The sequence below is a fragment of the Castor canadensis genome, chromosome 13 (genome assembly GCF_047511655.1).
Source record: "Castor canadensis chromosome 13, mCasCan1.hap1v2, whole genome shotgun sequence".
Classification (NCBI taxonomy): domain Eukaryota; kingdom Metazoa; phylum Chordata; class Mammalia; order Rodentia; family Castoridae; genus Castor; species Castor canadensis.
The window spans coordinates 14,086,917-14,156,928 of record NC_133398.1 but is presented as its reverse complement, the minus strand read 5'-3'; the positions used below and the strand labels follow the sequence as shown (position 1 = coordinate 14,156,928).

General features: G+C 48.6%; 1 protein-coding gene and 1 long non-coding RNA gene across 7 annotated transcripts; one reads left to right on the top strand and one right to left on the bottom strand.

The window, feature by feature from the left end:
• Positions 1-3,844: 3,844 nt before the first annotated feature.
• Positions 3,845-7,588, bottom strand: LOC141415377 (uncharacterized). Its single transcript, XR_012440331.1, has 3 exons — positions 7,257-7,588; positions 7,050-7,132; positions 3,845-4,488 (listed from the first exon to the last, which is right to left on the bottom strand). It is a non-coding gene; the product is annotated as an uncharacterized lncRNA (long non-coding RNA).
• A 5,423-nt stretch (positions 7,589-13,011) lies between these two features.
• Positions 13,012-67,101, top strand: Gsn (gelsolin). 6 transcript variants are annotated; one of them, XM_020173103.2, is made up of 19 exons: positions 13,090-13,131; positions 16,024-16,098; positions 24,303-24,389; positions 41,429-41,633; positions 42,195-42,349; positions 48,972-49,133; positions 50,352-50,501; positions 51,421-51,510; positions 53,462-53,594; positions 54,693-54,781; positions 54,940-55,155; positions 56,985-57,118; positions 59,857-59,947; positions 61,665-61,835; positions 62,385-62,559; positions 63,551-63,675; positions 63,859-63,936; positions 65,715-65,775; positions 66,718-67,101. In XM_020173103.2, the coding sequence occupies exons 4-19, from the start codon at positions 41,438-41,440 to the stop codon at positions 66,885-66,887; spliced, it is 2,196 nt and encodes a 731-aa protein (XP_020028692.1). In that variant the 5' UTR covers positions 13,090-13,131; positions 16,024-16,098; positions 24,303-24,389; positions 41,429-41,437; the 3' UTR covers positions 66,888-67,101. The 6 variants fall into 6 exon arrangements, with proteins under 6 accessions (XP_020028693.1, XP_020028689.1, XP_020028692.1 ...); XM_020173104.2 differs by lacking the exon at positions 16,024-16,098 and having other exon boundaries at positions 13,012-13,131; XM_020173100.2 differs by lacking the exons at positions 16,024-16,098; positions 24,303-24,389 and having other exon boundaries at positions 13,039-13,131.
• Positions 67,102-70,012: the final 2,911 nt, after the last annotated feature.

Below are 70,012 nucleotides of genomic sequence, written 5' to 3'. Positions count from 1 at the left end.
TTGTTCCTGAAGGAGGAGGCAGCAGAGATAGCTGCCTGGGGGGAGGAGGATTTAAGCTTTTAATTGAGATAGTAAATCCCATCCCAGCAGGGACACTGGAGTTTTAGGTACTATGAGGAGAGTGACAGAAGGGGAGGTCTCCCCAGGAGCAGGCCAGAGGCTGGGTAAAATAGCACTCTAGGGGCTGGCCAGATTTGCCCCGAATGATAATCTTGTCATTGGACCAGGGACTGGGAGAGAAAGGTAAAACAGAGAAATGTGCTCCAGTCTCTAGTAGGAAAATGACCTTTTGTTTTTCTGCCATTATGTCTCCTCAACATTGATGCCAAGAAGTGGAGTGTGAACAGGAGATCGGGACCCATCAATCCATAGGAGGTGGCACCCCCGCCTTCCATCTGGAGATGGGAGGCACTTAGACCTCCAGTGATTACTTTTGTAGAGAGGGCAGGGACCTGGTTGGGGTCGGGGCTGACTCATGTGCTGTGCCCCCTTTTGAGCATCCTCTGCAGAAGTGCCCCTCCTGTCCACCATGGTAGCAAGTTCAGGATGCAGGCCCCAGTCGGTTGGGGGCAGCAGTGAGGTCATGATGTCTCTTATCTTTCTCTCTGTTAGTAATGTCCCGGTTATAGTATACAGACATGGCTAGTTGTATTAGTTCATCCAATGACTTTTCTCCTTTAGCCACAGACTGAGTTTTCTACGAATATCTGGGACTGACTGTTAGAAATTTATCTTTGAGGAGAACCTCTCCCACCTGTGACTCTGTGTCCCCTGTGGTATGCTTTCTGATAGCATCCTTAAGATGCTGCAGAAAGGTAAGGGGGTTTTCTTCAGGGCCTTGCTGTACTACAGTCACCTGGGAATAGTTTAGAGGTTTGACTTTGGTCTTTTTTAGCCCTTCCACTATGAGGTGGAGTGAGTGGCATTGGCACCATTTATCCTCCTCACCATTTTTTTTTTTTTTAGCAATGCTGGGGAATTGAACCCACGACCTTGCACATTGCTGGGCAGACATTCTCCCATTGAGCTATTTCCTCAGCCCCAAATATCTTTTTTGTCTTTGGCTGTACTGAGATTTGAGCTCAGGACTTTGTGCCTGCAAAGTGGCATTTTACTGCTTGAGCCATATCATCAGCCCCTTTTAGTGTGGCTCTGTGAAGGGGATTGCCTGTGCCCCTGTAGGTATAGGCACATTCATTCTCACATTTCCAGGTGACATGGGTATCGGGGCTCATTGTAAATGTTAATCATTTCCAACCTGAGTGGCCTGGGCCAGAACCCATTGCTTTTTTTAATGAGGAAAGAGTTTGGTATAATAGAAGCATAATATCCTTCCATGCCAATTCAAACGTTTAGATCACAAGGATAAAGGTTTGGATGTATTTGTCTGGGACATCAGTATAGCTAACCAGATCTTTTTTTTTTTTTTAATTTCCCTTAGATCTGATAACTGGAAGGGGATAGACTTGCCCTCTTCCTACCATTGTCTGTTGAAGGGGGAACCTCCATTAGGAGGTTTGAACATAGGGGTGGCTTAGAAGGTAGGGCAGAGGGTGAAACAGTAGGGGTGGGGGACTTGTCACTGATAAGGGGCATTTCTGGTCCTCCTTTCCCATATTTATCCTGTGGCTAACAAAGAATGGCCAGCGTTTGAGTGTCTAGATATCAATTATGGAGCCAATCTGGGTGGTCTTGGAGATAAAAGAAAATTTGTATAAGGCACAAATTTTCCCTTTTTTTCCTTTTACAGAAAAAGTCTAATTGGAGTATGGTATTGTAATTTAGGAACCCTGTGAAGGCCACTTCTCTTGGTCACCTAAGTTATACTGAGGCCAGGCCTCAGTACAAAGCTTCTAACATTTCCTTTTAACGTTTTAATAGACAGGCCAGAAGACTGCAAGGGGGCAGATCCCATCTAGAAAGATGACAACAATAAACTGGGTCAGTTCCCTTCTTGTCCTGACTGGGAATGACCTTACTAATGAGTCCAGGTGTCCCTGTCTTGTGACTTCCTCCCCTATCTGTGGTCAGGACTGGGGAAAGTGAACTGATTGGGTTAGACCACCTGACCAAAACAGTGAGAAAAAAAAAAACCAAAATGCTAGGATCCTGCCTTTTATCTAACAGCAAGCAGCCTCTTTAATAAAGGCTACCTTTTTAACAAAGGAATACGTCATCTGTAAAGTTAGAGAAGGGCATTCAGAGGGTGTCCCAGGGCAATAACAGTACCATAAGGGATGACTAGTGCTAATATTTGGAGGGAAAATTTATGCTGAGGCCAAAAATATAGGAAAATTTAAATGAGAAGTTCAGAGACCACAGTAACATCCATTTTGTTATTTCTGGGACTGTAACCTTGAGATAACAATTAGCTTATGAGGGCTGGGTCAGTCAGGCCCAAGGCGTACAGTGGGGCTGGGAACTAGGCTTAGAGCAAAGCACCATTGCCCCCTCCCATGCCCAGGATGAGCGATCCCATCCTGCAGCCTGTCGCCCCCCCACCCCCGGCCCGTGTACACACACCTGTGCATGTTTATTTTTCCTCTCATCCATTTTGGGGAAGTGGCACTGGGCAGCAGCCATTGCCATGTGTGGCTAGCAGCCTAGGATGTGCTGGGTCCTCTCTATGGATTTTCTTAGCTATGGCAGGCATCCTGCTGTGCCCAGGGGCCAGCATGCCTGTGCACAAGTGTGCCTGTTTGCTTTCCCTCCTCCCCTTGTGGGGGCAGAGTTAGGGCATGAGTGTGGCAGCTGCAGTTTTTTTGTAAGTGCTTTTGCCTCGCTGGTGCCTAGCAACTGAGAGGGCAGACCAGGAGGGCTGGTAAACTAGTTGGAATAACTTAAGCCATAAGGTACGATGCTACAAGTTTTTCTTGGGGAGCCAGGATCCCAGTAAGCCCAGGGAGGGGAAAACAGAGATAAAGGACAAGGCAGGACCAGGGAGGGAGCAGAACAGGTGTATTTTCCAAACTCACTGAAGGAATCCCACAGCTATTTAGAACTGCTTGGGAAAGAGGAAGGAGAGGCTAAGGGTTCAGGGAAAAGAGAGTTTCCAGCCTCAACGCATGAGGGGTTATTGGTCATCCCTGCTGTCCAGGTCAATCCTGCCCGAGGGCAGTACTGGTGCACTGGAAGCAAGAGATGACCTCCACTCTTGGGCCATGGGAACCATGAAGGAAGCATAAGAGATCTGACTGTCTGTTTGCCATGGACATGGATGGAGGGATCCAAGACTTAGCTGCCTTTGGAGCCTCAGCGTGGTCAGGAAGTTGCATCTCCAGCCTTTGGGTGACACCAGGGAGTGACCCGGCCAGAACACCTTTTGTGGCTTGAAGACAAACTTTCTTTTCCACTGGCTGTTTTTGGACCTCCTCTTAAGCAGATCAGATCTTGAACAAGAGAGAGTTAGAGTTTAAGGAGGGGAAAAAGAAAAAGCCTCAGTGCACTGAAGTCAGGTTCTGCCCAGGTAGCATTGGCAGTGCAGTATAATCCCCCATCTGGCCTCTGAGTTTCCTCAGATTGCCTGCTGTAAAGTGGTAATGGGCTCAGAGCTTTTTCTCAGTTTCCCAAGGGAGAAATCCTCCTTAACAAGACAGAGAGAGAAAGGGACAGCCTGAGAGTTCCACCATAGCTAGGCCATGGTGGGGGGGTCTTTCCTGGAAAACAGACTCCACTGGAGTGCCAGATACTCATGGTCACATTCCTAGGCAGCCTTCTCTTTTGGTTCAGAAGAGATTGGGTCCCTTTGTGATCGCCAAAATGTTATGTGCTGGTGTCGAGGGTCCTTGCCTTCACAGGCTGGAGAACTGGCTCATGAGGCAGCTGAATGATGAGCCAAAGCTGGTATATGAAATAGGATTTATTAGAGAGAAAGGAAAGGTTACAGCTAAGGTACTGCAGTGGAGCCCAGAAGCCAGTAGCTCGCTGCACAAGTGAAGGCTGGGATTTTAACGGATATTTTAACTCTGGGTTAGGTGGTTTTTCTCATTGGCCATGGATTTGCGGGCTTTCTCAGGTGAACTGGTTTGGTTAGCACCTTTATTGGGGGTAGGGGGAGCAATCTTGAGAGCATTTCACTCATCAGCCCTGTGGCAGATCTGTATCTCTCCTTTAGATGCAGGAATGCAGGCTTCCATGTCTTCAGGATGCAGGAATGATATTGCTCTCCATGGGAGATGGGATACTCACTCATCTGCCTTAGGTCTCCAGACCCAACAGAATGAAAGCTTTGTGGAGGGGGTTGGTGGGGTGGCACAAACAAGTATACACATCTAAGTAAATGTAAAAACGATAAAATAAAAGGAGAAAAAAAAGAGAGAGAGATTGAAAGTTCCAAATTGCCCTTTGGGGGACTTGTACCAATTTACACTCTCATTAGCCATTAAGAAATCCTGTCTTCCCAGCCGTGCTCCATATCCTCTTGGGGCCATGTGGGACCTGACTGGAGAAGAGGACCTGAAGAGGGAGGTGCCATTGGAGTGGAAGTGACTACAAGTGAGAAAACAGAGGCTTAGGTTAAGTGACTTGTTCAGAGGATTTATAAAGACTATCTTGCAGCATGCAGAAATGTTTGTTAAATAATGTAACAAGAAGAAAAAAGCTGTATGTATAACTGTTTAAATGTAATGATCACAACTATGTAAAAATAGAAATATCTGTGGGTGTGCTGACTACCCATCCAGAATATTCTAGGACAGTCCTAGGTTTAAAGATTCTGTTAAAAAAAAAAAAAAAAGATTCTGATTGTTTCACTCTCTTTTTTTTTTAATTTTGTTTTTTGTTTAAATTTTTTGACAGTACTGGGGTTTGAACTCAGGGCTTCGTGCTTGCTAGATAGGCACTTTACCACTTGAGCCACTCTGCCAGCCCTCTCTCATTGTTTCTAATCAGCTGCTGATTTTAGAAATATATGATTACTTTACATAAAGCTAAAGACTAAAGATTATATTGAAGACATTTAAGGAGATACTGTACTTTTTAAAATATGAAACTTGGAAAATCTAAAGGGTGATATCCAATACAAATCTAGGAGATTAAGGAAACAGATATTTGGAGAAGGTATCTTAGCCTTACTAATTAATGTAAATTGACATCAATGTCTTGTCTAGTCATTAAAGCTATTCCAATCATTGGATTTCTGTGGTGATTGTCTTTTAAAGGTTAGCCTGGACCAACTGCATTGTAATTTCTTTACCCCCAGTAGTACAAGTGAGCAGAATCAAAAGAGAAATCTTGTATTTATTTCTAGTAGTGAAAATAACAGTTGTCAGTTAGTTGTTTCCAAAAGGTTAAAAAATTTAATTTTTTTTAAATCCTGCTTCCATGGTTAGTCTTTCTCTCTATTCATTTCATCATCCACCCACCCACCCATCCATCCAACACTTACTGGTTTCCTACCATGTCCCAAATTTTGTGCTGAGCACCTCTGCATTTGAGAGGTTCACTGGTAGAGCTAGAATACAGTGTGATAATTAGAACACAGCATGATAATTCAGTTTAATTATCAGTTCAGTTAAGTAAGAATGTGTCAAGAATCTGTTCTTTGTAGAATACTGTGTTGGGCACTTGTGTATGCAGTAGAGAAAGAGATAACTGGCCCTGCTCCAGGGAGCTCATAGCCTAGTGGAGAAGACAGTAAACAAAACCCTAACTAAATAATTATTATTGCAAGGGAATTAAATGCAGTTCCGGGGTGAAGAATAATAAAACAAGGATCCCAGTTCAGCAAGATAGTACAGGACGCTATTACTAGAGGTATATTCAGGGAACTGAGGCACACAGAGGGACAGCTAATATGATACACCCTGGAGGATTTGAGGAAGGCTTTCTAAGGAGCCCCCAAACCCTCAAACTGAGTCTGAAAAAATAGGAAGAATTAAGTAGGGGAAAATGTCACAATGAGTAATCCCAAGAGAGAGACTGAGGATACGGAAGTTTAGAGGTATCAAGGTGACCAAAAGCATGACTTGCCAGGGGACTAGCAAGTGCATCAGTGGCATAGGGTAGGGGTTCAGGTGGGAAGGGGCCAGGATGAGGCCAATGCCAGGCTGAGAAGCTTGCAGTTCATCTGGATAATGATAGCATGCATAGTTTACCAACCGCCCCCTTTCCTCCCCTGAGCACTTCAGGTTCTTAGAGCCTTTCATAAAGTCGGAACACATAAATTGTGTTTTATGCCACTATCAAGCTGTACATTTAAATGAGTGTCACATGTTGTCCATTGCAGATTTGATTTTCTTTTTTAGTTCTAGAGAAAAATGGGCCTGAAATTCCTTTTTTGCTTTCAACTGCCTAAAGGCTACTTTTTCTTACCTACAAGGGGACATTTTAGGGCATCTGGAGATGAACAGAGGGTGGCCAGAGTGCCCTGGGGGAGATATACAGAGAAACTTTGATATAGGGGTTTCTGGCCAGCAGGGACCTTGGAGAATGGCTGTATGAGCATGGGTCTGGGTTAAGATGAAAGGGAGCTGAACAGCTGAGCCCCTGGCACTGCCCAGTGACCTGCATCTGCAGGGTCACTTGTCTGAAGTCAAGATCAAAGCATCAAAACTGCACCAGAGAGAAAGCAACACTCTAGTTTGCCTCCTCCGTGTGGGTGGCTGGTTGACCCACTGTGTGCTGGGGCTGCTTCAGCCCCAGAGTTTGGGGACATTCAAGAGAAGAGGCAAAACTCCATCAGAGAACCACTGTGTTTCTTGCTAATCAGGTATGGGGTTTCTCATTTGAGAAGAAATGAAGTTATGGTATTTGCACAGTGAGCTTTTGAAGACATTCTTACAAATCATAGATGTAAAATAAGTAACCTTTTAGTACTTGCCGTAAGGAGTAACAAGTTGAAGGACAGTTTTTTGGATCACATGAGACAAATGCTCTCTGGCTGTCCTTGGGGTGGGAAGCCATGTTGGGCCAGTGCAGCGCAACCAGGGGTTGGGCCGTTCCCTGCTCCTGGTCCTATGAGTCAGGTAGGAGCTCTCTCAGGGATAGTTACTTCTGTTGTTCCAGTTTGTGGATGAGACTGTGGAGGCTCAGAGAAGTGAAGGACTTACCCAGAGTCATCCATAGGAAGAGGCAGGATGGCGAAGGTCAGCAAGGCATTTGGACTCCAGGAAAATGCTGCTTCTGCTGCAGACTGTGGTGAGAAAGGGAAGAGAAGAGAGACAGGAAGAGGAAAAATAAGAAAAAGAAACAGAGAAGCATGAAAGAAAAGGAGGAGGAAAGTGGCAGGAGATGAGGAAAGAGGAGAGGAGACTAACTTTTGATCAAAGCCTTGATGCCATCAGTCTTCTTCCTACTACTCCTGTCATCCTCTTCCTCCTTTTCTTCTTCTCCTCCTACTCCTCTTCTTCCTTCTTTGTCCTCTTCTTCTTCCTCCTCTTTCTCTTCTCCAAATTCCAAAGAAGGAAATGCATTGGCAGCCTGGTTGCCTGAATTTCAACTCCAAGACACAGCAGCAGATTTAAAAAGCCCATTGTTCCATGTGCTGATAATATAACGCTGTAAGTTGTAGCCCAGTGTACAAAGCACCACCCCTCCCCCGCAACTGGTGACCTGTGGGGACAGCTGAATGCCTTCTGGTGCACTGAGCCCAGAAGAGTAGCGCTGGCCTTTCAGAAACAGCTAGCCTGATTCATCTAGAACAAAAGCCAGCTCTTCCTGCTAAATCCCTGGCAGGCACAGGCTGTGAGGCCAGTGGGTCCCTGTGCCCATCCACAGGAAATGTTTTCTTTTCTCTTTTAAAGTGCTGGGGATCAAACCTAAGGCCTCTGAAGGTAAACCTCATATTGACCCAGCTCCAATGGTGTCAGTCGCCTACCATCCACACCTTCCCACTGCCTGTTCCTTCAGGGTGGATGCTCCAGGCCCTGCATGAGAGGCAATGGCTGTGAAGGAAATCTGGTGTCTAAGTCCCAGCTCTGCCATTTCCCAGCTGTGCCGTAGAAACAAGTGACTCAGTTTCTCCTTCTGTGAAGTGGGAGTGTGAGTAGCACCAATCTGAGAAATTTGTTGTTAGGTTTGAAGGACATAAGGCCCACAGCAGGCATCCGTGAGTATGTTGTCGTTCTGTTTCTTGTAAGCCTGATACAGCTTGCTCTCTGGCTGTGTCCATAACTTGGTCCATGCCACACACACTGGCATAAGCTCACTCATCTTAAACACCTCCAACCCATTACCTATGGGTCCCCATAATGATATCAGCTGCTGTTTACAGAGCCCTTCCATGCACCAAGCATGGGCATGGTAATTTCACTTAATTTCCCCACAACTCTTGCAGTGGATACTATTATCAGATGAAGAAACCAAGGCACCAGAGAGGCTGTGTGTAAAAATAGCACCACCTCAAAGATTTTTTTAGTGTGTGTGTTTAAGGAATTTTATGAAGTGCTTTTTATTTCTAAAGTATGATTTATAACCTCTCTTAAAATAGCTCTACATTAAAAAAAAAAACCCTCCAAAACTCTTCATATAAATAAATAGTAAGTAGGGGCAGGGGTGCAGCTACATGGTAAAACACAGTGTTTAGTGTGACCAATAACTTTGGTTCAATCCCCAGCACCATTAAAAAAATAAATAAATAAAACAAAAACAAAAGGAACCAGAAAAAGGGCCAGGGGTGGTGGCTCATCCCCAGCTCTTCAAGAGGCAGAGACAGAGAGGATTGTGGTTTGAGGCTGGCCCAGAGAGAAAGTTAGTGAAATCCCATTTCAACTAGAAGCCCCACATGGTAGTGTGGCCTGAGATCCCATCTATGAGGGAGGATTGAGGTCTGAGGCCAGCCCAGGCCAAAATTCAAGACCCCATCTAAAAAACAATTAAAGCAAAAAAGTAGCAGAGCACCTACCTAGCAAGCACAAGGCCCTGAGTTTAAACCCCAGTACCACACACAAAACAAAGCAAAAACAGAACAGTAAGCTGTTATTGGTCATTACCAAAGTAGTCAGGGGGTGGGCCTAACATCATACCCTAACATTGTTAAGATGAAACAAAGCAATTCTGATCCTGTAGAGGAGACACAGGAAAGACCTTACCTCGGTCTTGGCCTTCTTTCACTTTGGCTGTGTTTTGGAGATTTGAATTCCATCTACTGCTCACCCAGCTGTGGAAGCTTAGGCAGGTGACTTACTTTTCTGAGCCCGCTTACTGACTTGGAACATTGGAGATAAGAAGGCTTCATTGAAGTAATAAAGTGGCCAGCATATAGTAAGCACTCAAAATTTGTTAGTTATAATCATACTTTTTGTTCTTACAAAACAAATGCCGTTGTCATAGGGCTAGCTTTATGGGGCTAAAAGCAGTAGTGGCAGGCCTGGCAGAAGGAAGAAGAGCATCAGTCTCTCTTTGAAAATCTAACCTGGAAGCCAGCTAACTGAGAACTCTTTGCTGATAATAGTCAGTGACCCTTGGTTACATTCATGCTATGCAGCATCTTACTGGAATTCATGGAGCATAATTACAGAATGATACCTGCTAGAAATCCAGTGATGTGGAAATCCACAAATGTGGGCCTTAGGACTGACAGTGGTTGCATGGTACTCATAGTTTTAAGGTCTCAGTGGCAAAGCACTTGCTTAACATGCATGAGGCCCTGGATTCAATCCCCAACACCAAAAAAAAAAAAAAAAAAAATATATATATATATATATGTATATATAAAATAAAATTATTAGGAAGTAATACTTTGAGAATTTATTGCTGTTATAATATATTTAATTACAAGTTTATATAAATTGTTTTTGGGGGTTGTTTCTAACAGCCAGCTGTAAAAACTCCTGGAAATTTAGTAGCCAGTCCTTGCAGAGCTGGTGTGAGCTGGCTCTAGCACAGCACCTCCCCGAAGGGGGCCCAGGCTTCTTTCCTCCCTCCAGGCCTGCCTTCCTCCAACCTCCACACCTGTGTTCATTTTGTGCCTTAGCAGAAATCACTGTCCTCTTCCTCACCTCCATTCTTTCTCCTCCCATCCTTTCAAGGCCGACTGAAGCCTTCTGCTCGGTGAAGGCTTTGCCAGGCCTCCCCCCACCGTTTCTCTGGGAAGTGTACCCCTTCATCTACAGGTGACAACAAGAGAATCTAGGTTTGGGCAGTGTGACCCTGCCACTCTGGCTGGAGTTCACTAAATAAAGAGTAGGCACCTGGCTCAAGTCCAAGTCAGGATGTGGACCACAAATAAGATTCCAGCTAGTAAATACCATTTTGTGGAAAGCAGAAATGCTTGTGTGATGAGGCAGAGGAATGAAGTGCTAGGCAGAGATGAAAGATGGGGTGAGCATACTTTCTGGGTTCTCTTTAGTGCTGAGGCCCTGCTTATGGACTGATCCTATGACTCAGCTGCACTCCTGCCCAGGTGTTCCATGGGATATTCCAGAATCTTCTGGGAGCTCTTGCTCAATTAATTCCTTATATAAAATCCCCACCTTATGCTCTGCTTCTAGGAATCTATTATAAGGCTTTTGTTGTTCAGCAAATACTTGTCTTAATTTATTTTTCTGAAGCTCGAACCAAGAGAGAACTTCAAAATAGAGCCCATAGATCCAGAAGTCTTCCCTGATGGTCCAGCAGTCTTCTCTGTAGGTTTCCCCATGCCTAACTGGTCACTTCACAAGGCTCTTACTGTGAACAGGATTGAAGATGGCTGCCTCAGAATGGAAGCTTGGCCTTCGGAGATGACCAGTGCTCACAAGCCCAGTCAATGAACCCCAGTTGTCACATCAATTCTAAATTCTGATAATGTAGCTTCGTTCAGGTGTCCACACCTAATGCTGTCAACTATTTGTGTGTGTGGGGTGTGTATTATAATACAAACATGGGTGTCCAGTGAGAGCCACCCCTGTGGGTAGGAAGAGGTGTTCTCAAGGAGGAAGCAAGCACCCCCTCATTGTCCACTGCATGGTCTATGTGTGGTCTTCATTTCTCCCATTCTCACTATGGGGAGGAGGGGACTTCTGGCAAAAGAATATATAGAATTATCCCATCAGAAGAAAGCCAGATTGTCAAGGCATGCACTCTGAGGTAAAGATCCAGGATGGAGTCCAGAAAGGCATGAGGACAAGACACCAAGGCAAAGAGGACTTCTAGGCACCCCTGCAAGACAGACCTGACCCTGAAAGAGCAGGTCAGGATCCTGACCAGCAGAGAAACTCACACGTCAGTGTATAAAGCAAAGGGCCAGGAATGTGCTTGCCTCCTCTTTAAATATTGGTTATTAATCATCATCGTTGTCCTCATTCTAGTTATAATCGTTTCCGGTGCTCACCTGTGCCTATGTTCTTCTTCATCAAATGGAGCAATTCACAGAGTTACAGGGGGAAGCCCCTCTGCTTTCTCTGGCCTCAGTTTCCCCATCTCTAAAATGAGGAGTTGGGCCAGATATTCTTCAGTGTTTTTCTCCATCCCAATATGATATTCTCCATCTTCATGGAGACACAGATTCAGATGCCCTCTCCCTTTTTCTGAGAGAAGTTGCTGGGTTTTGAAATGATACGTTAGATAATTCTAAGGCACGTGTGTGCCGGGGCTTATAATCAAAGAGCACAGAGGCAGACAGCCTCTATTTTTGTCTTTTTCCCCACCTGCTCTACAGTGGGCCACGGGCAACCTCTGGAAAAACCAGCAGCAAAGACAGGGCCTCCCTGGAGGTGGGCACCCTGCTTCAGTTCTCAGAAAAAGTGGAACTTGGCAGTTTCCCAAGCCAGGAAGGATGACAGAATGTGACATAAAACATTCAGCAAAGGACCAGGGGACCAAGACTGCATAGTATCACTTGTGTGATCTCTGGAGAGCTACTTAACCTTTCGGTGGCTGGGCCTCCTCTTCTGAGATGGTGGATGCACATGGTAGTGCTTTCCTTGAGAGGCAGGGAAGGGAAGTTGAGAATGAAAGCCCCAGGGTGTGGTGTGAGGCACTGGAGAAACGGTTCCAGTGATCACTGGTGTGGTAGAGAAAGGTAGGCGGGCGGAAGTGCCGGGCTGGGATTCCCCAGGCCCTGTGGCTTCCCTGGCTGCTTCTCAATGGAAAAATCAGGAAGTGAGTTCTGCTTCTTGTTTTCTCTGCTACTGCAATAACACCAGCCTTTCCTGCTCTGAGCCCTGGCACCAACAATTACTGACATTTTACCTTGTCTTAGAGGAGCTTTACACTGGATGAATATGGGCTGCTGTCAGCACCTAGGCTGGGATTGGATGTCTTGGCCATCTGGTCCAGTGCCCTGTCCTTTACACGAGTTCTCCCAAACTGGAGTCATGGGGCAACTGCAAGTGGCCTGGAAAGCTATGATTGTACCAGGACTGTGGCTATTTCTCCAGAGTGTGAGGTGCTGTTGTTTAAAAGGAATCTTGCACTAATCTTTCTGGCCAGTGTGAGTTTTCTCCACCACCTGAGATAATACCTGCCCTCACACTAATAAGGGAATCCATTTACAGAGAACTCACTATACTTGCCATTGTGCTAAGAGCCTTTCTCCCTTCCTTTCCACGAAGAAGCAATTAACTGTGCCCATTTTATAACTTATAAACTGAGACTTGGGTATGTGAAGTAGGTTACCCAGAGTCACAGGATTGGCGAACGCCAAGAGTTCCAACACTGGCCTTCCAGCTCCAAAGCCTGGCTTACTGTTTTTATTTTAGGACAAGGATGCACTTGACATTTCTTGTTCCTTCATTCTGGAAGAAGTTGGCAATGAGTCTCCTTGATTTCCTTCAGCGGTACTAGACACTTCTCCCCTCCCTTTGCGGGGAGAAGAGCTTTGGTTTCTAAAGTCCATCCTGGGCTGGAATCTGCCTCCCATTGTCTTGGTTGAGCTTTGCCGGCTGCCCACGCCCACTGAGTTGCTTGGCCTCCAGCCGCCACTCTCGGCCACTTCAGATCCGGGCCTCAGTTTCTTCCTGTGTAAGCGCCTTTCAACCCGACGTAGGGAGGGACTCACGGCGCTCTGGATGAAGCCAGCCTGGAGCCAGTCCCCACCCTCCCGGCCGCCCGCGAGAGGGGCCGCGCTCCTCCCCCCAGCCCCGCCCCGAGGGCGGCTCCCCGCGCCCCGCCCACCCGGCCGCTCGCGCCCCGGCGCCCCCGCCCAGCCGCCCGGAACCAGCTGAGCACAGCTGGACCGAGCAGCCGCGGTCGCCAGAGCCACAGAAGCAGGTAAGGGGGCGGGGGGCCGCAGCCTTGGGTATCTGAGGACCTCGGGCGGTCCCTCCTCTCTCTGCCCTCCTGGTCCAAGCAAGCTCGTGCCCGGAGCTCTGCCAGGCCGCTGGGCATCTCTGGAGAAGGATCTTCCAGGGGACCAAGGAGTGTGGGGCAGGAGAAGGGGAGGGCCAGGCCTCCACACACAAGCTCCTTGACCCTTCCTCTTCCCCCCCACCCCCACCCTGGGCCGGGGTCGTCTTTGCATTTGGGGTATCTGACCCTGCATGGGCATGCAGGTGACTGTCCGCTGGGCGGTGGCTCCGTGGAGAATCCTTAACTCCTGGGCAGTAACTTTTGGCTGCTGTCCTCCGGCGGTGAGGAGCCTGCACCTCTGTCCTCTTTCCGGGCTCGGGACTGTTAGAAAGTTCTTCCCTGTACCTGTCTGATATCCGCATGTGTCACCTCTTGGCACTGTCACCACGCTCTGCAGCGTGTCTTCCCCTCCCCGACTTGCAAGGAAATTTCTCTCAGAGTTGACGACGGTGATCGGCACCCCTTCCCCCTGGGCTTCCGTCTCCTCTCAGGTCCACCCTCCCCCAGCCTCTGACAGCCACTTCTCTCCGACTGAGTGCCCTGGCCGTGCAGCGGGGAGCCCCAGGCCTGGGAAGACTGGGGGCTGGGGCGTGGGCGGGCCGGAGACGTTGTCTTTCTTCATAGCTCCTCCACATCCATGCTGCTTATTCAACCCTCACACCCTTGCCAGAGCAAAGAGGAATCTTTAACATATCAGGACTCATTCCTGGCTGTCCTGGGGTTGGAGCATTCTGTGTAGAAGGCGGTGCCACAGGGAGGTGCCTCTGGCTGAGACCTAATCCTGCATGTCCTGTTCTCCCAGGGCCAGATTTCTTTCTTTTTTGGCGGTATCGGATTTGAACTCAGGGCCCCATGCTGCTAGGCAGGCGCTCTACCCCTTGAGCCACTCCACCAGCCCCAGGGCCACATTTCTGAGCAGGGCACCAGGACCTCTCCTCTACTGACCATAACTGGCTGTAGTCTCACCTCATTCCATTCCAAGGGCTGGGAGAAAATTCCTCACTGGCCTTCAGTCACCCGGTGAGACAGAGGCAGGGCACTTTCAGTCTGGGCTGTCTCTTGACTGGTAGGACCCTTTACACTCTTCCTTGGGTATTCTGTTTATTAAGGACCCCCTCCCCGCACACACTTCATGTTCCTTGGGGGATATTAAAGGAAAGAGTTTGGAAGGATGGGAGGGACATTCAGCTTCTTTGAAACTCCATTTTCCTTTCTTGAGCCTCCCTATTTATAAATGCCAAGGAAATTGTAAACAGCTGAGGGAGCTCGGTTTGGCACTTGGGTGAATTTACACAGCAGCAAAGGTTTCCGTGTGAATCCTGCAGGGAAGGGAACTTTATTCCAGAATATTCCATAGTCTTTTTATAATGAACCAGGAGAAGCAGGCGGTTCGTCTGTATGGCATTTCCTTCCTTCCCCCCTTTCTTGTTGAAGCCCTCTTCTGGGGCTGTGCTCTGCACCTTGGCCTGTGAGGGTCACGGGAGCCCCAAGGAGGACAAAACTCTGCCGTCAAGGTGCGTCACAGCCACGGTGGTTGACACAACCATGCCATACAGAGAGTTACTTCAGCCTTACGGGGTGACTAAATCTGTCTGGGTGAGCCAGGCCTCAGAAATGAGTAACAGTTTGCCAGGAGAAAAAATAATCAAGGGAAAAGCTATTCTTGAGAAACAGGAACAACCTGTGCAAAGGCACTGAGGTTTTCCGAGCAATTCGCGTGGCTAGAATGAAGGCAGAGCAAAGGCAGAATGGTGGTGTTGGAACTGTAAACTAAGGGCTTGGACTTTATTTCAGTACGGAGCTGAAAAGGTTTTTGACCAGAGCAGTGATAAGAGCTCTAATCTGGTGGCTGATATAAGGGATGCATTGAAAGGGGATGAACTGGAGGCAGGGAGGCCCTGAGGAGGCCATTGCATGGTCAGCAGGCAGGTCCAAATCAGAGCAGGGCTTGCTGGGATGAATCAGAGTGGCAGGTACCAGAAGCTCAGCTGAAGGTCTCAGACAGACCCTGACATAATTTCATGTCAAAGCAGACAGACTTTTTACTACTGGATACAGCTGTATGTTATTTTCAGTATTGTTATTTTTCTCTTTATTAGTTTTAAGACAAGAAAAATTATTGTGATAGATTCAAAAATAGAGAGTATGCCGGCACTCTCATCCCTCCAAACCCTCCTCTTTCCCCAGAAGTGGCCGCTGTTCGTGGTGGTGTATGCACTTGGTCAAACTGTCAGAAGCAAGACCTGTGGGCTGGAGGCCTTTGTGCTTTCTAGCCTCCAGCTCCAGTGGGTCACCCCCCCGCCCCCGACTCTGTGCGGGCGCTCTGGCTCCTCCGTGACCTATTGCCAGGTTATTGAGGTGACTTCTGGTTGGTCTGTAGTACTTTGCTGGAACATTAGTCTCTGGTTTTCTTCAAGAAAACTTGTGCAACCTATGTCTAAGGCCTCTGAGTGTGTTAACTTGCTGTCGAGAGACCACAGGGGTGACAGCAGTTAGAAGCACTGTCTTAGGAGTGGAGCTACAGTCTTAGTTCTTCCATGTGACCTTGGACAAGTCCTATCTCTCAGTACCTCAGTTTCCTTATCTGTAAAATAGTATAGTAAATAAGCTATGTTTTAATATACCAAGTACTGGAACATTAATTATTTCATTGGCTCCTCATAAGCATTCCTTTGAGGCAGATAGGATTATCCCCTTTTACAGATGAAGAAACTGAGGTTCAGACGTGGAGTGGCTGTAAGTGATGGTGTTGGGTTTCCAAGGTCAGACTACAGAGCCCTAGCTCTTAATTACTGCACTGAATATTCTCCCCAGGTTCCTGTCCAACCCAGACAGTGGAAGAACTGGTGTGGGAGTCCTGCTGTCCGTTGCCAGGAGTGTGGAAATTTGGTATGCACAGCCCCTGAGCTCACCACTGCTGCAAGACCTAGAGGGCCCCCACCCCAAGAGTTATTTATAAACTCATTCTTTTCTTTACCATGGACAGGCCCCCAAAGTGTAGGTCAGCCTCTGGCCATTTCAGAAAATCAAGGCCCTGGACACAGGATTTGCAGGCAAGTTCATTTGGTGAGACGGGAGCTAGCCAAAACTAGTCCCCTCTTTTACCATTTGAGCCCCTGCTCTGGAAATCTGTCTGGTGAAGCCAGGAAAAGTGGGTCCCCCTTTGCTCCCCAGTATTCCCAGAGAAAATGTGGCTGAAGCAAAGAAAAGCAGGTCCCAGGAATTATGCCTTTTGCAGGGGGTGGGAAAGAAAGAGACCAGTATTTAGGCAGCTGAGGGATATTAAGTAAAAATATCTCTTCCCTTTCAGCTCAGTGAGTGTGTGTGTGTCATATTTCAGCCTGATGTGGTTTGTGAAGTCAGAGACCACAGGCAGGCTTAGTTCCTGCTGCTGGCCAGCTTCTCCCCTCCCCCACATCCCTGCTTCCCTGCCTCCCTCCCCTCATGCCCTGCCTGGGACCACATGCCACATCAGCAATTGAAGGATAGGCTAGAGAAAAGCAGTGGGTGTGGTGGGCAAGGCTGGGCAGCTGAAGGCCTGGCCTTGGGGCCTGGCTCTGTTGCTGACAATGTGCAGTGTGACTTGAACCGCACTGTGTGCCTTTCTCTGGGCTCTGGTGTCTATTCCACACCATGGGGTGTTCAGCGTAATGTCAGACTTTCCCAACTGTGATGGGCTTGGAGTCAGACGGTGCTCAGCATGTGAACTTGGGCACCTGTAGATCTGAGAGCACAAAGTGAACCCGAAGTAGTCGTCCATGGAAGTTCAGCTATTGATCTTGACTTTGAACTAAATTGATTGCCCTGTTTTGCAGACAAGAAGTTGAGGCCAGGATTTATTTACGTATACAAGCAATGAAAATAAGGACTACTGTGTATAGGGTGCTAACTGGCTGTGTTTACCTTTTCCTTTCACTGTTTAGTGTAATTTTTTTTTTTGTGTGGCACTGGAGTTTGAACTCAGGGCCTCATGCTTGCTAGGCAGGTGCTCTACCACTTGAGCCAATGGCTCTGTGAAGAAAGAGGTAGTGACTCCTATTTTACAGATGAGGAAATTGAGGTCTAGAGCAGCAAGCTTCCTTGCCCAGAGGTCCCCAGGGGCCATCTGGCCTTTTAGGTTCCCTCTCAGGCCCTTACTTCTCCCTAGTGCCTGGCTTGTTCTTCACAGGGTACCTCTGCACCTCTGGAATTCAATGCTTGTTTTAAGGAATGAGAACAGTGTTGCTTTGTTTTATCTTTTTTCCTGGCTGTGAAACCCTTTCTTCCAAGGGGAATCCATAAAGGAGCTGTGAGAAGGGGTCATACCAATGAGAGTGGATTCTTTGTGCTGAGTTGTTTAAGCAAATAGTCTTGTTACCTTCCAATTTCAACAAATATGTCATCTGGGTCAGGTTTATTTGCCAAGCAAGGAATATATATTCTGTACATGTGAGCCTTCAGGGTGGGGCCTGACTCGGGAGTACCCTGCCATGGTGGCTGTGGCTAGGCTGGGCTCTTGGTGGGTAACTCAGTAAATACAAGTTAAATTTGGGGGAGTGGCATATGTATTTTTGTCTTCCCTTCCTTTCCTCCCTTAAAATAAACGCCTCTGATAGAAAAGTTTGGGAAATAAAAAAAAAGTTGTTTTTTTTTTTTTAAGAACTGTCCATAACTGCTAACCGGAAACAACCATTGCTGACATTGGGTGCAATTTCTTTGTGACATTCTCAGTGCATTTGTTACATACCATGTAATCAGTGTTTTTCTACATTTATAGTTTTTTATTCTGACTTTTATGTTTTCTCGACATTGTAGCACATTTTCTCATGTTATTAAGGACTCCTTTTAAATTTAATTTTTAGAAGAGTTTTCAAAGTATACTACATACCTAAGTAGAAAAGTGCATGTTTATTTCAAATCTTTTACTCCAGTAGGTCAGGGGACTAAAGAGGCAAAATGATACATATAAAATGTATCCTTTTTTTTTTTTTGTGGTGCTGGGGATTGAACTCAAGGCCTGCACATTCAAGGTAAAGTACTCTTACCACTGAATTATACCATAGCCCTACTTTGTGTTGACTGGATTTTTCATCACTATCTATTATTCCATCACCCACGTTTACTTAACAACCCTCTATGATTACTGTTTAGGTTCTTTATAAACAATACTGCAATGAATATCCTAGTGCATAATTTTTTGTGTTCTTCCTCCATTATCAGAAATGGAATTCCTGGATCAAAAGCCACACATTTTACAGCCTTTGCTATATTTTGCCAAACTACTGCTCAGAAAGTTTGTAGCAATCCTTGTTCTTACCAGCCACTCACCAGGCTGGCAGCTTTCTTGAAGGAGCATCTATCTGCAGCTGGTTACCAAAAGTCTAGCTATCCTGTGAGAAGGCACACAGACCATTTTCCTGAAACACCAAGCCTCACTGATTCATTCAGTCACAGATACATTTGCATAGTAAAAGGTAGTTAAGATTCTGACGGGACAGCAGAGAGAATTTGGTTCTTCTGATTTCTGCTTTGCACTTGCCACAAGACTTTGAGCAGATCACCTCTCCATGCTTCAGTTTCCTTGTTTGTGAAGTTAGGATTTCAACACTAGCTTCAAAGATTTTGAAAAGTGCCTCCTGTGGTGCACACGATTGGCAAGTACAAATCCCTCAGGTGCTGGGAGTTTCTGTTCTCTCTTCTGATTCCAGACTGCGGTGGGAGATCGGCAGACAGGGATAGATCCGTTGCCATTCTCTGGACTCAGGGAAGGACTGGCCTTGTGTTGTGGCTTTCTGAGTGTGGGGTCAGGAAGCAGTAGTACAGTTGAGCAGTGTCATTGGGGGCTGGTCTGGGGCCCTGTGCCCCTTTCACCTCCCTTTCCTGCAGAGTATCTGTTTCTCCTGCATGAGAGAGCGGTGGGAACAGCCTGCCTGATCTTTTTTCAGTGGTCTTTTTTAAAGCCCATAGAATTCATGGTTGAATAAAGTTTAGTTTTCATAGATGTAAGGGCTTCCTCTGGGAGCTGTTTAGAATCTCAGACTCTGCCCTTAGGGTTGCCATATTTAGCAAGTAAGAAAATAGGATGCTAGTTAAATTAGAATTTCAGATAAAAAATGAGTGATTGTTTAGCATTACTACCCTCCCTTGCAATATTTGGGACATACTTATCCCCAAAATTTACATTATGTGTCTGAAATTCAAATTTCAGTGGGAATCCAGTATTTTATCTGGCAATCCTACCTACTTTGGGCCTACTTAATCCCAGTTTTCATTTTCACAGGATTCCCATGGGATTCTTACACGAGTTCAAGTGTGAGAAACATTGCCCCAGGGGTCTTGCAATAAAAGCCCAGAGTGAGTCCCTTTTGTAATGAATGCATTTGTAAATGCATTTGTAAAAACACATTGCTCATAAAGAAACTGATTGTTCCCACAGCAATCCTTTGCACATATCTGCACATTCATATATTCATACCCCTGTAGTGTTCAGTGTTGTCAGCTGAAGGGAAAATTCTTGACTTTGGTAAGGAGCCCTGGCTTCTCTCAAGGCCTCAGTCTCCTCACGTGTAAAATGGACTACATCCTGAGCACCCCTCCCAGTGCTCAGGCCAAGCCATCCTCTGCCTCAACACTTGGGACTGATGGGCTAGACTTTGTGTTCCTAGCCCCAGAGACTTGGGTGTGTGAAGGATGATCCCCAGCAGGGAGTGCCTCTCCTGACTGCCTCCTCAGCCCACAAGTTTCCAGACCCAACTTTTACAGCTGGGCCTCAAACCTCTCCTAGCTTCACTCCTCACTTCATGGGCAGGAAGAGCAAGTGCATTTATTTCAAAAGGACTCATTTAAATCAGAGTTTTAGTTATTATTAAACCTACATCCTGGGAGGAGCGGGGAGCTTGGTCGTTGTCATACTCCCGTTTGTCTTGGCTGGTGGTCTTGGGTAAGTCCTTTCCCTTACTCTCTAACCCATCTCTGTAACCTGGTTTCCCCACACCCTCCACTCTGTGAAATGGGAGTGGCACCATCTCCTGTTCCCCCTAGTCTACTTTCTCATCTGTCTGGGTCAGATTTCAAGTGGAGGTTTTGGTCTGTCCATTGCACATCTGGAGTGGATTGCTGTATAAGGTCATCTGTGCAGGTGTGAGGTCAGGCACTTAACCCTATAACACCAGGAAAGATGTCTTTAGACCCCTTCTCTCTTCTGGCGAAAGGTTTTGTCAGCCATGTTGCAGTTGGGTGTAAAAGATGCTCCAGAGCATCTCAGACTTACTGTGCACTAAGGCCACCTGGGATCTGGTTCAAGTGCAGCTGCTGGTTCCTTAGGGCTGGGCTGGGGCTGGGCCTGACCTTTGCATTTCTAATGGGCCCTCACTGATGCTGATGTTGCTGGTGCAGGGATTACTCTTTGAGGTGTGATCACACTTTAAGAAGTAAAGGATTTAAGAGTTAGGTCTCTTGTGAAGGAAAAAAGAGCCAGTAATAGAAACCAGCTCTTTCTCCTTCCTTCCTTCCTTCCTTCCTCTCTCCCTCCCTTTCTCCCTCTCTCCTTCCCTCCCTTCTTTTCCAGTTCTGGGGATAGAACCCAGGGACTTATGCATGCTAGATAAGTGTCCCTGACTGTGCTACACCCCTGTCCCGGAACCCAGATCTCTTAGTCTTACTCTTAACGTTCCTTTTACCCATGATATTTGCCTCTCTGGGCAATACTGGGTCAGACTGACTAGTTGGTCTGCAGCTATGAGTTTCTAGACTGTGAGCAATCCTTGAAATAGTTTACTGCCTGGTTGTGGTAAGAGGTAGGGTGGCTCTTCTTTAGGAGAGAGTGACTCAGTAGGAAGCCATCTGAAGGGAGAGAAAACAGCTGAAGGGCCTAGCATGTGGCTTAGATAAACATTTCCACCGGAAGACTTTATACTTAAGATCATAAGCATTATTCTCTTCAAATCTAAGATGCAAACTTTAGCCCCGAGAGACACCAGTCTATTTTTGTGTGCACCTAAGCTAAGAATGGTTTTTATATTTTTAAAGGGTTGTTAAAAAAAAAAAAAAAAACCCAACCCAACAAGCAAACAAACAAGGACAAATATGTAACCAAAAGAACAGGTGGCCTGCAAAACAACCAACAATGTGCTCTATGTCCAAATAATGTGCTGTGTGTCCCTTTACAGAAGTGTGGTGACCTCTGAGCTAGGGCAACCAAACCTTGGAGTTTTTCTCTAGTGAGCAAGAGGCCTAACCTTATAGCTTAGAAGAGCAAGATGCAGTGGACGCAGTCTGGCTGGATGGGAAGTCTCCAGACATCTTAGCTGTGTGACCTTTAGCACCTCTCTGAGCCTGTGCCTTTGCTTTGCAAAATGAGCACTTGATTTTGGCTGGCAGAGTTACTGTGAGGCAATGCCTATAGACTCTGATACTTGGTAGCACAGAAAATGATGAAGTGTCATTATTGGGGGTGGCCATTTGAATCATTATGGCATCTACTAGACACCGAGTCTGAAATTCCTCCCAGTATTAGGAAGTGGTGTTGTAGGATGAAACAAAGACTCTGCTCCAGCCTCCCCCACACCTGCAAGGCAGAAAGCTTAACCACAGATGGGGTCCTATGGCAACCTGCACACTCACTAGCAGCAAGCTCTCTACCCAAAGGCTGACTCTTCTGCTGTGGAAGCCCTGACTCTTGGAAGGTGCCTTCTTCCCTAGCCTCTGAGATGTAATTCAGCAGACAGGAACTGAGTAAGCATCCCAGGCTGGGATCATGAGGGCTGCAATGAAACCTTTCTCTCTCTGGCTCCCTTGGGAGCATGTAGGCGGTGCACTAGAGTCAGTGGTTTGCAGACCTTGTTTTTAAGTTGCTCAGTCTTAAGGTCCAAAATGGAAAACAGATGAACTTGGATTTAGCTGGGGCTCATTGAGCCAACTTTAAAAACCAGGGCTTCTTGTATGCTGATGTTGGGAAGAGCACAATGCATTTCTTGCCCATAGATGGCAGCATCTGTACTATTAGCAGGCTCTGTGGGAAAGTGCCTGTGTGCACATGTGTTATGCACGTGTGCGAACCTGTGATTTACTAATTTCTTCCTTTGGCAAATCTGGAGCCCTCAGCTTGAGGCAAGGCTCTGGGACATACAGGAGCAGATCTTAGTCTACTGTCAAAGACTGACATGGAAATACACCATAACAGTACAGTATGACCCAAGACCTGGGAGCAATGGGGGAAACTGTTTACAGTGTGTACAAAGATTACACGGAAGACTCATGGGACAGAGAGCAGTTGGGTCTGGCTGGAGCCTGGCTCGGTGAAGGTGGAAGACAGGAGCTGGTGAGAGCTGAGGCTCAAGGGGTTGATGAGGGCAGATCATGAAGAACAGACATTGAAAATTTGTTAAGGATCATGGGTGTTGTTGGAGGCTATGGGGAGTCATGGCAGAGTCCAAGCAACGGAGAGATGTGGTTCAGGTCTGCCTAGGAGGTTGCATCGTGGGGATAGATATCAGAAGGACCAGTTAGGGAGCTACCACACAGGGTGAGAGGTGACAGTGCATGGACCAAGATGTTGGCTGTTGGGGGTGGAGAGAGAGGTGGACTCCGAACATGTTTGGAGGTTGAACTGGCAGGATTGGTTGGAGGCGAGAGTGAAACATGTGTCAGGGGATTTGAGGAGGTGACACCTGGCATCTGGTTTGGTCCCTTATGTGGATGACTTAGATGGGGGAGCATAGTGAGGATGCAGTTTGCACTTGGAAATGTGTGCAATTCCTCAAGTGAGCAGGAGAGTGTAATTGGGGTGCTGGACTTGAAAGGTTCTTCCTCATACAGAGTTAACAGAGTGTGGAATGTCATTCGTCATTTGCAGGAATGACAAAACCCAACTCTGCTTTGACCTACTCCCTGGAACCAGGAAGTTTCTGCTGTACTCTATAACAGAGGCCCACAGGAAAAAAAGAAAAGAAAAAAAAAAAAAGAAGGAAGGAAGAAAGGAAGAAAGAAAGAAAGAAAGACCTACAGAGGTGCCATTGAACACAGGGGCCCGGATAAATGCCTCATGTCTGACATCTCCAGTTTTGCTACCATGACCCCAGTCCCACTGCTCTGTACCTGTGTCACTCACAATGCAGGAATCACCAGCAATGTCTGGGTCATTTACTGCCAGCCTGAGAACAAGGCTTGTTTGTGTCTTAATCCCAAGAACCAGTGGGGCCCACTGCAGTTGGGGCGGTGGACTGTCCCCGTGGCTTGGAGAAGCTGGTTTGGGCAGGGAAATCGTCCAGTGTGGGCAGGAGCCAGCCTTCCCCATGAATAGATGGCTGGGTTCTGGGTAGTGATGAAGGGTGATGCTCTCTGAGTGTCCCTGAAAGGTGGGGACTGAGCTGTAAAACCCACCATGGAGTTGATGTAGGATGGTCCTTCACTTGCAAGTACAGGATGAAAAAGATAGAGTCTATAGGAAAAAGACTCAGGACTTGATTAATGATCACAGTAACTACGTGCGCTGTGCAAAGCCCTTGACATTTTCTATCTCCTTTAATCCTTGTACACGTTACGAAGTAAGTTCTAAGATTATTCCCCTTAAACAGAGAAGTAAACCTCTCGACTCAAAGAAGTGATATAATGATACAGGTTACACATATAGGTGAGTAAGGGGCTTGTTTGTTTAACTCCAGGGTTCTGAACCACAACTCTGAGGTAGGCTGAATCCAGATGTGCAAGAGGGCTGCCTCAAATGCTAAAAAAATTTTAGGCTGGGTTAACAGAAGCATGATATCTAGAATGATGGAGGTGAGAGTCCTGCTTGCCCTGCTGTCAGCAGAACTTGCCTGAATGTCTAATTCTGGGCTGTGTGCTGTCAGTAGGGTCCGTCTGGAGCATACCATGGAAGGAGATGAAGGATGGAGGAAAGGGATGCATGATTTGAGGGGGCAAGGATCACTGTGTTCAAATCTCCAAGGAACCATTGGGAAATGGGAATGCCCAGTTCTGGGTGACCCTGAGGGCTGGCACCTTCGTAGGAAGAGAGTGCCCCATGGCTGGCCATTTGCAAGTAGGGTGAAATATCAAGTGAGGATTTGACTGGATGGCTTTAACCCTGACGCTGGGATTCTTGGGCCCTTTTATAGGTGCTGCTGATTTCCTTTGTCCAGTGCTTCAGCTGTGGCCACAGCACCTTCCCACGGAGCACCCTTCTCCCTGTCGAGTCCTGTAAGGTAGGGGGAGCAACACAGACACCTGTCACCTCCTAAACCCAGCCTGGGCCTCCGGGTTGGAAGCAGTGACTGGTGATCAGGGTGACTCAAGGGGAGTCCAGGGCTTCTCATAAGGCCCAGAGTGCGTGTCTGTCTGTTACCTTATTCACTCCTCTCTCACCCCTGAGAGGGAGGCCAGGAGTAGGTGGTCCTGTGGGGTAGAGGCAAGGACTGGGCCAGGCCACCTGACCCCCTCCCTGACTGTGCTGCTTGCTCTTTGTGTGACTTTAGAAAAGTTTCTGAGAGCTCCTCTGTAGCAGGGTAGATTCTAGTGAGGAGGAGGGGCGGGAATTCCCTGCAGGCTGTGAAGAGAATAGCAAGGCCGGGTGTGGCAGCCAGGTCCCCTGCTTGCTGGGCTTGTTGACCTTAGGAGGAGCACCTGAGAAGTGTTAGTCATGGGACCTGGATGAGTCACCCACACCTGGCTGCCTGGCAGGGCGGGGGCCCACCTGACTATCAGATTCCCAGGTGAGCTTCTGAAGTAGGCTGGGAGGTTGGCACAGGGTGCAGTCTTAGGCTGGAAGCCAGGACACCCACTTCTCTTCCCAGCTTGGGCCTCAGTTTCTCCATTTGTAAGATGGTTGCATTTGCCTCCCTCCCCACTCTGCCCAAAACAGAAGTGAATTTGTAAGTGTGCAAAGAGCCTGGAAAGCCTTCCCCTCCCCCAGTGCTCATGACATCACTGTTGGCTGCCAAAAGGAGAACGTATACAGAGTTTACCATCTCTCTGCGGCCAGCTGGCTTCCAGGTGGTGGCGCAAGTCAACCACATTCAGACCTGTTCCTCTTTCCCAAAGCTTAGACGACAGCCCTTTTGATGGTCTCTAGGGAATTTTGTCCTCAAAGCCAGTGGTTCCTGGAAGGCCCATTGGGCCCAGAGAGGGGTATGGTCCCACTTCAGTCACTGCTGGAGGCCTTTGTCTCAGTTCCGCTGCTCCTCTCCTGCTTTTGACAACTCCAACAGCCAAGTTGCTTCAAAGCAATCTGTCAGTAAGATGTGTTCTGCTCTGCATGCTTTTGGTGTTGGTGACACAGGGGCTTTGTCTCTTGTCTGCTCCACTTCTGCAGACCCGCAAGGCTTCAGGCTGAGAGCCCATCTTCCTAGAGCTCTGCCTGTCCGCTCCCTGTACTCCACTGCCTCCCAGAGCGTACCCACCTCATACCTGCTTCGAGGGACTTGGGTTCAAACAAGCCGAATCTTCAGGTTCCTTGTCCCCTGTCTCATGTGTGTGGAACCTTCTTCTAGAACTCCCTCCTCTTCTCCTGGGAGGCTGCACTGTCTGCTTTCTCTACCTTTCTGACCTTCTAAGGGCCCTGTTTTTCTGCCTCAAATGTCACCGGGATTCTGATCAACTTCTTGTTCTGAATTTCATAAATAGGTTTACCCATTCATCCACTTATTCATTCATTCATGGGTTCTTTTAACAGATATTTAGGCCCTGAGCTGAGAATCAGCAAAGCACAGGACTTCTGTCCTACCTGAACCTTACAGTAGAGTGTTATTCATACCACAGTTTCGTTCTTTCTTTAGCTGTGAAGGAAATAATGAATTATGGAAGCAGGCAGGGGGAGGAGGGGGTCTTGTCTGGATAGATGAGAGAAGACTCCACGAGTAGCTGAGCTCTGAAGAGGGAGTGGGCTCGGGGATGATCAGGGAAGGAAGGATTGCCCTGGAACAGGGAACAGTCAGACGAGAGGACCAGGAATGACTAGATCATGCTGCCCTTGAGTTTGGGTTTTATGCCAGGCCACTGAGAACCAATGGTAGTCTTAATGTGAGAGAGACTTGCCCAGAATTTGTTAGCAGAAAGACATGGATCCCAGGATTGGCTCAATGAGCCCTGAGGATGTAATTTTTCAGTTTTTCCACACTGGGGTGTCCTGACACCTTGCCTTGTATGGGGCTTGGCATCAGGAAGTCCTAGCAAATGTGTACTTTCTCAGAATTCTCTTGGCTCTTTGCATTTTTTCAATTACCCCACCAAACCCTCCCTGACTTCTACCCTGGAGAGGGAGGTGAACTGTACCTCCCACCCTCCCTAAATCTGGGAGGGAGCTAGTGATGGCTCTTTGTCCTTGTGAGATAAGCACTGGACTGAGGAGAGAGAGCTGGGTGTTCTAGGCAAGAGGGCTGTGTGTACAAGGGCTTGGCCACCTGGAGGAGCCCTCTGAGCTTGGGGACTAGTGAGCAGTGTGTGGGGGGCTGCTGAGATGGGGAGTGGCAGGAGATGATGGGGAGAGCAAGGTTAGGAGAGGCCTTGAATGCCAAGCCTCCATTTTCTGGGTGCTAGGGAGCCATGGGTGGGTCTTGAGCTGAGGAGTGAATTGATTGATGGGATTTCAGAAAAGTCTGTGTCAGGCAGAGAGGAGGATGGAGGCAACGCTGGAAACTGGTGGAAGAGAATGAATGTCACTGGTAAAGCCCTGTTACTCCCCCTCACTACATGCACAGAAAATCCTCCATGCCCCTCTTTGTTCCTTGCCCTTGCTCAGCTCTGCCCTCACTGCTGGCTGGCCTGAGTTACCTAGACTGCAGCACTGGGTGTAGTTAGGCCCTAGGTTCCTGAGGCTAGCAGGCTTGCAGCATCCTCTGGCCCAACTTGCTGTGTGCCCATTGACATCCAGGGCCCACAATTCATCTCAGCCTCAGTTTCCTCCTCTGTGATGTGGGGATGACGGGAAGTAAAGTCCCTCCCGTGTGCCTGGTCATGGAGCAGCTGGTTCATCTTTATTTTTGTGCTGGCTGTTTATGGCCCTGCCTATGTTGTAAGCTGTCCCCCGGGGAGTTCTTCTCTCTGGCTACAAACTTGTAATGTGAGCTAAAAACATGGTGTCCCCAGCAGCTGTCACGGAGGCCTCTCATGGGATACTGAGGTTGAAAATGCCTTTAGCACTGGTGTCTGGCTCAGGGCCAGGCACAGGGGGCTGGACCAGGCCTTATTTGTCTCTACTCCCAGCACTCAGCACAAAATGGGCTTATGCCAGCTGGTTGGGTTCTCAAAAGTACTGAACAAAAAAGCTGAATTAAAAAAGTATTGTAGACCTTTGGGCATCATCCCACCAGCATCTTCATTTGATGGCTGAAGAATCTCTGGCCCAGAGAGGGATAGTGGCTCATCCAAGGTCACTTCAGAGGCAGACTTTGTACCTGTTCATTTCTTCCTGGCTTAAATACTTGTTGCAATTTTAACTTCCCAGTAACTAGCCTGGTGGTACACACCTATAATCTCAGCAATTGGGAGACTGAGGCAGGAGGATTTTGAGTTCCAGGGTAGGCTGGGCTACATAGTGAGACCCTGTCTCAAGCAGTCAAGAGTCAGGATATAGCTCAGTGGTCAAGTGTATGCCTAGCATGCATAAGGACCTGGGTTCTATCTCCAGCAGGCTTAATTAATTAATTAATTAAATGAAAATTCCCAAGTTAATGGTGGTGGGCAATGAAATGTGCTCTTAAGGGGCAAGGGCTATTGCCAGACAGGATACTCTGAGAGCATCCTGCTTAGCAGGTCCTGAGGGTGCACATCCAACCTCCTTTGTTCACATTTAAGAAAACTGAGGCCCACAAAGAGGCAACTCCTGGCCCAGGGTTATGAGAGGGTGGGAAGCAGAAAAGGGGCCCAGGCTCAGCTCCAATATCAGCCAGAGGCAGGTAGGGCCTTTTCCCCAAATCTACCACCTCATACTAAAGAAAGTGAAGCAGAGAAGGAGCAGTGGTTTCCTGGGGAAGTTTTGTTTCTAACTGCATTGGGGAGAAGGACCATTTCTGGATCTGTGTGTGCTGTGATGCCTGTGAAGTTGGGCCTGGCAAAGTTATTTCAGACTAAGCTACAGGGTCCTATTTATAGGCTGATGTGATTAGGACAGCCTGTTTCAGGAGGCTGCCTTCCCTTGCCCAGCCCAGCCATGGCAGAGGAGGAAGCCCTTGGGCAATTGTGACCTATGGGTGAGTAGCAAGGGACCTCGGGTGTTCCCCAAAGCTACTCAGAGGAAGGGGCCAGAGGGGGAAGCTCCACTCCTGACTTCCATTTCAGCCACCAGCCAGTCCCTCTGCAGAGATGAAACCCATCCTGATCTCTCTGCTTAACCCTCCACCCCCAGCTGCCTCAACACCAGGCTAGGACAGCAGCAGTCAGGGCCTTCTTCCCCACCTGACAGCAGTCTCAAGCCCAGCCACACCTCTCCAAACTGCTCATCTCCCTCTGGGGTCACACCTCCCAGCCTTTGCTTCCCAGTTCCTCCACCTGACTTGCTGGTTCCATGTCTACAAAAACAAAGTTCATCCTTCAAGGCTTGGTCCCCTTTTGTGGCTCCAGGAGGCTGTGGGCTCCCTTCTTTGTGCTTCCACTGCCCACAGCTATTTAAGCAATGACCCATTTTCCTGTGTGTGCAACCCACTGGGCTGAAAAGTCCTAAGGCAAAGCCTGACACCATGGAAGAAAGGAAGGGGGATAGCACTGGTAACTGAGCCCCTGCCGTCTCCACTTACCTTGCATGTCACTCTGTGCAGTTGCTACTTTTAAAGGTGTGAGGAAGGAAGCCTCCAGCTTCAGCCTCACTTTTCCCATCTATAAAATGGGATGATGCTAGCCAGGGGTTTGGGGGTGGATTCTACAAGGCAGTGCTTATAAAGTAACTGCCATGATGCCTAGTCCAAATAGGAGCTTCTGTGTGCAGTAGGGGGTATTGTTTACAGGCAGGGAAACTGAGGCTCTGGGTGGGGGATGCTCCTTACATAGGGTCAAGCACAAGTCAGTGGCCAAGAGGAAAGAGCAGGTCTGCAGAGTCCTGACTTCCCACTCCACCCTGCATCTCCCTCTCTTCCTCTCCACCCCCTGGGCCTATCCTGTTCCCCAGATCAGGGGTGCTTTGTGTGGAGATTGTTTTTCCAAGCTTCCTCTGTGGTGCAACAAGATGACTCAGAACCCTGAGTCATGGAGGTGGAGAGCAGGGGAGGAGGAGGGAGGGAGAGGGGTGGGAAAAGAGAGAAGGGAAAGGAAGGAGGCTGGTTTTACTCCACTGTTCCATCAACCAGGCCTGATGAGTTCCTTCTCCTGCTTGGCCTCAGTTTCCCCAAGTAGGAAAGGAAGGCTATACTGAGCGGTTCCCATTGATGGCTGACCTTCAGAATCAGGTGTCCAGCCCCTCCCAGGCCTACAGACCAGGAGCTGGAAGTGGGGCCTGGGAATCTTACTTTCTCTGAGTGCCCTAAGTGATTTTGCTGCACATCTGCTCTGCAGAGGTGTTGTGAAGCCAGCTCTGCTGTTAGTGCTTCAGGCTGGGCTCCTGTTAGAGCTCACTTCTCTTGCCCAGTGTTTTGGAGAATCGTGTATGGGAGGGTCACGAGCTTTTTTTTTTTTTTTTTTTAAACAGCATTCTTTAAAAAATTTACATAATTTAGTGCGGTAAATTTACATACAATTGCATACATAAAATCCACCCATTTTCATGAGCTAGTAAATTTACAGTTACGCAACCATCTTTTTTGTTCATTTACGAGTTTTTGTTTTTTTTCTTGAGACAGAGCTCACTAAACAGTGTAGGCTGGCCTTGAACTTGCTATCTTTCTTCAGTCTTCTGAATGCTGGGATTACAGGTGAGAAGCACCAGCTTCAGTTTAGGCAATCATTTTCACAATCAAATTTGAGAACGTTTTTTGTTTGGTGGTACTGGAATTTGAACTCAGGGCCTCAGGCTTGCTAGGCAGGTACTCGACCTACCACTCAAGGCACTCGCCAGCTGAGAACATTTTCATCACTTGAAAAGATCCCCTGTGCCCACTTGCAGTCAGTCTCCTCACTTGCTGTATTCAGCCATTAATTTGCTTTCTGTCTCTTTGAATGACCAGATCCCTGTTCCTCTCCCAGCATCAACTCTGGCCCTGTGACCTCACACAAATTATTGCACTGCTCTGAGTCTCAGATTTCTCCTTGGTACATGAGGGGATAATCACATACCCTCCTTGCAGGTTGTCGTTTGAATTTCTCCAATGTGCCTCATGCACAGTAGAAGCTGGGGACACGGGAGCCTGGTGCATAGCACACAGGACAATTGTCACAGCCCTAGTCAACATTTTAAAGCACTCTGTGCCAGGCCCTTGGCTAAGCACCTTCAATGCATGATCTACTTTAATCCCCATGACAACCCTGTTAGGGGAGTGTTAATATTTCATTTTCGAGTTGAAGAGGCTGAGGCACTAAGACGGAGCTGGGGGCATTTTTGCAAGGTCACATAGGTGATAGTGGGCTAGGAGGCTGTCCCTGAGCATGCCCTCCTTAACCATTGTATTGTGTTACCTCTGCCCCCTTCAACTGTGAATCATGGAGCTAGGGAGCCAGTTTATGGACTCAGAACAAGGTTTGTGGTGCATACTGCCAAGGGCTAGGACCCAGTACAATGGACACAGGATTGGAAAGACGGTGCACAGAAGAGTATGTCATACAACAGACATGACATGTGCATGAAGCATGATCCAAAGCAAAAGTGACATGGATGCAACTATAGGTAGACATCCAGGAAAAGGCATGAGGAACACCAGGTCTGGAATGTGGCCTAGTTACACGGTATATGTGACACTATTGGGCATGATCCCAGTGTATATGCTATAGAGACATGGTCCCAAGAGTGTGGGGATTTGAGATGAGACAGTGGGCTCCTGGGCCACAGTGAGGCCCTTTTCTGACTGGACTCCTCCATCATGTCAGTGCCTGGGGCCCCAGAGCAGGAGCCAATTTTCTCCTCCTCACAAAGAGCTGCCTGTTTTTCCCTCCTCTTCTCTGGATGCCAAAGAGTGGGAGTGTCCCAGAGGAGCGATGGGGCCTGGAGTACTCCCCACTACCTTGTTAGCTCAGACTCAGGTCAAGGTGTGGGGCCAATTGTATGCACATATGAATAATAAAAGAAAAAAAAAAAAGGTGTGGGGCCAAGTCCATGGCCCAGGGAGGACCTGCCAGGCCCCTAGGTCCCCTGTCTCAGAGCCAGCCCACCAGCATTGGCTGGAGCCAGAGCCCGGTAATTTTCCTTTCCTCAGTCTTCCCTCTGCTTTCCTCCCTGGCTGCCACTGCTGGCTCTGAACATGTCTGCATTCCTGGCCGAGGGGAGGCGAGCCTGCACTGCTTTTGAGCTTGTAGAAGCAGATGGGCAACAGCTGGCGCCAGAGCAGCTAGAGGGGTAGGAGAGGAGGCCGCGGTTTGCAGATGAACATTTCTTGAGCGCTTCTGGCACCTGGAACTCACTACCTCATTTTTATTTCATCTTTGTAAGAGCCCAGAAGTCTGAGAAGACAGAGGCTCATCATGGCAAAGAACTTGTCCAGGTCACACAGGGAATCAGAGCCAAGGTCTCCTGGAGGCAGGAAGTTGAGGTCATATAGAGGCAAGGTTAAATGCATGGAGGATGTTGGTGGTGCTCATTGGGCAGTGAAGACTGAAAGGCATGTGGGCACCATGCTCTAGAGGGTCAAGATTAGGACCCCTGATTCTGTGTGTCTGCAGGGGGGACATGGAAGGATCTTGAGCAGTCCTCACATTAGATCTCCAGACTTGTTCATCCTGTGTATCTGCTACTTTGTATCCTTTAACCTTGGCCTCCTATTGGAGCTTTTCTGTGATGAATTGTTACGGGTATCAAGTTGTAGCAAGTCCGCGAGATACTCTGCAGTTCTATGCCCCAGGACAGGGAACGTCAGAGAGGTTGAATCCCTTGCCTAGCATCACACAGCTAGTGAGTGTCAGGGGCAGAGATCCAGAGCACTTTTTCTTTTGATGAGGCAGAACAAACAGCCCAGGTTGAGAGAGGAGAGGAGAAGGTGTCGTAAGGAGATACTTGCAGGGGTATATAGCAAGGCTGGCACTTTAGGTATGGACTAAGAGGCCCTTTCCTGAAATGCTTTTCCATCCCTGGAACCAGAAACCACCCCAAACTTCTGGACTTTGAGTGCAACCCTCTAGCTCTCCCTTGCTTTGGGTGCAAAGACACAAGTAGGGGTAAAGGATGGGTATGTGAGCCAGCAGGCTGAAGGAATGTAGGGGCTGGACATGTTGACATCTTTGTATGTCAAGCTGAGTACCTGCTAAGGGCCCGTTCAATCCTACCAGAAGACCACAGTATAGGAGTCACCACCCTATTTACAGAGAAGGAATTTCGGGTGTTTCAGAAGAAGCCACGTGTTCAAGACTCCTGGAGCTTGGGATCTGGGCTCTTTGCAGGTTCTCCCCTGGACATGACCTGGTATTTCCTTGGTCAGAAGGCCACTTATCCTTCATCCTGTTGGTCATTTTGGTATCTTGAGCCCAGAGACTTGGTGTGTACTCCTGGATTCCCTTGTCTCTCACCTCCTTCCCACAGTCGCCCCCTTTGTCCTTCTCAGGGAGCTCTGCCTGCAGGATGCAGACCACTGTGCAGACCACAGGCTCATGCTGCCGCCACAGCCCAGTATGGAGGAAATTTTGACTGTCGTCCGTGTGAGGCTTGAGGGCAGAGAAGGGCTTCATTTGGAGCCCGCAGCAGGAGGATATGGCACCATCATCTGATGGCCTGCACCACTGTCCCCACTAGGATGGTGACTGGCCCGAGTTGCTCCCACCAGCCTTGGTGGAGCCTGGAGAGGGATGAACTTGATCCCCAGCTGTATAGACTGTGTTTACCCTTTTCTGTTTCTTTCTGTATCCTTGAGCTGTAGGGCCTGAAGGGTCCTAGACCTGGTCTGGTTCACTTGTCACCTGTGTTCTCTTGACTGGGTCACAACTGGGCTCCTCATTATCTCTCAGGAAAAGGAAGGGAGGCAGCATTTTTTCCAATTGTTTTTATTGTGATAAAATAATATAACATGGGACTGGCAGAGTGTCTCAAGTGGCAGAGTGCCTGCCTAGCAAGTGCAAGGCCCTGAGTTTGAGTGCCAGAACCACACACACATACACATAAACACACACACACAATAATATAACACGAAGCTTACCATCTTAACAATTTTAATCATACAGTTCTGTGGTATTAAAAACATTTGTTGTTTTTTACATCCATCATCACCGTTCATCTCTAGAACTCTTAATTTTGCAGAACTGAAATTATGACCCCTTTAAACAGTGTCTCCACCTTGCCCTTCCCCCAATCCCTGGCAATGACTGACTGTGCATCTGACTTCTCTAGGTACCTTGTGGAAGTAAAATCCTGCAGTATTTGTCTTTTTTTTTGTGATTGGCTTACTTCACTTAACATAATGTCCTCAAGGGTCATCCAGGTGGCAGAATGTCCTTTCTTTTTTAAGGTTGAGTAATATTCTGTTGTACGGATATACATGTGGCTTATGTATCCATTCTTTGATGGACACTTGGTTGCTCCCTTGTTTCAGTTATTGTGAAATAATGCTGCTACAACATGGTCATGCAGGTCTTGCTTTTGGAAACCAGCATTTTTGAACATCTCTTTTATAAAAATCAGATCTGTTCACATTTGTAGTCTCATTTAATCCTCTCCTCTCAGCTAGCAGTTAAGAAAGGCTTTTTTTTTTTCAGTACCGGTGTTTGAACTCAGGCCTATACCTTGAACCACTCCACCAACCCTTTTTTGTGATGGGTTTTTTCAGCATAGGGTCTCACAAACTATTTGCCTGGGCTGCTTTGAGATGTGATCCTTCTGATCTCTGCCTGCTGAGTAGCTAGGATTACAGGTGTGAGCCACCAGCACCTGGCAAGAAATGCATTTTTTTTAAAGGCATTTTATAGACAGGAAATTGAGATTCTGAGAGATAGAAAATGTCTCAGCTAATAATAATAGTGGTTCTCTCTCTGTTTTTGTTTTGTTTTTTGAGACAGTGTTGCTGTGTATCTCAGACTTGTAGCTCAGGCTGTCCTTGAACTCAAGATCCTTCTGGCTCCACCTCCCAAGCACTGGGATTACAGGCATAGGCCACCAACCCAGTTAATAGCATCTCTCTTCTCGTGTGCTTAATCTGCACCAAGCCCTGTGCTAAGCCCCAAATGTATTTTTCCTTGCTAAATTCTGACAACAAGCATAGGAAGACGGTATTAGAATCTCCACTTACCAATGAGGAAAACAAGGCTCAGGGAGCCAAGGTGACTGGCTCAAAGCCATTCAGCTGGTTAAGTGGTGGATCAGTGATCTAGAGCCAGGCTTTTCCAGTGGGAGCCCTTCCTTGAATCACATGCACAGCCACTCCCTTTGTTTTTCTCCCTCTTGGAAAGTTTTTTCTCTGTGGAACTCCTCTGGTGGCTTCTCCTGCTTATTCTGGCTCTGACTGAGCTGTCATAGACCCTGCCTTCCTTCCCCAGCAGATCTGCAGACAGGCTGTATCCCCCCAAGTCTTCTACTGGTTCTGTAGTCACAGTGTCCACGTCTGGGCTTCTTTGTTCTGCTGTTGCTGATTTGTGTTTGTGCCTGGGCGCCCCCTGTGTGGGCCACGGGAGGCTGGGGGCAGTTAGAGGGCTAGGACACATTCATTTGCAGCCCCAAGTCTCCCAGGCCCAGCTCCTTCTCCAGGACAGGGGAGACTGGACTGCTGCAGTGGGTCCTGGCAGCAAGAGCCCTGGGCTCACCATGGCCAAATCTTCCAGCTTCCAGGGCACAGGGTCAGGAAGTGGTGGGGCCAGGCCTCCTCCAAATGTCCTGCCCTGGCTCGCAGCACTAGGTGGGGTTGGCTCCGGAAGCTGGGAGTGGGCCAGTGGCTTCAGTCCCTTGGATAGTTGTCCTCCTGGAGGTGGCTTCAGCCAAGCCCTACTGGCCATCTTCCCGATAGCTGTCCACACCCAGGATGGACTTGGCCAAGGTGGAGGCCCAGCTGGCCCTGTCAGGAGACCCTGTCACTTAGAAACCCAGGCTTTGGCTTTGGCCTGATTGTTCAGAGACCTGAGTTCTAGGTCTGCTCTGTGGGAACTGGCTCTGAGGCCCTAAAACATCACCCTCTCCTTGGTGTCGTCATCTACAAAGAGAAAAGGGACTAATGGCCATTTCTGCATCACATTCCAACAGGCTTGGTCCCCCTACCCCCAACAGTTCTGCAATGAGACACCACTGTTCCTATTTACCCACAAGTAACCTGAGTTTCAGAGAGGGAAAGAACTTACTCCAAGTCACACAGCCCAGCTCTGAGCTGCAATCTTACTGTGAGATCTGTAGCCTTGCTCCTGTACCACCGTGCTGCCCTCCCTCAGTGAGTGTGCACATTCTGTGAAAAGAAAGCAGACTGTTCAGGAAGATGGTGCTCATTTTGGGAGTGCTCCTACCGTGTGTCATGGCTTCAGTACTCCCTGAGCTCTGTACCATTCTTGCCATTTTATAGATGAGGAAACTGAGGCTTTGATCGCAGGAGCAGACTCCACCAGATGCTAAAGTCTGTGTTCTTTCAAATCTACAGGGCTTGTCAGAACGTGTTCAGGCCCTGTCCTGTTTCACTGGATTTCATAACTAGCTTCTCTGTTTACTGGCCATTGTCCCTGCTGGAAAAGACATAGGCCAGAGGGGCAGGTGCTCCCAGGAGGACCAGAGAGTAGCAGTAAAAGCAAACAGGCTCAAGAGAGTTTCTCAGGAATGGCTGGCTGCCTGGGGAATGGAGAACAACAGTGTTTGGGGTGAGGGAAAAGAACAGGGTGGTGTCTTACAGGCCCAGCCAAAGTCTTTTGTATATTGTAGCTGGGGGCGGAGGGTGAGGCTACCTCCTCTGGTGTCTGGTAACTGCCCAAGGAGGCCTATGGAGATTCAGAGACCAAGTCGATCACGAAGAGAAGAAGAGCCTGGAGCTGGTTGTGGGGATCCTGGGCCCAACCATAGGGGAGGCAGGGGGCACAGAGGGACATGGGCTATACCACCCCATCTTGTGGTAGGTGCTGAGTAGCTGCCTGCTGTGTGTGTGTGGCACTGGGCAGGATCTAGGAACAGATAAGATCAGAGGTCAAGGGGTCCCCTAGGTGCAGTGAAGAGCAGGGACCAAAATGTGTTCATGGAGCAAGTTGGTGGTGAGCCAGGCTGTCGCCAAGTCAGAGAAACCATGCCATATTTCAGTGCCATGTGGCACAGAGTGGAGGTGTCACAGTCCATCTGCATTCAGTGACCGTGGCCCGGGATCATCCTAGACATGCCTTTGTCCTGGGCACTGACACCAGGTGTCTGGAGGGCTTTTGTGGGGCCTCCTCCTGCCTGGTCTGGGAGGTGTGGTGACAATAGCAGTCCCAGAGACTCCTTGCTGCTCATGTGGTATGGACCTGACTGGTTTAGCAACCACAACCCTTAGCCCACATAGGTCTTTGCTGCTCCCCATCCAGGCCAGGTGATGCCAGGGTTCCTTCCTGATCTCCCCAGACACAGCTTGGGCTCTGGAGCCGGCCACACCTGTGTTTGAATCTCAGCAATGTATTCTGCTGGCAGACTGACCTACAGCAAGTGACTGTCCTCTCTGAGTCTCAGTTTCCCCAGCTGGACCTGGAGGTGAGGTGGCATGCTGCTATCACTGACTGCAAGCCTCCTTCTTCAAGTCAGGGGCCCTGGGCTATCTGATTCAGAAGGACCTATAGAGGTGACTTGGTCCAGTTTGCAGATGGGGATCCTGAAGTTCAAAGACACTGGAACAAGTAAGACAGTGTAGCCCCTCCGTAGTCTACACTTGTTGATGCCCTGTAAGAGGGGGCTTCCAGGCTCTGGGATCCCAGAGGGATGGGCCCAGGGCTTGGTCACCAGCTCTCTGGTGCCTAGGACCCAGGGTACATGGCAGGCAAAGCTATAGGGCCTTTGTGATGTTTAATGTGGGGCCAGGGGCCCTGGGCTGGTGTCACTGACCCCAAGTCCTAGCGTCCCTCTGTTAATCACTAACTGGGTGAGTCCAGCTGCACTCCTGTGGAGGGGGCTGCTCAGCTGTCAGCTGCTGGCTCAGGGTCCCTCTGGGGACTGGGAGGACAAGGACATTTCCTTTTCCTATTCTTGGAATTTCTAAATTGTCTAATGAGCACGTATCACTTTAAGTATATTTTTTAAAGTATTGTTTCTAGATTGGTGTTCTACAAAAAAGAAAACTATTGGATATATACTTTAAAGTTTCAACTCCTACAGCAATGCTTTAAAATGCTTTTTTTAAGCAAGTATTTTGAGGTATAACTTACATACCATAACAAATTCACTCACTATAAATGTACAGTTCTATGGTTTTTGGTAGATTGAATTGGTTGTGTGATCCTCACCATAATCCAGTATTAGGACATTTTCATCACCCAGAAAAGTTCCCTCGTGTTAACTGCAGTGATCTGGACATCTCTTCTAGCTTCAGGCAGCCACAGCCCTGTCCAAGAGTGAAATCTCCCCCTGCCTCCCTCCCAAGCAGACTGCCTTAGCAGTTAAATGTTTTCTGACTTCTTAAGGGTACAGGCAAAAAATGCACCCTTATGAAAAGGAGAGGAGCCACACAATAGTCATTGTTGCACAGTTTGCTTTTTGCACCCAGAGCTCTCTGTGCTTACTAAGTGCCTACTATGTGCCAGACACAATCGGATCTAGCACATTCTTTTTTTCATAGCTGCATAGTGGTCCATTGTATGGCAGCTCCATAATTTATTTACCCAGGACATTTGGGTCCTGTCCAGTTTTCTCCAAACAATGCTTCAGTGAACATCCTTGCACGTGTATGTCGCATTGTGTGTTTTGAATTCATACAATCAGATTGTTATCCAGAGAGGTGAAATGGGCTTATGCTTCCATCAAGAGCATATGAACAGTGGGGTTGTCAATCATCCTCCTACTAGCTGGGAGGAGGGCAGAGCTCTCTTGAGTTTAGGCCAGGGCAACCCACTGCAGGCTCTGCAGGCCTAAGGGTGGACTCACCCAGCCATGGAGCCCTGGGAACACAGGCATCCATCCCTCTGGTGCTCCCACAGACATCCAATAAAATTCATACTCTTCAGTGTGGCACACAAAAGCCTCTGGGGCACCTACCTTCCCTTTAGCCTCATCTTCTCCCATTCCCTGTTTTAGGCTAGACCCTTGTCTTTCACTGATCATGGCCTGTTTGTCTGTCCTTTGCCCATACTGTTCCCTCCCCTGGGGTGCCTTTTCTTCTTAATCTCCACTCTCCCTGGCCTTCAAGGCCCAGGTTCCAAGTCCCCTCCTCCATGAAACTTCCTATAACCCTCTGGTCTGAGTCTGTGATCTCTGTCTTCATTCTGTGTTCCCTTAGCCTTTGCTCTGACCCCCATTCTCCTTTAAGTGCAAGGAAGTTGCTGGTGGAAGAGGGCAAACTTCAGCCCTGTTAGATAAGAAGCCATCTAACCAGACTTCCAGGAAAAGCTGGGATGGGTGACCATTTTACCCAGGTGCAGGTCAGGCTGTTTTCACAGGACTGATCTATCCCTCGGTAACTGCTATACCATGTCGCAGTGAAGGGGATCAAGGCATGGAAAAAACAAATGACACTCAGGAATCCAACCCGGCTCTCCAACTTCCCAGGAATGAGCCTGGGAGTGGGAGACAACTCAGATCCTGTCTTGCCCAGGAGTGGGTAGAGAGGACCTCAAACCAACAACAAGCTCACGAAACTACAAGGGCTGGTTATTTGCAGAGGTGAACCCTAAGTGGTCAGCTACAGGAGGTAGATAGAAGCCTTGCCCCTGGGAAGAGGCAAACAGGTTCAAGAGGGAACAACTTTGTTCAACAAAGTGACTTCAGGTTTTGATCAAAATAAAGCTTTAAAAAAAGTGTTATTAAAAGAAAGAAAGGCTGTTTTGGGTGAACTAGAACTAGCAGCCAGGAGGTGAATTCTGCTCCCCCCTCTCTGAGGTGCACTCTGTCCGGGTGCCAGTTCTGCCAGACTGGGTACTGCCTGATCCTAACAATGCTGTTTATTAGCTGTGTGCAAGTTATTTAACCCCTCTGCACTCAGTTTTCCTCTGTCTAAAATGGACTGTCCATAGTACTCACTCTGAAAAGGATGTTCTGATGTGCTGTTCAGTGGAAAGCATCACAAAATGTTTCGTGTTACTTATTTTGCTGGGGGTGTTAGGTGCAGAGAGAAGAGGTGGCTTGTGGGAATCACAAAGGAGAAGGACACTGAGCTGGGCTCTCCAAGTTTTCTTTTGGGCACCCATTTAGCTCTACTGAGTTAGCATCTGCTGTATGTCAGACCCTGTGCTGGGTCTCCGCCAGGGAACTGGGGTCCACGAAGCGACCGCACCCAGACGAGTCGGTCCTGGTGGGAACCCAGACGTCTCCAGATCCGGGACAGATCCCCGCCTCCCCGGCGAGTCCGCGGGCCCGGCCCTGTCCCGCGCCCTCCCTGCGGGGCGGTCCGGGCTTGGGCGGGATGGGCGGGCGGCTACTTAAGGTCGGCGACCCGGGGCCCCAGGCTGCCGTTCGGGGTCCTACGCTGCTGTCGCCGCCATGGCTCCGCACTGCTCCGCGCTGCTGAGCGCGCTGCTCCTGGCTCTGTGCGCGCTGTCGCCGCCGGCTAGCGCGGCCACTGCGTCGCGGGGGGCGGCCCCTGCGCGGGCGCCCCAGGGGCGGGTGACCGAGGCGCGGGTGAGTGTCCGGGGGACCCCGGGGCTCCCGGAGTAACTCTCTATTGTAAGTTCTTGCAGATACAGCGCTAGGAAAAGGGGAGTAATTCAGGTGTAGAATGGAAAAACTGTTTTGTTGCTTTGTAAGTATTTCCTGCTGCTTTGGGGCTTTCGCGGGTGAGGGTGGGAGCCTTGGGGCCATGGCTGTTTCCCCTCCCTACAGGCTAACCTTACCTTGGCCGGACTTTTCCCTTAGCCCCCCTTCTGGTCTCTTACCCGTCTCTGCCTCCTGATTTCTCCATTTCCTTGCCTAATTTCTCCTCCTGACAGCCTTATTTCTCGCCTTGCCTCTTCTGATTTCTTCTATTTCAGATACATCTTCATTCCATGTCTTTCCTTTCTCGTAGGGTCTCACTGTTGTCTCTTTATGGACATCACTATTTTTCATTTTTCCTTGTCTGCTGTCTTCTTTGCCCTGTTTCTCTTCCTCTCAGCTGTTTTCTCTTTGTGTTATTCCTCCTTCTCCCCAAGTTCTTCTCTCCATCTGGTCTCTCTGGCTTCTCCCATCTGATTTTTGCTCCCACCAGATCTCTGTTCCGGCCTGAGGTGATCTGCGCCTGCTGGTTTCCACCCTCTGGCTCCAGCCTAACTCCCTCAGCTCCCTGACCCCTGGCTCCAGTGCATGTCTAACAGCCCTTCCCCATCCTTGACTGCCTCCTCTCCTACAGGCTCCCGCAGACCCAGGCTGCGTCCTCTCCACCTTTTCCAGGATATGGGATTTGGGGGTGGGGTACTGGTGGGCAGGAGGAAGGAGGCAGACAGTGCAGGAGGCCACTTGGCCTCAACAATCCAGTCCCTTCTTGGGGTGTGATGGGGGATGGATGAGGCATGGGAGGACTTCCCACCTCTAAAGAGCAAAAGCAACTAGGCTATGTGACTGTGGGCCTACCCTAATTCTTTGGTCCTCAGTTTCCCTATTTGCAGAATGGGGTTGGCTAACAGGCTGTCCAAGGACCCTTTAGTTCTAAGAGTCATGAGAGTGCTGCAAAGGAGCAAGCTGAGCCATTGGGGACCCCAGGATTTGCCACTGCTGTCTGAGCGGGGGGTCTACCCATAGTTCCAGAGCATGTACTCTTGGAGTCTGAGGCAATCGCTCTATGTTGTATCTTGGCTGGGGGTCCCTGGCAGTCAGTCCATCTCTTTATGCCTCAGTTATCATACCTAATTGGCAATAAAAAGGGAAGGGAGCAGGTAGAGCCCCTTTTCTCCCCCCATCACAAGAAAAGGCCAGGAGCTCAGTGGTAGAGTCAGATGCTAGCCAAGATGGAGGACTTGGAGTATAAACTCTTGCCCTGTTTGCTAACTTCTGGAAAGGGATCAGTTCACCTCAGCCATGGGGAGCACTGGAGGCTCAAGTGAGATGCTCTTGGTGCTGGAACCCAGCCTCCCTCATGCCTGGGGTCTCTCTCTGCCAATACTTCTGACCCTTCTCAGGCTCTGCCCCTTCTCTCATTAGCCCAGCAGCATGGTGGTGGAACACCCTGAGTTCCTCAAGGCAGGGAAGGAGCCTGGCCTGCAGATCTGGCGTGTGGAGAAGTTCGACCTGGTGCCGGTGCCCCCCAACCTCTATGGAGACTTCTTCACAGGCGATGCCTATGTCATCCTGAAGACAGTGCAGCTGAGAAACGGGAATCTGCAGTATGACCTCCACTACTGGCTGGGTGAGCCTTCCTGCCTGGCCCCAACCCAGTCCTAGCCTCTGACCCTGTACAGCATGGACCTTTGAGGCCTGGTCCCCTGGCACGCCAGGAAACTAACTGATAACTGGGCACTAAGTGGCTATATCCTCTTCTCCCCCGACTCTGGAGCAGCTTAGTTGAGTTCAGACCCGGGCTTCTGCCCCTGACCTGTGGTCTGCCCTTTGCTAAGTCACCCATGTCTCTGTGGAGAGCTATACTAGTTCACAGGAGTGTGGTGAGGGTAAAACAAGTTACTCTGGGTGGCTTGGAGACTCCCGTACAGTGTCTGTGTACCAACTCTAGTCATTCCCCTAGTTTGCTCCTTAGAGTCAGGAGCCTGCAGCCTCTGTCTACATTGCTCTGCAATGTGGAGTCCTTGCTGTGCTCCCACTATGCAGATGGATTAACTGAGGACTCAGAAGGCAGCTGCTTGCTGGTTTCTATGACTAGGCCCTAGCAGTGTGGGCGGCTCTATACTTCTCTTCCTAAGGACCTGGGACCACCTTCTGGAAGCCAGGCTTATACTGCTCTGCTGTTCCCTAGGCAACAAGTGCAGCCAGGATGAGAGTGGGGCGGCTGCCATTTTTACTGTGCAGCTGGATGACTACCTGAATGGCCGGGCCGTGCAGCACCGTGAGGTCCAGGGCTTCGAGTCACCCACTTTCCTCGGCTACTTCAAGTCTGGCCTGAAGTACAAGGTGGGTTGGGCTCCACCTTGTTTGGGTGGCCTGGACACATGTGCCTATGGCAGGGCTCACACCTGTCTTCCAGCCTTGTGGAGTAATGGGCAGACAGGCTGGAGACAACCAGCCTTGGGTTTGAACCCTGGGCACTTCCTAGCAATGAGACCTTGGGTAAATCACCCTCCCTCTCTGAGTTTCTGGTTCCTTATCTGAAAATGGGGAGAAAAAAATTCTCCATAACTTCAAATGATTGTTTTCCTAGCCCCACAGTGAGATGTGAGCTATAGGTGAAAATCCAGCTCTTCTCAAAGGCCCTAGTGGACCTGAGCCCAGTCCTGTTCATTCCTAGAGTCTTGCCAACAGAGGGCCCCAGGTTAGGTATTTGATAGGGTATTCTTGTCACATCCCTCTTTCTGATCACTAGACTATCTCTTGAACTTGAACTCTTATGAGGTCTGGGCTAAGACAGACCTCTTTCTCTAAGTTCCCATCCAGCTGGAACTGAGTAAAACCAAGCTGGGAGCCCCAGAAGGTTATGCCCCAATGTACTACGTGACCCCCAGCAGGCCACTTGACCTCCAGAGCCTGCCTTTCTTCTCTGGTTACAGGAGAGCCAGTTGTACTTGCCCTACAGGGCTGGTAGAGGATTTGGTGAAGGGGCTGCTGGGAAATGCTTTTTACAGAGCTTGGCTCCTTGAAAGCTTGGAGAAAGCTACAGATTTACAAATTTGCAAAGTTGGGTTCCTCTTTGGTCAGAGGAGGGACAGAGGAGGGAGGATAACAAGGTTTCTCAGCCAGATGTGCTTTAATATCAGAGCCCAAATCTCCCATGTTATAGGGATATGGGGCCATAGCCCTATAACAAGGTTAAGCAACTGGCTGTTGGTCACACAGTAGTTGGTGCCAGAGCTAAGACCAGAACCCAGACCTCCTGACTCCTAGCATTCTTCCCACTAAACTAACCTGCCTCTCATGACCAGGTTCTAGGGTAGGGTTCAAGCCCTGTCTATGCCACTGATGTGCTGTGTGGTTCCCTTCAATTCTGAGGTCCTCTGTGTTAATGGGACTGTGACCCTATCTTTCCCAGGTGAGGCACAGAGACTGAATGATGGGAGAGTGCCTATGAGACTCAGAGAAGCAGGGTGTGTCTTGGGCCTAGAATCCTGGGCTGGGTGAGGCTGGGCTGGCTTCCCTGGCATCTACCCAGCCATGTCTGCCAGTTTACCATCCCTGAGCTCCTGCTGCTGAGGTGAGCAGCTCTGCCTTCTACTCACAGCCCCTCTGAGGTCTTGGAACCCTAAAGAAGGAGAGCTGAAAAGGTTGGGAGCCAGGCACCTGGGCTGGAGAAAGACCAGGTCTTTTCTCAACTCCTGGAGCAGGAAGTGGGGAGAGCACATAGTAGAGTCTCAGAGAGATTGGGATGCAGGTCCCAAGGTTATCCCCTCTGACTCCTATGAGACTTTGGGCAAAACATGTATCCTCATTGCTCTCAGCCCCCTCCCCATTCATCATGCATTCAACTCAACCCCCTATATCAGGGGTGGCTGTCAGTGTTGCTGTGTGTGGCAGGCTTTGTACCAGGAACATGCACTGTTGCATTTAGGCCTCACAGCTGTGCTGGGGTGTAAGCCAGTAAGTTCCATTTCACAGACAAGGACACCTGAGGCTCGGGAGGTCACTTAACCATTCAGTAGAAGCCATACTTCTTGCCTGTGTCCCCGTACTCCGCACTCCATCAGGCCCTGGACTGAGCATTGGGGTGCCGAGATAAGGAAGGCTGGTCACTGCCCAAGGAGGCGGGAAGACTGGTAAGTTCCTGAAGAGCCCATCCATTGTATACAGGTGGGGCGACAGGTGGAATCCCAAGCAGTGGTCAGCTCTTTGAGGGGTTTCTTCAGGAACTAAAGGTGTTTGCTCATCTGTCTGCCTGGTCTCAGGGGATAGCTTATTGACCTGACATGGTGACAGATATGAAAGTTTTCATGTATGCAAGAAGGACATTTTCACCATGTCAGAGAATGTTGCATAGCAGGTCACTGGCTTCCTAGACTTTTAGGAATAAATAATATGATAAATATCACTACCATATATGGGGTCTTTATTACAAGGTCTCATTTAATTCTCACTATAGCTGTTAGGGTGAGTGGTAATGATCCCACTTCATAGATGAGGAGACTGAGGCTCATAAGAGTGAATCGATTTGCCTCAGTTCACACAACTGGTAGGAGGTTCTTATCATCGGCCACTTACTATGTGTTGGAGGTTCTTCTGAGCATTCTACTCACTTGATTCATTTCACCACTAGTAGGGAGGTTAAGCACCTTGTCGAAGGTCACACAGCCTGTAAGTGACAGAACTGGGATTCACATGCAGGTGTAAAGGGCCCAGCACAGAGCAGGTTCAGAGTGGACATTTCAAGAAACCCTGATCTTTGATCTTAGCTCAGATAGGGTCTAGCATCTCCATGTTTAGCAAACCCGCTCCCACCCCCATCCTGGGGTGATTTTCTGGGATGTTCTTGGTCATGGTCTGAGGAGTGCTCCAGAGGGTGGGTTTCCAACAAGGGCCCAGATTTGAGGCTCACTCCTGAAGGGTACTGGCTCCTGGTGGAAAGGTGAGGTTTAAAGTCAGTCCTGTTTACCACCTTCTGCAAGTCCTCAGGCCACCCCCGCACTTGCACTTGGCAGGCCCCACCTGAGGCCTGGCGCCCTCATCAATTATAGATTCCGAGGAGCAGGGCTTGTTATGCAAGACTTGTTCCTGTGAAAGCCTCATCCTGGGAGCCACTTCTGACCCTGGAGTGTGAGAGGGACAGGGAGGTGGTGAGCCTCTCTCTAGGAAGGGTTGGCTTTGGGTCTGGCCCTTCTTGTTCTGTAATCCCACCCCCACTCCAGAGATAGGGTGACATAGTTCATAACCCCTCCATCCCTCTTCCTCCTCCCCAGCCTCTGGGACCCCCTCCCTTCCATCTTCAGACACACCCTCGGGACCCCCTGGGGCTGAGTTATTTGAAACCTTTTGTTCAAATGCAATCTGGGTCTGGCAGAGTCCTAAGGAACCCCTGGCCTGAGGGACTGTTGGAAACCCAGACAATCATTGGAATCTTTTCTTTCCTGTTTCTTACAGAAAGACTCTGGGTTTAGAGGATGGAGGGGTCCGGCCTCTCAACAAGTTTTTAGTTGTTCATAAACAGTTCAGCATTTTTTCATGTAAATTTTTATTTCCCTCCTTCCCCTCCCATTATAAAAGTAAGGCAAGCTTAATGTAAAATGTTAAATATTACAAATATTTCTGCATTTCAGAAAGGAAAAGTGTCCTGTGAGTTTACCCTTATAGATACATATCAAACAGTGGTTTGTTTCTTTTACTCTTGCCATGAACAGATCTATCTACCTATCTTCTCACTTTGATTTAGGAAGTGGTTCTTGAAACAATTCTCTTTTTATTTATTTATTTATTTATTATTCATATGTGCATACAATGCTTGGGTCATTTCTCCCCCCGCCCCGCCCCCACCCCCTCCCTTACCACCCACCCTGCTCTCTCCCTCTCTTCCCCCTACCTCAATACCCAGCAGAAACTATTTTGCCCTTATCTCTAATTTTGTTGTAGAGAGAGTATAAGCAATAATAGGAAGGAACAAGTGTTTTTGCTAGTTGAGATAAGGATAGCTATATAGGGCATTGACTCACATTGATTTCCTGTGCATGTGTGTTACCTTCTAGGTTAATTCTTTTTGATGTAACCTTTTCTCTAGTTCCTGGTCCCCTTCTCCTATTGGCCTCAGTTGCTTTTAAGGTATCTGCTTTAGTGAGACAATTATCTTACTGAATTTTGTTCAAATAACTTGGTGGCAATCTCTTCCCACCTAATGGCTAGACTGTAGGAAACAACAACCAAACGTAAAGAACACAGTAAAAAAATAGGAAAAACTTCAAGAATTTCCTGCCCCTGGCCTTTTATAGGTCTATTAATGTCTTATGATAATATCCTTTTTGTTAACTAATCTTTCCAAGACCATTTCCCTGGGTAAGAGTAATCAGGAAACTCATGTCTATAACCAGTAGAAATCAAGTATTCTTTTATAAATTTTATACAGAGAATAAATATTTATAGAAAATTCCTGAGAATCAAGATTTATGACATAAAACAACCCTTTTCCTCTTTAAAAAGTTTCCCATTTTTTAATAACAAAATAAAAGGTAGGCTTGAACAAGTAAAATATCTTAGGGTGTATAAAAACAAGGGATTGATCTTTCTTTCCTCCTATCTCTACATTTCTCTGTCTCTGAGGAAATCAGCAGAAATAGTCAGTGAATCCTTCTAGCACCCACCTTTCTGGAAAAGCTTTTCAGGTCCAGGTGGTACAGTTGCTGGCCAGGGGCACCCATAGCTGTCAGGACTTTCTGGGCTGATGGATGATGAGGCTGTGTCTAAGGGCAGAATTTGGGGGTGAAACCTGGCTCTGTTGCCAACTAGTGGGGTCCCTTGGCATGTGCTTAACCTCTCTGAACTTCCATGCCTTGCCCGCAAAGTGGGGCCATGAGAGTCCCCACCTTATGGGCTTATAAGGACTGCATGGCATGCATGGACAGCAGGTGCCCAGCCCAGCTGGCACTCTGTCAGCAGCACCCCAACAGTTTGCAGGTGAGTGTGGGGTGATGATGCGTTTTCTACCTGTCGCCAGCAGACTCTCAGAACCTGTCTGCCTGTGCACTTGCCCTCCACTAGATCCCAGGCATCAATGCCTCCAGCCCCTGAGCCTCTGGGCTTAACACTCCAGAACCTGTACTCATTACTCCTATAATGGAAAAGTTACAGGCTTGCTGAGTGGTGGTTGGCCAAGTCAATAGTGGCAGCCATGTTCCACACTGAGGTCATTTATACTGAATGGCACACATTGCTTTCCTTGAAGGGCCCTTGACAAAGGGAGCAAGGGCAGTAAGTCAGCTCTTGATGCTTTGGCCTTGGCCTCTCTGCTCAGCCAAGAAATTCTTGAAAGGCCTCATGATGATACCAAGAATGAACACCAAGGGGTGCTCCAACTTCCAGCAACAGGAAAACATTTCTTCTTGAAACAGGGTTCTGAAGACGGCTTGTTCCTGCCTCCCATCCTGACTGATCCTAATGATCTTTGCTCTAAGAAAACCTGAGGGGGCAGGTTTGAACCCTGGCTCTACCATCCACCAGCTATAAGATCTGGCTCCACTTCCTTGTCTATGAGATGGGGATAGTGATACCTCTCTCATCGAGAGTGCATGCAAATGGCCTGGCATGGCGGGCGTCATCACAACACAGACACTTCTGTGTTGCTTACTGTGGGGGATAGAACAAGAACTCAATTTAAAAGGCTCCCTTTGTCTTCTTGCCTCCATCCAGTCTGTGGCTACTGTCAGACTTAGCACTCTGCAGAGAGAGCTGGGCAGAGAGGGACCTGGCTTGGGCAGCTGCATTTCTAGTCTTATGAAGCTCGTCTACCTCCACCCATGGTGTATGGAGCAGGAAGAAGTAGAGTGGAGGGAGGAGGCAAGGTTTCAAGCTTGGACTTTGCCACACACCCGAGAGCCCATTAATTTCAACTTCCCTTGGGTGAAACAGGTGGCTAGGTAAGCACTGTTTTAGCTCGGAACCTGGGACTGGTGAATGCTCACTTCTGGAAGCCCCAGCCAGCTTTCCTTCCTTTTCTAGCAAGCCAAGGTCAGTCAGGATTGTGGCAGGGAAACCCTGCTGAACTTGAGATGACTACAGAAAGTGGAGGAGAAGCCTGAAGCTCAGAGAGGGGCAGAGACTTACGTAAACCATCCAGCACTGTTGTGGTAGGCTAACTGTTCCCCTCCCCGCTACTGCCTCTGAAGGCGTGGGCTGGGCATAGTCCAGTGAGACGTCTTAGAGCCTTGAAGGATAGGAAAGATTTAAATTTGGATTAGCATTTCTCAAAAGTGGGATTTTTGCAGGACACTGGAGCTGGAGGCAGGATGTGGTAGAGAAAAGTGCCTTCTGATCCAATAAGATATGGAGATGCCTGTGTAAAACAAAAGACAAGCAGCTGCATTTGCTATAAAATTTGTCAGTCTGTATTAGGCTCACGTGCAGTGTGTAACAATCAGGGAGGGTGAGTAAGGTGCATTCTCTACATATTTATCATGAAACCCTTTCCTTGAAGAATATCGGAGTGGGGGATAAGGAGAAAAAAAAGAAGAGTATCTTGGGGGAGGAGGTGCCACAGAACATCGCTTGGGGAATGCTGAATGCAGGTTTTGAGAAGAAATGTTTTCAGTACTTTGATCCAGGGAAGTGGCTTCAGGGGTCTTTGTAGTGGAGTATGAGTTTTAGTGGGATGTGGTGTATAGGGAATCTAATATTTCTTAACTGTGTGACCTTCAGCAAATTTTACTCCTTCCCTGAATGGTAGTTTTCCTCCCTGAAATGGGAATAAGAATGTCCCAGTCTCAAACAAGATAATGAGGGAAAGTCCTTAGTTGACTGAGTGTCACTGTGTTGCTGGAAGGCCCCGGTCCACAAGCCAGTGCACAAGCCAGAATGTCGTTTACTTCACCCTGAGCCCTTCCCCCACACCTGCTTCCCTGCACTCCCTCCGTCAGACTAATGGATTTACACTGTTTCCTTGACGTGACAGGAAGGAGGTGTAGCATCAGGATTCAAGCACGTGGTACCCAATGAGGTGACAGTGCAGAGGCTCTTCCAGGTCAAAGGGCGGCGTGTGGTCCGTGCCACTGAGGTGCCTGTGTCTTGGGACAGCTTCAACAATGGCGACTGCTTCATTCTGGACCTGGGCAATGTAAGTCCTGCCTGCCCTTTCCCAGGAGCCACTGTGACTCTGGGGAGGGTGACACACTCAGATGCACAGACATGGCAGGACAACCATAGGGAGACCCACGTATGGAGGGGTCATCCACACGTCTGGACTGAAGCTCATTGTGCACGTGGGCACAGACCTCAGGTCCACAGGGGTTGCACAGTGTACTCGACTCTGATTGACACATAGACTCCCTGACGCCAGCCTCTGTGCACACGCTGATAAGCACATGCAGGCGGGGGCAGAAGCTGTAGGTTCTTGCCCACCAGGCATGAACATGGGTGCTGTAATGAATGCCCATGCGTAGACCTGGACCCACATGTGCGTGTCATATGTGTGGTCCTTGCGTACCTGGAGTGTGACCATGTGTGTGTGGGATACATTTCCCCAGTCCTGCCTTACACATAGACGAGTGATGCTTTGTAACCCACATGCCTCACAGATCATGTGAACATAAACCTGAAAATGAACATGGCCGGACAGTGCACTCACAGACATTTAGGGTAAGCTCTTTTTCTCTCTTTCTTTTTCCTTCTTTCTTCCTTCCTTCCTTCCTTCCTTTCTTTCTTTCTTTCTCCTTCCTTCCTCCCTTCCTTCCTTCCTTTCTTTCCTTTTTCTCCTCTTCCTTCTCTCTCTTTCCTCCCTTCCTTCCATCCCTCTTTCTTTCTTTTCTTTTTTACTCCTCCTCCTCCCTCTTCTTCTCTCTCTCCTTCCCTTCCTTCCACCTTTCTTTCTTTCCACCCTTCCACCCTTCCACCCACCCTTCCACCCTTCCTTCCTTCCACCCTTCCTTCCTCCCTCCCTCCCTTCCTTCCTTCCTTCCTTCCTTCCTTCCTTCCTTCCTCCCTCCCTCCCTCCCTCCCTTCCTTTTTTAGGAGACAGGGTCTTGCTGCGGAACTTGCAATCCTCCTGCCTCAGCCTTCCAAATGCTGGGAATAATCTTCTTCCTGAAGTGTAGCAGGCACACAGAAAAATGAACCCCGAGGGTACAGTTCTATGAATTTCATGAAGCAAACACACCTATGTACCACTGGATCAGGAAACACAATGTCACCAGCCCTATTGCCCCCTTTCAGCCCCTTTATCTCCGAGAGCAGACATGGTCCAGAATCCCTCAGTTGCATGAGTTCATTTTGCCTGTTTCTGAATCTCATATATTACAAAGGCTGGGGGGTGACTTCTAGGGTCTCTGTCTTACAGGACATCTACCAGTGGTGTGGTTCCAACAGCAACAAATTTGAAAGACTGAAGACCACAGAAGTGTCCAAGGGCATCCGTGACAATGAGCGGAGTGGCCGGGCCCAAGTCCATGTGTCTGAGGAAGGGTCTGAGCCTGAGGCGATGCTGCAGGTGCCCATGGGGTGTAGGTAGGATGGGTGGGGGTAATCAGAGGAGAATACAGGAAACAGTGAGTTCTGTACCTCCCCTAAGATGGGTTGTTTTTCTGCCAGTCCTATGCACCTGAGATCAGCTTCCCTGGTAACTCCCAGACTCCCCAGAGAGCTGGGCTGGAATCCCAGGACATGGTGCATGCTGGGAGCCTCACCCTGCAGCCAAGCAGACCAAATCCTTGGAGGCAGCTGGGAAAGAGGGTCTCCCAGCATCCTCTGGGGCCCAGCTGAGAAAACTGAGACTCAGCTCCCAATTTTCTTTCCTGACTGTTCCTGATAGTTTATGACCTACTTAGTTTATAGCATGATGGAATTGCCAGCCTTTGCGTTTCAAGGATGTATCAATAGAGGCAAGTTTCACCAGGAAAAGGAGGAGACCATAAATTCTACTCTGGGCTACTTAGCTTCTGCTTCCCTGGGACCTCCTGTTCCAGTGTTTGGAAAGAGTTGAGGACTGATTTTATGGAGAAGAGGAGCCTGGACATCAGCCATGACGGGAGCGACAGTAGCTGGGTTGTTAAGACTGGACAGGCCCAAAATGGAAAGTGAACATAGGCTCTGAGGGTGGAGGGTGAAGTGAGATGTCTCTCAGGCCTGTAGTGGAAGGTGTTCAGGAGCTGCAGTCAAACGCAATAGAAGGCAGGTGACCTATTGGAAGGGCAGTCCTGGAGGCAAGGGATAGAGAGGGAAGGACTTGGACAGACAGATCCAGGAGTTCCACACACAGGAGGCCTGGAGCAGAAGCAGGACATGGGATGGGGAGGAACTCCACATGGAGGGTCACCTTGGCTGCCTGTGTAGCCCTGTCTGTCAAGGGTCGCCTCAGGACTTTCCGTGCTTATGGCCACCCTTTCTCTCCTTCATCCCATCTCCTACAGGTGCTGGGCCCCAAGCCAGTTCTGCCTGCAGGTACTGAGGACACAGTCAAGGAGGATGCAGCCAACCGCAAGCTGGCCAAGTTGTACAAGGTGAGCCCCAGGTGCGCTGTTCCCTGGGCACAGGGACAGGACAGGGGGGCAGGAGACCAGCTCCTCTCAGCTCCTCTGCTGGGGCCTGGTATTTTGGGGGTGAGGATCTGTCTACACATGGAAGCATTCTCTCTCTCTCTCTCTCTCTCTCTCTCTCTCTCTGTGAACATTTTTATCTTTAATTTTTTGAGACAGGCGCCAGGCTGGCTTGGACCTTGGTATATAACCTAGGCTTGCCTTGAATCCCCTCATCTTCCTGTCTCAGCCTCACAAAAGCTGGGATTATAGGTATATGCCACCATGCCTGAGCAGAAGGGTCAACTTGCAGAATTTCTGGGAGCCCACAAGAAAAAAAATGGATGAGAACTGGGTGTGGTGGGGCATGCTTGTATCCCAAACAAGGTGAGCATGATGGTTCTTGTCTGTAATCCCGGCTAAGCGGGAAGCACAGGTAAGAGGATCGAGGTTTGAGACCAGCTAGGGCAAAAATGGAAGACCCTATCTGAAAAATAACTAAAGCAAGAAAAGGGGGCAAGAGGTATGGCTCAAGTGGTAGAGCGCTTACCTAGCAGGTTCAAGGCCTTGAGTTCAAAACCCCCCAAAAGAGGATGAGAAAGTATCTTAAGAAAATATTTGGGGGAATATTGCAGAAGTGTGTGTGTGTGTGTGTGTGTGTGTGTGTGTGTGTGTGTGTGTGTGTGTGTGTTTGCAGGTTATGTTTGATGACTTTTTTAGTGAAAATAATAATAAAGTTTATTAGGAAAGGAATATACTTTCAATGGACTGAAAGTGGGTCAGCTCTTGAGAAAGGATAAGAATGACTTTTTAACGACTGTTGATAACTTCTTCCTTGTGATCCACCCTCACCATACACACACAGACACACACACACCGCACACACACACACACACACACACACACACACACAGCAGTGCTGGGGATGGGACCCAGGGCCTTGGCCTTCATAGTAGGCAAGTGCTGTATAGCTGAGCTGCATCCCTAGCTCCTCCCTGGTGATTTAAAAACTGATCTGGGGCTGCTGCATTTCACTAAATTGCCTCCAGAACTCCCACATTGCCCTCCCTGCAGATTCGAAAGCATCTGTTTATCTAGCACTCTGTAAACACTGTGTGCTGCCAATCTTTCCAGTTTTCACTAGAGTGATTCATTTTGTTTTTAACAAATTTTTCATTTTGGAATTTTTTTAGGTTTATAGAAATATTGCACAGAATTCTTATACCCTTTGCCCAGCTTTTCCTTTTTCCTTGACAATTTTTTACTTTTTTTTTTTTTTTTGCAGTACTGAGATTTGAACTCAGGGTCTCATGCTTGCTAGGCAGGCACTCTGCAGCTTGAGTCACACCCAGTCCTTTTGTTTTTGTTATTTTTCAGGTAGGGCCTTGATCCTCCCCTTGTAGCTGGGATTATGGGTATGCATCACCAGCCCAGCTTGTTTTTGACAGGGTCTCACTAATTTCCTTTGCCCAGGCTGTCCTTGAACAGTGGTCTTCTGTCTCCACCTCCAGAGTAACTGGTATTACAGGCAAAAGCCATCATACCATGACTCTCCTTAACATCTTAACATAGCCAGGTACATTTGTCACAGCTAAGCAATTGGTCCTGGTTTGATACTATTAATTGAGTACAGACTTTATTCTGCATTTCCCAGGTTTTCATTCCAAGTTCCAACCCAGGCTAGCACATTGCATTTAGCTCTTTTTACTTGTCTTTTTGTTACCGTTGAGGTTAGGTATCTTCTTCATCCTAAGCCTCTGACCTTGCTGCATCTATCCTCCCTTCCCTTTCTAGGTGCATTTTCTATCCACGTATGGGTCAGCAGACCTGGCAGAGCAGAAAGGAAGTTTTTTAAGAAAGGCCAGTTGTGCCCCTGAGCTGGAGGGCTCCCTGGGCTCAGCAGCTCACGTGCCGCTCTCTGTCCCTGTCTCCTCAGGTCTCCAACGGTGCAGGCAGCATGTCTGTCTCCCTAGTGGCTGATGAGAACCCCTTCACCCAGGGGGCCCTGAGGTCAGAGGACTGCTTCATCCTGGACCACGGCACAAACGGGAAAATCTTCGTCTGGAAAGGTGCTGGGTTCAAGGCAGATCCCACCTGGGCTCAGGGACCTTGATTGGGAGCTCCCGGGGCTTCTAAGAAGTCAGCCCTGCAGAAGAAAGAGAAGCACCCTAGTGCAGTGGACATCAGGGTCTTGGGCTAACACCCTGGCTTTGCAGTTGACTCATTGTGTGACCTTGGATACTTTACTCACCCTCCTGATAGTTTAATTGGCATCATGTAAAAATTATATAAAAATTTATATCTGCTCTGTGTCACATAAGCTCATGGGCCACAGTGGATGGACGATGTTAAACAGTTGTTATGGTAGGACTTGTGAGTTGCTCCTGGGCAATGGAGTCTTTCACAGAAGTGATCTGGTTTGTTTGAGAAGCATGGAACTCTGTGGATTTTTTTTTTTTTTTTTTTTTGAACTTGGCTTTGCATTTGCTAGGAAGTTTTCCATATAAAGTCTTGAGCTTTCACCCCAGCTGGTCTCATATAGCCATCCTTCTACCTCTGTCTCCCAAGTAGCTAGGACCAAAGGCATCCACTACCGTGCCTGATATTTAGGCAGTGTTTTATGAAAGGATCTTGGAAAATGTTGGCACATGTTTCTCAGAGTCCTGGAGGCATTCAAGGAGACCCTCAAGGTCCTCCCAGGATGCTCTAAGACTAGTTCTGGGAAGAGGGCAGACGGAGGGAGGCAGTGGGTGTACAGAGAGAGTGTCTGCATGCTGTTGCTACTATTTTTACTTGCTGGACCCCTGAAACCTGGGCCAAGTGACCCAGGTCTTGACCTTGACCATGGGAAAATCTGTTCACTGACTGGCTAGGGGCTTACCTGGTGCTGGAAGGCTCTCAGGGTGAGGACAGAGTTCAGACAGAGGAGAGGGGAGGAGCCCTTCACTTTGGAGGGAGGCTGGGGTGCATAGTGTACAGGCCCTTTGTCCATGGGACAGAGTCGGAATTGCAGCTTTCCCACTGGCTGAGTGGCCTTGGCCAAGTCCTGTGAGTTCTCTGAGAGTAGGGAGGCAGGTTAGTTGCCCCTGTGCCCGGACCATTGTTTGTGAGGATGCAGCAGACCCCCCAGGGTCCTAACCCTCCATCACTTGTTTGACTGTCAACAGGCAAGCAGGCCAACACAGAGGAGAGGAAGGCTGCTCTCAAAACGGCCTCTGACTTCATCTCCAAGATGGAATACCCCAAGCAGACCCAGGTGAGTCTTGGAGGCCAGCGTGGTCAGGAAGGGATGGGTCCAGTTGGGGAATATGGGCTGGGATGTCCCACCCTCATTATGAATGGGGCTCTGAGGCTTACCCGAGGTCCCCTGCTAGGCCGCCCAGCCACATCCTGCTCCTCCTGTTTCCTTCCCAGGTTTCGGTCCTTCCTGAGGGTGGTGAGACCCCACTCTTCAAGCAGTTCTTCAAGAACTGGCGGGACCCAGACCAGACAGATGGCCCTGGCTTGGGCTACCTCTCCAGCCACATCGCCAACGTGGAGCGTGTGCCCTTTGATGCTGCCACCCTGCATACCTCCACCGCCATGGCTGCCCAGCACGGCATGGACGATGATGGCACAGGCCAAAAACAGGTACCGGGGGCCATGTCCAGGCCCCTCCATCCTTGCTCCCTCCCAGGCATCTCTGGCTCATGCACTGCCTCTGCTTCCCCAAAGACATTTCTCCTTGCGGTTTCTACCAGTTTAGGTAGATGAAAGCCTTTTGTGTTAGTTATTGTCTATAAGTAACACCTAATCACCTATTGTGTGCCAGGCCTGTGCCAGGTGCCTCAGACCCCACTGTGTCCCCTAGGAGTGCCCAGTGTGGGAGGGGAGGTGACCACAGCCACAGTGGATTTTTCAGACCTATGATCAGTGGAGGTAGGAGGGAGCACAGGAAAGACAGTGGGGCTGTGATGGCTGGGGTGGCCTGCCTTGGGACAAGGACTCTTGGGTTGAGCATCACAATAGAAGTAGGAGTTTGCAGCAGGGGAGGAAGAGCGGAGAGTGAGCGGCATTCTAGGCAGGACTGCTGTTGCAGGAGGAGGGTGCTGTCCCCATCCTCAGGATCGGGCTATGAATGCTGTTTCCAAGGCTGTGGGAGACTTGATCCTCTAGACACTGGGTGCCAAGGTGCTTTTCTTTGTTTTCTTTTTTAAAGCAGACACGTGACAGGCTCCACTGTGTGCTTTAGAAACCCACTGTGAATGTGGGTCAGAGGCCAGAAAATGAAGGTGGCCTGTGAGGAGGTGGATGAAAGTTTAGGGAAGAGAAGATGATGCCCTTGAAACTAGAATGGTCACAGTGAAGATGGAGGGAGGGGTGGGGTCCACTTTGGACCAACATTGAATTCCTAATGGGAAGAATAAGGATGGTGTTCATTTTCATTTATTATTGCTGTTGTCATTGGTTGTTATTCATTCATCGTTGCAGTGGGTGGGGGAGGATGCAAGGCAGTGGAGCCCTGGCAGCCTGGCAAGTTCCTCTTTGAGCCTCATTCTCTCACCTGTAAAATGGGGTTGGTTCTACTCCATCACCTTCAAGAATTTCCAAGATTCAGAGATGGTAGGATTTGTGTCGCAGTGTCTCCACTGCATCACCAGGTGGCACTGCAGGGCCTCCTGACCACTTCAAAAAACGTGGTATCACCAGAGCTCTGCAGAGACCTGCCAGCAGGGGTCATTCTGAGGCCACCTGCTAATGACTCTGCATCTGGAGACGACCTATAAAATCCAGGCAATTCAATAATGATATGAATAATGGTAACATCAGTAATAATATTTATATTTGTAATAGTTATGTTATATTAAGAGCGGCACCTGGTGCTGGGCACCGTGCTAGACTTTCATGGATGAACTCATTTGCGTGATGGAGGCTTTGTCCCAAGTGGTGGAGTGCTTGCCTTGCAAGTGCAAGGCGCTGAGTTCAAACCCAGTACTGGCAAAATAAAATAATAAAAAAATAAAATCCAAGACAAAACAAAAAAAACCTACTTTGAGCTTAGCAAGCAGGTATGGTTGTTAGCCTCATTTTTCAAATGAGAAAACTGAGGCCCAGCAGGTAAGCAAGCTTTTTAAGGCCACACGACCTCCATGGGGATGGAACCTGAGTCTGGCTCTTAACCTTCGCTGTCTGCATTCCTCAGGAGTGACCGTGATAGTCCCTCCCAGGGGAAAGGACATTGTAGGGTAGGGCTATGGGTGAGGAGCCACAGCAGGAAATCTGGAATTGAGTCCCAGCCCTGTCTTACTGGCTTTGTGATTTGGGAAAATTATCTAACTTCTTCCTGAACTCATGTGGACTCACCTATGGAAATCTTGTCCCATTGTCTATATGGTGGTCTAGCATTCTGTGGTCTCCAGCAAGCCTGCAGTGGGGGTGGGGGTGCCACACAGTGTCTAACCCCAGCCTTGTCCTGGCAGATCTGGAGAATCGAAGGCTCCGACAAAGTGCCTGTGGACCCTGCCATGTATGGGCAGTTCTATGGAGGCGACAGCTACATCATTCTGTACAACTATCGCCATGGTGGCCGCCAAGGACAGATCATCTACAACTGGTGAGGGTCTGGGACCATCTGCCGTGATTTGGGGGGAACCTGGGGGTCCTTGCTGGGCCTGCACATGGCAACAAGAAGAGGAGAGGGAGCAGACCGAGGGAAATCTGAGGTGGGGCCTGAGGTGTGACAGCCACACCCTGTTAGGACAGTTCTCATTCACTGGCAGTGCCACTTGTCTGATTTCTCAAGCAACCTTTTTTGGCAGTGGATGAGGATTGTTGAACTCAGGACCCCCTTCTTGCTAGGCACATGCTCTGTCACTTGAGCCATACTCCCAACCCCCCTTTAATGCTTTTAGTATGTGTTTCACATGAGCCTCATGCTAACTTTGCCTGGTCCGGCCTTGGATCTCGATCCTCCCATCTCTGCCTCCTGTCTCCAAACAATTCCTAATCTCCTCTTATTGAAATACAACACATCCATTGTGGGAGAGGCAGTCACCAGGGAGAAACAACCCAACAGAACACCTCCCCCAAGTCCCTGCCACACACAACACAAGCTTATCTTGCCACATGGGTTTCTGGAAATTACAAATTACTTTCTTGCACTCCATAAACGTGTGCAATTATTATACAGAAAGCCTGCCTTATTCATGGATTTATCACACACGGTTTTGATCAAGCACAATCAGAAACGAAATTCCTGCATGCGTATTCCGCAGCTCAGTTGATGCAGAGATGCTCTCGGTCAGTCTGCTGTTGTCACCAGTTGTGTTTAAACTCTATGTATCCTAAGCATTCACGGGTTTTCTTTGGAACCATTGACCTGTATGTGTCAATTAAAAACAATGACTTAATTATTTTAAAACAGAGGATATAGTCACATTGTTCTAAAGTTAAAACAGAAAATAAAAAATATTCAGAAATCTTATTCCTACCTTAGTCCCTCTCTCCCTGTTCACCAAACCCCACCCTTTTCTGGGCCACCACTTTCAATACTTCCTTATATATCCTTCTAGTAACTCTTTATGCAAATATAAGCAAATATGACTCAGTATTCCTAATTCTCTCTGTTGGTTGCACAGAAGATGGTTTGTTATATGTATTGTACTGCATCTTGCTTTTTTTTTTTTTTTTTTGACTGAATTCTTCCTGGAGATCAATCTATGTCGTTGCATAGAGAGCTTCCTTGTTGTCTTTTCTTTTTTTAGCAGTGGCATAATATTCCTTTGGGTGGCTATCTATGGTTTGTTTAACAAATGTCCTGCTGGTGCGTACTTGGATTGATGCCAGTCTTTAGCTATTACAAGCATCGCTGAGATTAGGAGTCTTAAACAAACATGTTGAATGTTTAGAGAAGTTCCTCTACAGTGAGTTCCCAGAAGTGGGATCACTGGGTCAAAGAGTCCGTGAACCTGACATTATGATAGCTAGGTCCAAGTTCCCTTGAGATTACGCTTGACATTTCACATTCAACCAGCAACGTGTGAGAGCCCATTTCCCTCTAGCCACACCACTGGGTGTGTTGTCAAACTTTTGATGTTTGTTAACTTGATAGTTTATAAAATGGTATCTGGTACTTTAAGTGTGTGTTTGAGGCTGGGGATGTAGCTCAGTGGTAAAGCACTTGCCTAGCATGTATGAGGCCCTGGGTTCGATCACCAGCACTGAAAAAAGAGGAGACTGGAGATGTAGCTCAAGTGGTAGAGCACCTGCCTAGCTAGCAAGCCCGAGGCCCTGAGTTTAAACCCCAGTACCACCAAAAGGAAAAGATAAAAATAGTTGTATTCCTCTTACTATACTGTATCAGACTTTTTGTCTGGTTATTGGATATTGGATTTCTTCTTTTTCAAACTTTTTGCTTTGAAATAATTTTAGACTTTCTGAAAAGTTACAAAAATAGTACAGAGAGTTCTTGTGTACCCATACCCAGCTTCCCTAGGCTCTCATCTTACACAGCCATCAACCAGGGCCGGACGTTGATGCAATACAAAGTAGTTAGCCTTCCCTTGAATGTCACCGGTTTTCCACTTGTGTGCCCTTGCTGGCCGAGGGTCTGTGCCTGGTTCCCACAGGACACTGGCTTCTCGTGTCTCCTTATCACCTTGAGTTTGTGACAGTTTCTCAGTCTTTCCTTTTCTTTCATGACTTGACACTTTTGAAGAGCACTAGTCAGTTACCTTGTAGAATGCCTGTCTATTTCACAATCTCAAAGCAAAATTTAAACTTTTTAAACAAGATAATATACACGCATGGTATAAAATCCTTAAAAAATGTTTTTAAAAAAGCGCATTTTTTTTTTCTTGTCTAGAAAGGCCAAATTCCCCTAACTCTGCCATTTCAGCTCAGGCACCGTGGACCTTTCAGTGAGCATCCACGCAGGCTTCTCTGTACATGTTCCCTGAGGCTAACTCAACTAGTGTCTTTTCCACAAATGGGCTCTTATTGCTCTTGCTATTCTCTGACTTGTCCTGGCTACTTTTCTGCATCCTGCATTTGGGTCTCAGGGTCCCCTGTAGTGGCTGTCCAGCACAGGATGTCCCAGCCAGTCCCCTACGGAGCACATTTAGGGTAAGGAAATCCTTTGTCATGCTGGGATCTAAACGAGAAGGCAGGATCCAAGCTGAGAGTAGGTGGTGCTGGTTTGGCTCCTGTCTCTGGGTTCTCCTGAGAGAGTCCCTGTCCTCCTCCATCCCCCATTTATCACCTATAGTGTAGAATTCATGGTTTCTCAGGCCCAAGCCAGGAAGAGGCCCAGGGTCCATGCAGTTCTCAACTGATTCTCACTCGCTCTCTCAGGCAGGGTGCTCAGTCTACCCAGGATGAGGTTGCTGCGTCCGCCATCCTGACTGCCCAGCTGGATGAGGAGCTGGGAGGTACCCCTGTTCAGGTGAGCCAGTCCACTGCCTCTCTCAGCTGTAAATGCTCACTCATCTGTCTGATTGTCCACCCATCCATCCGTGCAGTAAATACTTATGCAGGGCTTCTGTGTGCTGGACGCCGTGTCTGCAGCCATGGAGACGCAGACCTTTCCCCTGCCTCGAGGACTTTCATAGTCTAAGTGGAGACAGGCATTGCGAATACATGCAGACCCACAAGTGCGTGATCACATAGTGAGTGGAATGAGTGGGAGAGGGTAGCAGGACAGACAGTGTGGCTGAGCAGTTAAGATGACTATGGAGCCAGGATACTCAGGTTTGAATCCTGTCCTCACCTCTGAGCACTTCTGTGCCACTGTGTTCTCAAAATGAGGATAGCTGTAGCCACCTCACAGAACTGAGCACATAGTTAATATCTGTAAAGCATTTAGAGCTATACCTGGCTCAAAGGGCACCCCCCCCATACATGTATATTAAATATAAGGCCATGAATAATACTAGGTAGGATCTAATTGGATTAGAGGACCCTCCCTTCCCCCACAGGATACTTCAGCCTAACAGATGAGTAGGAGCTGGTCAAGCAAAGATTGAAGGAAGTACTTCCGGGTAGAGGGAGGAGTTTATGCAGAGGTCTTGAGGTGGAGGAACATTAGGTGTTAAGGTGAGGGAGAAGGGGCCATATGAGGCTGGAGGGGCACTCAAGGAGGCCAACACATGGAGAACATTGACCTTGATCCAGAAAACAATGGAAAGTTGCTGAATGGTAAACCTGAAGGGATTTCTCATTAAAAAGGGAGCTCTGGCTGCTGAGGGGAGCCCTGGAAGGGAGCAGGCCAGGCTGTGGAGGGAGATTGGAAGGAAGTAGAGAGGAGTCTGCTGCTCTGTCTTGCCCTTGCCCTTGGCTTGGGCAGGGCTCTGGCTTTGCATCTAGGCTGCTGTCCTGATGACAGCAACAGTCTGGATGCCAGGCTCTAACTGAGATGGTCACTTATCTCATCCTGACAACAACCTTGGCACAAGACTGTGGCCCCATCTTAAAGAGGAAAAGTCCTAGATGTTGGGACACCCATCCAAGTTCTCTCCATCAGGGCGGAGTTGGGATCTGAGCTGTGATCCACCAGTGGCAGGTCATGGTGTAACCACAGCACACACATGAGGTCACTGTGTAGATTTAGTTAGCAGTGACTACATGGTGCCTCTGAAGTGAAGGGAGGTAGGCACTCAGTGCAGAAGCAGATGGGATCCCTCTTGGTGAAGATCTTGTCCTTCCCTCCCCCATCACACCACTGACTACAACCTGACTATGGGTTGCACTAGCTGTGTACAAGGATCCCTTCAGATCTAGAAGGCTCTTTTGGTATCACTCCATTGGCTTTCATGTCTGGGATTGACGTCACCATGCTGGAAGAATGTCCACGAACAATCCCCATGCTTCCATTTAAGGGAATATTTGCAAACATGGGCTCCCCTGATTCTTGGACCAGACTCAGGGTCAGCAGCACAAGTCCTCATGGGGATAAAGAAGGGGAGGGCAGCTGAGGCAGCACCCAGGGACTTCAGGCCACAGTGTGGTCTCCAGCCTTCCTGGAACACTGGTTTCCCTGTCCTGGGCCTGTGTACCGTGGGGTCACAATGATGCATGCCACACTCAGACACTGGGCGATGGCCTTGTTTGGGGGGGTGGGCACACCCCCTCCTTCCTGACTTGCTCTCCTGCTTCCCTGTCAGAGCCGTGTGGTTCAAGGCAAGGAGCCCGCCCACCTCATGAGCCTGTTTGGCGGGAAGCCCATGATCATCTACAAGGGGGGCACCTCCCGTGATGGCGGGCAGACGGCCCCTGCCAGTACCCGCCTCTTCCAGGTCCGGGCCAGCAGCTCTGGAGCCACCCGGGCCGTTGAGGTAATGTCAGGTTCTGGACCATAGGTGGGGTTGCCTGTCCTGAAACCTGCCAGGCTTGAGGGGCTAATCTCCAGGCCCAGGGTTGGGTGGGGCTGGGTGAGGGGTGAAGAAGCAGCAGGATTGTCTTATCTTAGACTTTCCTCAGATCAAGATGCTCAGTGTCCCTTGCATACCTTCCATACCAGGCCAGTTACTGTCTTCACATAATCAGTTCTCTACAACCTGGACACCATCCCTGATTCCATCCTAGTTGTCTACTGTGCTTTTCATCTGGACGTAATTCTCTACGATCATCCACTCAACCTGGAGAAGAATTACTCTTATCACCTCCTTTGTTTTAGGCACTCAAGTTTTGTTAATGTAGCCCAGAACTCTAGATCATCTTGACTAGGTCACAGTGTCTTAGAGAGTCATGGGAGTTAGATAAACCCCTCAGTGTCCAAATTCTGTGCTCCAAGCTCTAGGGTCTCCTGGACTGTGAGGAGGGGCAGCGTTTTTTGGTTTTTTTTTTTCCCCTGGTTCCTGATTAACGAAGTGTTGCCTTCTCAGATACTCCCTAAGGCTGGTGCACTGAACTCCAATGATGCCTTTGTGCTGAAGACCCCCTCGGCTGCCTACCTGTGGGTGGGTGCAGGAGCCAGTGAAGCAGAGAAGACAGGTGCCCAGGAGCTGCTGAGGGTGCTGCGGGCCCAGCCTGTGCAGGTGGCAGAAGGCAGCGAGCCAGGTGGGAGCGAGCAGAGGGCCTGCAGCTGTCAGGTTCACCCTTCCTTCTGTTCAGGACTCCATCTCCTCATCCCTCCAAGTGTCCATCCCTTAATGTGTGTTAGACAGAAGCATCTGTGGTCCAAAGAGGGCAGTCTCCAGAAACTAAAGGAAGGAGAGCTTGGTGCAGGCTGGGACTGTCCAGAAAGGCTGCTGGAGGAGGCGGTCACTTCCGGGAAACCTTGAAGTGACCCTTAAGCAGCAGGGGTGATGGCATCAGAGGGGCAGCTGACTCTCTTCCTCTTTAAAATCTGCATGGACAGGAAAGCCACAGGCTTGCTTTGTTTTCCAAACATAGATCAGGAACTTCCTTATGCCAGGCCTCTGTCTTTTTTTTCCCCTGTCGTTTCTGTTTGAGCTTGTTCCCTCCATAGCTCAGGGAAGGGTACACTGGTCTGCAATAGCTCTAGTCAGTAAACTTCTATGAGGCGGGCATGTTCCACAGCATAGCTCCTGGCTCCAGTTTGAGCACTTGAACTGTGACTAGCAGGAATGAGTGGGAATGAGGAACCAAACGTTTAACTGTATTTCATTGTAATGGATTTAAATTTAATCAGCCACATGTGGACAGTGCAGGTATAGACAGAGCAGGGATAGTAGAAAGAATGTGGAAGTTGGGGTCAGAAAAGATTTGCATCCAGGCTTTACCACTTACTAGCTGTGTGACCTTGGGTGAGTTGCTTAACATCTCTCAGTCCCAACCACCTCATTTGTTGAGTGAGGGTGATTATCCCCTTCCTGCAGGACTGTCATCCTGACTGTGTGGCCAACCTCTCCAGGCTTTCCTTTTATCATCTTCAAATTCCCTCAACTCCCTTCCCTCTTGACCTCCTGGGGTTTTAAGGTGGAGGTGGGGATGGAGCACCGGTGGTTGGGCTTGGGCAGGGTTTGAACAGATGTGTTAGGGTGGGGCAGTGGCATTCCTTAGCAACTGGTGCGGCCTCCCCTTACAGACAGCTTTTGGGAGGCCCTGGGCGGGAAGGCTGCCTACCGCACATCCCCACGGCTGAAGGACAAGAAGATGGATGCCCACCCTCCTCGCCTCTTCGCCTGTTCCAACAAGATTGGGCGTTTTGTGGTGAGTCTGTGGAGGTCGCTGCTCCATTCTCCCCCTTGGGAGCGAGCTGAGCTCCTGCGGGCCATTGTGCGTGGCACAGTGCCGATGGAAGGCTCCTGTGACCGGACCAGCTCCGCAGCCCTTCCTGCGGGGTAAATGGGGGCCATCTCTGCTCTTTCCTTTACCTCTTCTGGGTTTTTCCAGATCGAAGAGGTTCCTGGCGAGCTCATGCAGGAAGACCTGGCTACTGATGACGTCATGCTTTTGGATACCTGGGACCAGGTGAGTGCAAAAGAGAAAGTGAAGCCAGAGGCAGTGGGAGAAGCTGATCTTCCAGCTCTAAGGCCAGTTGCCAGAAGACTGTGAAAGAGGCACGTGTTGCCAGACAAGTCCCACAGCACCGGTGTTGCCAGAAAGTTGCCTCAAATCGCTTCTTGCTCTGAACCTCCATTGTCTCAGCTGTGAAGCACCTTGCAGGTGCTTAAAAACCATAGAGCACCACATAAATGCAGATCAGATGACCACATCATTGTCCCCCTTGGCCTCAGTGGGATCTTTTGCTAAAGCAAGAGATTTAAAAACTTAAATTTAAATTTAAATTTAAAGATTTAAAAATCTGCTGGTGAGGAAAGTCGAGTAGGGTGGTAACTCATGCAGGTGGAGCTTTGGCAGTGCCCTCCTGGTTGGGAGAGCTCTGGGCTCTGTCTCTTCATCTCCACCTAGGGGAGGCTGTGAAGGAGAACTGGGCAGGGGAAAATGGTTTTCATTCATTCATTCATCCATTCATTCACTCATTCACCCAGTATTGGTTGAACACCTGCTTTGTGCCCAATGTTTCGTGTTTTGGATGCTGGGCATAAAGGAATGAATGAAGCAGAAGCTACTACCCTTTCAAGGCTCGTTCCTGTGAGTGTGGAGGGGGAGATGTCAGGTCAGTAACCCTTCCCACCAAGGGCCTTTTCTCAGAGTCCTCAGGCCTGTAGAACGGCTGGCCATAAACACACAGCCTCTTCTCACCAGCTGCTTCTTAGAACCCCTAGGTGGAAGACGAAAGCCAAAATGTTTGCAACTTGAGCCATACAGTTGTTGCCATGGGCTGATCCATTGGCTGCTTCATCTGTTTGTCCATCTGCTTACTCAGTCACTCAGCCAGCATTTATTCAGCACCACTGTCTTCCAGGCAACATGCTGAGTGTGGGATCCTATGAGGAACAAAATGAACACAGTACCTACCTAGGGGATTCCAGTTTTGTGGGAAACATGTATGTAAATAAGGAAGAGCCTTCAAGTCTGCCATTTTATTATTCGGTGCCATTTCGTCAATGGCAGGTACTCCTGAAAATAAAAGAAATGCAGAAAAATACATGATACATAAAAGTCAGCAGAATAGGTTTTTATGTGTAATATAAAAACTTGTCATAAGAATTCAAAATGGTGAGTGGTTTTTATTCTAAGTCTTAGGCCCATATTGACCAAGACAGACAGAGATGGGCACATAGTAATTCTTAATTGCATATCTGTTGGATGGATAAGCGAGTGAGAATATGTTTAGCCACTCATTTGTTGAGCAAATAAACGCCTTTAAAGAGATGATTCGTGAACTTTTAGAGCAAGATCTCTGGCTCAATGCCTGATGGTACCATGTCAGCAATGGTAATGAGTGAAGCGCAGATTGGGATGGGGAGACATGAAGGCGTGGTGGAGTCTGAGGCAAACTAGAATTGTCCATCAAAGGGGCCCTGCTACTCAGTGTCATCCAAGAGAGGGTGAAGGCCCAACGCTGCCAGATCTTCCAGTTTTTCAAGAGACATTGGAAATTTGGCTCTTATATCATCATCGGTAACTACATTGGAAAAAGATGTTGCAGGTCACAGACTGATAGGTGGGCAAACAAAACATGTTTGTGGAACACCACTTTGCAATTTCTGTTCCACATCCTTCCAGTCATCATCCGCGGGGCAAGTCAGTCTTGTCTGGTACTGAGAACTTCTCTGTTCTTTCCCAGCTGTGAATTTGGTCAGTGTCCCTCATGTACTTTTCATTTCACATCTTGCCTCCAGGTCTTTGTCTGGGTTGGAAAGGATTCTCAGGAAGAGGAAAAGACACAAGCCTTGACCTCTGGTGAGGATGCAAGTCTCTGTAGGTCTTTGGCTGTAGGGTAGTGGGAACAGCTTCCGGCATTAGTCTGGGAATTAGCGACCACAGGGCGGGACTTCCTCCTTCGTGGTCAGCCCCTCATAAGGCCTGTGTGGGGTTGTGTGTCATTCAACTTTCTGTTACTGTAACGAACACCAGAGACAGTCTACTTTTAAGGAGAGGTTTACTTGGGCTCACAGTTTGGAAGTTTCAGCCCATGGTAAGTTGACCCTGTTGCTTTTGGGTTTGTGATGAAGCAGAACATCATGGTGGGGAGCTTGTGGAAGAGGAAAGCCATTCACCTCATGGAGAGGACTTCAAATAAAGAGTGCGAGAAAAGAAGTGGAAGTTCCACTATTTCCTTCCCAAAAGTCCCTACTTGTTAAGGTTCCCACCTCGTCCCAGTAGCACCGAGCTGTGGACTAAGCCTTTAGCACGTGGGCCTTCGGGGGCCATTCCAGATCCAAACTACAGCACGTGTTAAAGAATAGATGGGTTCCTTCAGAAAGCTTCAGGGTGAACTAGGGAAGGAAGGAACAGCCACATCCAATTCTCAGGATGCACAAGGGCATCCAACGTGGAAACCTAGTCAGCAGACTAGAGCTGACTTAGGGGCTGGAAGCCTACAAGCAGATGCTTTAGTATCTTTCAACTGCCAGGGAAAAGTCAGAGATCCAAGGAAGGGCTGCAAGCTTTGTGAAGCTATGGGTCCTTCCTGTGCCTTCCTGTCTTCCTGGCAGGGCAGCGGAGAACCCACCTGGGTGTCACTACCTGTAAGGGACGGTGGTATCCAGTGCAGGGTAGGCAGTAAGGACACTAAGACCAGAAACATCTCTGGCAACCCCTGCCCCGAACCACCCTCTCTCTCCCTGGTGATGGAGGCACTAAGAATTCCTGGATCTGCTTTTCCCCCATGTGTGTCTGCAGCTAAGCGCTACATCGAGACGGACCCCGCTAATCGGGACAGGCGGACCCCCATCACCGTCGTGAGGCAAGGCTTTGAACCTCCCTCCTTTGTGGGCTGGTTCCTCGGCTGGGATGACAACTACTGGTCCGTGGACCCCTTGGACAGGGCCCTGGCTGAGCTGGCTGCCTGAGGAAGGGCAAGGCCCACCAAGGTCACTGGTCAGTGCCTTTTAGAACTGTCCATCTTCCGAAGAGATTTTATGGTGAGCAGGGTGACTCTGGTGTGAGTGTGTGTTTTTACAGTAGCCAAAAATAGCCCTGCGAACATTCAGGGTCTTTGCAAAACTGTCTGAAATATCTGTGCTTTGGAAACGAAATTCAATAAAAGCTTTTTGAAGTGTGTTAGCCTGATGTGGCTTTGTTGTCTTCCTCACTCCACAGCCCTAATCACCCGGCAGTAACGTCAGTCTCTGCTCTGTCTGTGGCCCTGGTAATTCTGACCACATCCAGAGAGGTGCCTCCATGGAACCATGAGCTATACACACCCTGTGTGTGAATTCTGGGCCTCTTCTTCATGTTGTTGTTGGGTTTTTTTAGTGGCGAACTATACATAACAGAGTACTTATCATTTAACCATTTGTAAGAACACAATTCAGTGACATTACACACATTTACACCACTACCCATACCCAAATTTTTTTCATCATCTAAACATAGGTACTATGTGCATTAAATAATAACCTTCCATTCCCCCAGGAAATCTCTGTTCTACTTTCTGTCTTATGTATTTGCCTAGTCTAGGTAGCTCCTCTAAGTGAGACTGTATGATACTTTCTGTGTCTGGCTTGTTCCATGTAGAATAAGTTTTCAAGATTCATCTGTGTTATGCATATATCAACCTTTCATCCCTTTGTGGTGGAATAGTATACCATCGTATGTTTATACCATATCTTGTTATCCATTCAGGCACTGGTGGACATTGGCTTGTTTTTTTCACTTTTAACTACTGTGACTGTAGGTATACAAATATCTGTTCCATTCAAAGTGTTCTGAGCCAGAGGCAAAGTCAGCCAACACCGGAGTTCTTATTTCCCCACCCCACCCCAATGACCTGTTGTCAGGAGACCACGGCATTGGGGCAGCTGTGGGGATGGAAATCAAAGCTAGGAGGGTGGAGGTCGTTAAGCACCTTCATTTCCTGTGGTAGAAAGTGGACAAGGTGTATTGTCATAGTCACGACATCCTGTGATATATGCCTGGACTTTGGTCTCTACTGCTGGTTCCCACAAGTTTATTCTGCTGCCCAGGCTTTCTGGAGAAACTTCTGCCTCTGCAGCTGCCATTGAAAGAGCCTCCCTGAACAAGCCCAAGTTTGCAGTCTTCAGGGTGCGGGAGAGGGACTCCTCGTTGCCCACCATGATCCCCTGGGCCTTAATCTCTGTTCATGCTCAGCGTGTCAGAAGTCTCTCTGGGCATTTCCATGAACCGCCTCAAAGCCTTTTCTCCATGGAGGCTCCAAACCAGTCCAAGGAACCTACTGGAGGTCAGAGCCCATCCCCCCTCCCTCCTTCTGGACTTTCTCTCACCATGTTCTCCATCTTGTTCCATGCCATTCCGTGTTATGAAATGAAGCTCCCATGCAGAAAAGTGTAGAACAGAAGCCAGTATAAAATTTATGTGGTGGGAAGTGTGTGTGTGTGTGTGTGTGTGTGTGTTTACACTCTTGTTTCCAAAGCTGGTTGAACTCTGAAATTGTCCTGGGAGCTTTTTAAAAGCACATTTCCCTACAGGCCTTACCTCTAGAGATTCTGATTTATTGCAGAAATGACGAACATAGTGGAGGAGGAATTTTCCGGGTGAAGTATGGGGTGGAGTGGGGTGGGGAGGCAAGTCATGTCAGGCAGAGAGTGCTTGAGTACAAAGAGCACTAGAGGAAGAATGGTGTGCTGGGGACAGCCAGCCTGTGTGGCTGGAGCAGAAGGTGGGGAGCACCAGGCTGTGAAACTGAGCATAGAGAGACCTGGAATGCAATGCCTACCATGCCTGTCCCCAAAGGCTTGTTTTTGTAGTCAAAGCAATCAACCTGACAAGTGTAAAGTGCTGGAACAAAGTAGCAGTTGCCAGCTGAAGCTTCTAGGACCTTCATAGAGGCAGGTGGAAGTTTGTCCAGACAAATCCAGCTTACTTCCTTGTGGGTCACACCTACCCATGAATTCTTTGTTTGGTCTACACTGGCAAGTAGCTGTGCACAGGAAAGAATGCTGTTATGCTTTGCGAAGTGGAATTCCTTGGGCCAAGTGAATTGCCCTGACTTCTTTTTTTTTTTCTCCTAGGCAGAATTGCAAATCAGGAATATTTTCAGTTCAACCACATTTTGTCTTCCTCACAATTTTAGACTTCACAGTGTCCCATGATGGAGAAGTCATTGTGACATACTAGGGCAAGTGCCAAAGCAACCTTTCTTACTTAAGAGACTGGCCTGGGCAGGACCTGGGGCAATTCAGTTCAACAGATACGTTGTACTTATTTTGTGTAAGACATTAGACATATAACACAATCTTTTTTCCAAGTTGGGGGATGTAGCTCAGTGGTGGATACATGCTTATTTAGCATGCATGAGGCTCTGCGTTCAATCCCCAGCATCAAAAATATTTTCTTAAAAAAGTGTTCTAAGTCTCAAATTCCCCACTTACAAAATGATAATATTGTTTTACTATATTACCTGGCCAGCGGTGGTAAAAGAGTGGTTGATAGCTGGGATTTGAAGTGAGGCATGGGTTCCAATTCTAGCTCCACCACTTAGAGCACCACCACTTATGAGAAATGTGATTGCAAGCTTTTTGTAATTTCCTTACTAGCAAAATGCGAATAATAGCAATGTTTATCCACTAAGAAGCTTTATAAACATTAAGGGATGTCAATGTGTGACCCATATTAAGTGCCCAAAAATGGGGAAAAAAACCCCCAAAAGAACCTATAGTATACACCCATGGAGGTAAAGACCCACTGCATTGTGGGTCAGCTAGGATGTGTTTGTCTGTAAGCAGTGGAGAACCAACTCAAACCAAATTGAACCAATAAATGAGAGTCCCGAGTTTAGGGAGCCTTCATAGTTGATTCAACCAATGGGGCTGGGTTTCCTGTTGGTCCTATTTGGCTCTTCCCTACCCAGTCTAGTAGTGGAATATCTGTGGGCATGCCCCCTACATGGCCATAGTTAGAAGAAAAGAGAAAGGATTATTTCCAGAATGATTCCTGGAAAGGGAGGAGAAACAGCTTCCAATTCACAGAAAGCTTTTCCTTAGATCTCAAGAGT

Excerpts from the sequence above, each read along its gene's own strand:
- Gsn (XM_020173097.2), top strand. The coding sequence starts at position 39,797 with ATGGCTCCGCACTGCTCCGCGCTGCTGAGCGCGCTGCTCCTGGCTCTG. Across the intron at positions 57,119-59,856 it reads GGACAGATCATCTACAACTG|GCAGGGTGCTCAGTCTACCC; the intron begins GTGAGGGTCTGG and ends TCGCTCTCTCAG. Across the intron at positions 63,676-63,858 it reads ACAAGATTGGGCGTTTTGTG|ATCGAAGAGGTTCCTGGCGA; the intron begins GTGAGTCTGTGG and ends GGGTTTTTCCAG.